This window comes from Oreochromis niloticus, linkage group LG5 (genome assembly GCF_001858045.2).
Source record: "Oreochromis niloticus isolate F11D_XX linkage group LG5, O_niloticus_UMD_NMBU, whole genome shotgun sequence".
Classification (NCBI taxonomy): Eukaryota; Metazoa; Chordata; class Actinopteri; order Cichliformes; family Cichlidae; genus Oreochromis; species Oreochromis niloticus.
This window is the reverse complement of record NC_031970.2, coordinates 6,723,054-6,792,192: the sequence shown is the minus strand read 5'-3', so window position 1 is coordinate 6,792,192 and position 69,139 is coordinate 6,723,054. Positions and strand designations below refer to the sequence as shown.

General features: G+C 40.2%; 3 protein-coding genes and 1 long non-coding RNA gene across 10 annotated transcripts; 1 reads left to right on the top strand and 3 right to left on the bottom strand.

Moving 5' to 3' along the window:
- The first annotated feature begins 19,961 nt into the window (after window positions 1-19,961).
- LOC112846839 (uncharacterized) lies at window positions 19,962-22,446 on the top strand. The gene is made up of 4 exons (XR_003220021.1): window positions 19,962-20,209; window positions 20,284-20,430; window positions 21,961-22,107; window positions 22,337-22,446. It is a non-coding gene; the product is annotated as an uncharacterized LOC112846839 (long non-coding RNA).
- A 9,370-nt stretch (window positions 22,447-31,816) lies between these two features.
- On the bottom strand, window positions 31,817-52,811 carry LOC100692376 (ras-related protein Rap-1A). Of its 6 annotated transcripts, none has more exons than XM_003454300.5 (8): window positions 52,658-52,811; window positions 45,529-45,617; window positions 43,333-43,401; window positions 42,962-43,018; window positions 41,626-41,766; window positions 37,422-37,565; window positions 36,980-37,110; window positions 31,817-32,892 (listed from the first exon to the last, which is right to left on the bottom strand). In XM_003454300.5, the coding sequence occupies exons 2-7, from the start codon at window positions 45,583-45,585 to the stop codon at window positions 37,021-37,023; spliced, it is 558 nt and encodes a 185-aa protein (XP_003454348.1). In that variant the 5' UTR covers window positions 45,586-45,617; window positions 52,658-52,811; the 3' UTR covers window positions 31,817-32,892; window positions 36,980-37,020. The 6 variants fall into 6 exon arrangements, with proteins under 6 accessions (XP_003454348.1, XP_005458884.1, XP_013132395.1 ...); XM_005458827.4 differs by having other exon boundaries at window positions 45,529-45,622; window positions 52,658-52,802; XM_013276941.3 differs by lacking the exon at window positions 52,658-52,811 and adding an exon at window positions 52,421-52,624 and having other exon boundaries at window positions 45,529-45,622.
- A 1,054-nt stretch (window positions 52,812-53,865) lies between these two features.
- timm17a (translocase of inner mitochondrial membrane 17 homolog A (yeast)) lies at window positions 53,866-59,341 on the bottom strand. Of its 2 annotated transcripts, none has more exons than XM_003454291.4 (6): window positions 59,196-59,341; window positions 57,107-57,206; window positions 56,758-56,821; window positions 56,273-56,401; window positions 55,461-55,571; window positions 53,866-54,746 (listed from the first exon to the last, which is right to left on the bottom strand). In XM_003454291.4, the coding sequence occupies exons 1-6, from the start codon at window positions 59,219-59,221 to the stop codon at window positions 54,670-54,672; spliced, it is 507 nt and encodes a 168-aa protein (XP_003454339.1). In that variant the 5' UTR covers window positions 59,222-59,341; the 3' UTR covers window positions 53,866-54,669. The 2 variants fall into 2 exon arrangements, with proteins under 2 accessions (XP_003454339.1, XP_019214881.1); XM_019359336.2 differs by lacking the exon at window positions 59,196-59,341 and adding an exon at window positions 57,936-58,073.
- Window positions 59,342-60,208: 867 nt separating this feature from the next.
- Window positions 60,209-67,783, bottom strand: lmod1b (leiomodin 1b (smooth muscle)). The gene is made up of 4 exons (XM_005458826.4): window positions 67,522-67,783; window positions 67,073-67,383; window positions 64,357-66,054; window positions 60,209-64,278 (listed from the first exon to the last, which is right to left on the bottom strand). Exons 2-4 carry the CDS (start codon window positions 67,346-67,348, stop codon window positions 64,252-64,254), a joined length of 2,001 nt encoding a protein of 666 aa, XP_005458883.1. The 5' UTR covers window positions 67,349-67,383; window positions 67,522-67,783; the 3' UTR covers window positions 60,209-64,251.
- Window positions 67,784-69,139: the final 1,356 nt, after the last annotated feature.

Here is a 69,139-nt window from a genome sequence, read left to right as displayed (position 1 = left end):
GGCCTGGTGATAAACTAGTCATTTGATTCAGGTGTGTTGACCCACGGTGAGATCTAAAACCTGCAGGACACTGGTCCTCGAGGCCTGGAGTTGGACCCCCTGCTGTAGGGTCTTCACCTTACAATATAAAGTGCCTTAAGGCAGCTGTTGTTGTGGTTTGGTGCTAGATAAATAAGCTGAATTGAATTGAATTAAATTGAATTAACTGTGCTTATTTTTGAACTCCCAACTGGTCAAAACCTATTTCAAGAAATCGTCAAAGGTTTTCGGCATTTTCACCAATTTCTTTGTTAATTTTATGACACAATTTATTAAATTAATCCTTGCTTTAATGTAAATTATTTAAATTGAAATTTCTTCTCATCATGTTTTTTCTTAATAAAAAAAAGCTATTCTCTGATCTTTATGTCAGATTGAAATCTATAAAAGTGAAATCCAGTTAATCTGCTGCCATTTGTTTAAATAAATATTATCTCTCTCGTCTTTTAGTGCCATCTCCCAAAACACATTAGAACATTACACAACACTCTGCGAACAGGTCAGTGAGCATCATAGATTTAAAAAAAAAAAGGGACATCAGGTACATTTGAAAAAGAATAATCTCTGTTTTTTAGCGTGTGCGTGCACAAACACGTGTGCATGTGCTCATGCAACAGCTGCAGATGTAGTCCGTCTCTTCCTCAGGGATCCCAGCAGTGGACGCTTACTATCTGACCACCACCTCCTCCTCTTGCCCAAACCCCACTCACGCACCCCCCCCCCCCCCCCCCCACTATTTCTGGTCCCAGATAGTCAGCTGTCGCTCTTTCACAGCCTCACAACACAGCTCCTACCCCAAATCTGGGGCACACAATGCAATGCAGCACAGCAACGTTGTAACATTACAAATCAGAGAGTGTGCAGCGCTTCAGGATTCAGGAGAGGTCTGAACACAAAGACGGGGTCATGTTACAACTCAACAGTCAACTGTGATTTAATGCTTCAATATAATGGCATGCATGATGATCACATTTAGAGATAAGTGGATGGTTTTATGAGTGGAGGAGATGAATTGGGAAGGCAGTGTGGACCATGAACTTTAGCGTGTGCATGCTTGTTTCTGTGACCTCTCTGCATCCTACTGCAGGCTAATTTCCTGCTGAGCACTTGTCTTTCAATAACCCCTCAGCTGTGCAGCCCCACAGCTCTACCTCGACCCTCAGGAATGCGCTCACGTTTCACTTTTTATAATCGTCAGCAACTAAAAGTCCAGAATCGTCACTCAGTGCAGCTATCCGCAGGTTCCCACAAGAAACACGAGACTTCTTTATATACACAGTCACACATGCTGAAGCTAGTGAAACCCTCGGTCATTTGTAGTAGCACATAAACACCCCGAACTTTTGGAAATGAAAGACTACATCTTAAAGCCACAAAGCAGAGCCAGATTTGGCAGAGAGATAAGAGAGAGAGAGTTAAATCTAGGGCGAATTATTTGGGATTTAACATCTGGCTCCTTTGCAGTGCAGCGCTTATAGCTGAAGATAAGTCTTGCCCTCTCTTAGTCTGCTAATGCATGCAAAGTGGAACTTCACAGGCATGAAATGATGTTACATTAAACATTATTAACACGGGCTTGTGCTAGAGGAACCATATTAGTCAAAAAGTGCATTCATAACACTTCAGAAGGTAGCACTCAGTCTTTAAATGTGCAAATGAGCATATGCTTTCAATCTTCTCCTTGACTTTCAAGTGCATGTTCAAGTAGATACATATAAAGTTATTGTTAAGAATATATGGTGATCAAGTAAGTTAGTAAGTAAGTTAGTAAGTTAGGAGTAGTACAGGTAAAAATCAGAATTTACAACTTTCAAACAATTTATCAATCTGAAATGAGAAGTATTAATTTTAGCAGATGTTGTAGAAACAATGTCTATAGTTTGACATTTTAGTCACTTCTTAAACAAAAATGTTAAATATTAATATTTATTAGATGCAAAAACTGGTTCAAAATTAATTTTGACACCTTTTAATGTGGAATAACTGGAGACGTGGACATAGACTTTATTCATCCCCCACTTTTTCCAAGATAGTTCACACAACACTGCTAAACCTACAATTTCATTATACATGCACAGTGAGGGGGGGAATTCATGAGTTACAAGTATACAGAGCTTTCTACTATTGACTATGTTCATATGTATTATTAATACACTCAAAGAATTTTACATATGTACATAACATGCAGTGGAAGTGATATATACATAAACGCATATTTTTGCAGGTAAATATTACATGTGTGTATTTTACAGTCTCAATAAACTTACCATTTATGCAAATATTAGAATTATTGTTCAGACTTCTAATTTTAATATTTTAGGTGTCAGCAGGAACCTCTGTTTGCAGCTGTATCATAAATCTATAGAATGACTCACGCACACTCTCATGTGATTAAGTGACTAAGGCTGGAAAACTTAGAGAACTCATGCAAATGATCCCAGAAATGCTGAATATTTCAGCATGACACATGGAGAACTTTTTGGGGGGTGGGGGTTAGACAGCACCATGAAGCTCCCTGCAGACCACCCTCCTCTGAAGCCATGGATGATATCTTTAGGTGCTCTGACAGGTGAACCTAATGCGCAGGAATGTTCCAATGCTTTGATCTTCCTACTGACTTTCAGTCGTTTTTAAAGTCTCAGGAATTCAAGTGTACTTGTACAAATGTAGTCTGACGTTGCTCTAGCTCTACCACAGATTGGCAGATGTGCCGTCACGGCTGTTGTTTCAGGGCTCTCGACTCTGACTCCTGCTGTGTCCTCCACATGTAATCTACTTGGGGGGTCAGCTAAGACACACTGATAGTTTCATCCTGCGCCTCAATATACATCTGGGATTTATTCCAGAAAGCATCATCTTGGGTTGCTTACTGACATTTTAGAAGAGAATAATTTGGGAAAGAATAAAACAATCAAAAGTTGCTGGCCTACTTGCTGGGTGCCATTTACCAGTTCATGCATGACTTTTATTTAATTATTTTTTCAGGTTGTGATACAATTAAAAAACAAAAATTTCCACCACATAATTTGGAAAACTCTGACAGTTGTGAAATACTGTGTCCAAAATGTCTCATAAAGAAAACACAGTAACCTTGCTTTGCAAAATATGAGGATATGGCTGTTTTGATTTATGTAGCACTGGAACTGTTAAATTGAAATCAAGACTGTCACCTCACAGGAAGAAGGGTTGGACCTTCCACTCAGCCTGCATGTTTATCCCATGGCTGTGTGAGTTTACTCCAAGTAATCTGGCTGCTTCCCACATCCCAAGGAGATGCTTATTAGGTTAAGTTGGTGATTCTAAACTCTCGCTCCACGTTATCACTGCAATAGTCTTGCAACCTGTCCAGGGTGTACCCTGCTTCCTGCTCAATGACATAGAGATAGGCTCACTTGCCGTGTGACCCTTAATTAAGAAAATAGATGGATAGTGTTCTTCCCTCCACTAGAGTTCCAGAGAATCAGTGCCAAGCTGTCCTGAATCAGATGACACGTGGTGGCCACACATTTTGATGTTTTTCTCTTTTATAAGAACTAAATACGTGCATTTTACACTCATTTTTTTTACACTCGTCTTTTATCCTGTCTTCCTTCTCTGCAGAGAAGGTTGCACCAGATGACCCCGCCCCTCCCTGAGCCTGGTTCTGTCGGAGGTTTCTTCCTATTAAAAGGGAGTTTTTCCTTCCCACTGTCACCAAAGTGCTTGCTCATAGGGCGTCATATGATTGTTGGGTTTTTTCTCTGTATGCATTATTGTAGGGTCTACCTTACAATATAAAGCACCTTGAGACGACTGTTGTTGTGATTTGCTGCTATATAAATAAAATTGAATTGAACTGAACTGAATTTAATTTTTTTTTCCAAAAAGCATAAAAGGTTGAGAAATTGTTACTGTTTTTTTATTATTTCTGAAGACATTGTGAACAAAGAAATGTGGGCAACAATTCATTATGCCCTTTTATTGCTTGTTTGAGTCCATCAATAAGTTAATAGATCCAAACCAAAACCCATGTCTTAAGTGATGTAATACATAACCAAAGTTGACCGAGCTGCTGACTATCTTAGACAGGATACTCTCACAAAAAGCAAATCTCCAGAATCCTATTTTCCTAACTGAATAAAGATTAACTAAACAGAGCTTTTTAGATTTATCAACCAGTCAATCATATGTTTAGGAAATATGCAAACTACTAATCAGCATCAGCACATTACTTTGTTTGAAAACCTAATAAAACCACACCTACCATCCATCTGTACACCAGGACAGGACAATGAGTAGTTGCTTCAGTTTGTTCTGTCAACAGAAGCAGCATGAAACCTGCTGCCTCCCACACCAACAACATCACAGCAGATCATTAGGTGCACTTTCTATTCGCTACTCCTCACTGACAATTTAAGAGATCATCTCTTTGCTGCAGCCTCAGATCTGAGAGCCTGCAGAGTCGCAGCGTGGAGCTTTGTTTCCCTTTCATGAGTGCAGATCTTTCATCATCATTACACAGGAGCTGGTTTCCTGCTGCCAGTCACGGCAGTCGCTCCGCAGTCAGAGGCAAAGACTCTTCCACCACCAACATGGCCACCATGCACTCAGATTAAAGGTGACCCCTGCTAATAGCTCAGCAGCCTCCATTTAAACTTCACCACCCTCCTAACAATAAAAGCATCAACTTTCATGAAGCCCCTCCAATTCTCTTAAACCCCTCAAACAGCGAATAATTGAGCCTCGTACTTAACCGGTCTTATCTCTGCAGGGTGTTGCTCTCATGATGTGGCTGTTTGCACTCGTACTCGTTAAACACCAATAGACTCCACACACGGACGGGCATACCCGCTCCCACCTTCCTCCACCCTTTGCTCTATTAATTTCCCCTCTATTTCTGTCATTCCTGCACACAAACACACACTCAGACACCCACAGCACCCCAGGGGGTCCTGCTTTCATTAAGTCATACACCGCAAACCAATGGGGGCTCTTCATCATCATTAATCCAGATTAAACACAAATCTCCAGTTTTGACTTATGCCCACAGAGTTATCTAACACCGCTTCATGTTACTTAACATAAAGCAGCAGTGGTGGCCATTTTGTATTTCTCTTATCAGGATGTTTTATGAATGAAAGTTGTTTTTAGACATTCTTTTCCAACCATTTGCTCTGAAGCTTATCTTCACTATCTGACATTTGAAGCAGTCCCCAGACTCCACTCACCCAACTGCCCCTGCTGTCTCCCCACATTTTCCTCCATGTCTGAATCAGTGCCAGAAGACATTTTTCCCGAAACATCATTTTCTGTATGAGAGAATATAGTTTCCAGGCCAAAGGTGAGTGTTGCAAGAAGAACAGAAAGCACAGTCTCTTCGGGGGTATCAATAACAGCTAACTGCTATATGGATTTTATGTTAGGTTGTAGGGTTGGAGTTTATTTTCCACAAGAGACGACAAATATAAAATACAGAGAGGGCTGAATAGCGACACAGCTATCTAACTGAAGTTCAACAGTTAGATGCAAGACCTCGACCTTGGAGAAGACAAATACAAGCTTCACATTCAAGCGGAATTAATAATCATGCCTTTCATACACATGAAAAAACCATATGCTCATAAAGGACAGAAGGATCCAGTGGCAGTCCTAGCCTGTTTGGCGCCCTGGGCGAACACTCCCTCTGGCGCCCCCCCCCCCCGCGCCCACACACACACACACACACACACACACACACACACAAAACATGTTAAGGATTGTACATTAACATAAAACTGTTGTCCACACACACATATGAAGAGAGAGAGAGAGTATGCATAGTATGCAAACGGCTACCAAACAGCCATCATAATTCGTCATACAATGAGAACAGGACAAATCAACAATTGACAATGACTAATTAATATTAAAATCTGTAACATAATGTATTGTTTGGAGTTTAGTCTGTTACTGTTACTATTTTTACCATTTCTTCTTGGAGCAACTGTAACCCACATTATTTCCTTAGGGATTAATAAAGTATTCTGATTCTGATTGTTTCAGGATGACCTGCCATTATCCAATGACACATCTGTTTACCTGTATCATTTGTTCGTTTCTTCTCCTCTTCTTTTCTCTTTTTTCTAAACTGAGCACCTGATGGCTTTGAACTTTTCTTGTCCATCTTCCATTGATTTTAATTTTGCACTGCAGTATGAACACCCATCCCTCAACCAGAGGATCACCGCAACATAACCTAATAGACCTACACCTTAGTTCACAGATTAACTTTGTCTAGGGTGTATTTCTGGGATTTCACACAACCCAGGATTCAAATCATGAATACATAATGGGCTTGGATTTACAACATTATGAATGAAATGTGCTCTCTTTGGAAGCAGCAGGTCTCCCTCCCCTCCCTCCCCTTTCGACGGGTTATGTGTGAGACTTTAAATCATCAAACTGTAAATTATAAATTTTAAATTGTTATTGATCCCTTTACCCCGAGTCCTAAAGTGTATATTTATTTTCTTACTCTTCTTATATTTATTGTTTGTTTACTTGCACTGCTGTAACTGGAGCCTCGTCGTCTCGTCTCTCTATATACTGGACTGTATGTAGCGGAGATGACAATAAAGTTTACTTTGACTTCAGCAGCGCGCAGGCGCACCGAGGGCTCTCGCGCTCAGTTTTCGTGTATAAAATTTCGAAAAAACATCGGTGCAAATTATAAGTCTGTATCATAATGTCCGGTGTTTTCGTGTTTGTTGTTTTGTTTTTATTTTGTTTTATTTTGCTAGTTGGTTATTAGATGCTGCTTCAGCCAGCCAGAGAATCCCCCCCGCCCCGCCCTCTCCTCCCTGTGCCGCAAGCAGCAGGCGCACCTCGCAAACGGAGGGCGCACTTACTCCCAGCAAATGGGCGATAGAAAACCGATCGGTGCCTATGACATTCCCAATATGCGCTGGCTGCCGTCGGGGCAGCATGAGTACGAGCATTTTTTTTTTTTTTTGCCGATGCCCGTGATGCCGCCCCCCATCACGATGCCGCCCCGGGCAACCGCCCGTGTCGCCCGTATCTAAAACCGCTACTGGAAGGATCTGTGCTACAGTTCATTAAAGTGGAAAAGATAGGAAGTGTACAGAGAAATGATCAAATACTTCTGCTTCTTTTTTATCCTTTATACATCCACTGCAGAACACTCACATCTACATATATCTCCAGATAGTCACATATTAGGATTTTGATTTATATTTAATACTTATTAAATCAGCAGCCTCCAATCTGTAAGTTTAACAGTTCACGTGTCACATTTCATGACTGCAGTTCCACAAAGGAGACGATCCCCTCTAAACGTCTCACATGGTCACATCAGTTTGAGGTCAAAGAGCTAACGTTTTGTGTTCACACAGAAAGGTGAAGATCTGAGAAATGTCAACAAATCAGAAAAGGGCTGTCACAAGTGCTCAGGTTTATCTTGTGACCGTTCTGACCCTTTTGCCTCATGCCCCAGAACAAGCTGGCTGTTTTGTGCGTAACTTAGGTTAACTAAACCATAAGATCTTATATATAGTTGCAACTATATATCAGCCATTACTTTTGATACTTTAAGCACATGGATTTTAAATCTAGGCATTTTCTAATGTTCTTCATTATTGCTGGTTAATGAGTGAGAAGGATCCCTGTGCTGTACATGTTTTTTATATAAAACCTTTTTGCTCAGCGAAATGATTTCCAACCAGTGAGACATGTTTGACATTTCTACATGATAACAGCTGAAGGATGGACATCCTGAATGTAGCATCAGTATGATTATAAGAAAAAGGAAGCACTCTGTCAGAATCAAGTTATTTTTCTGGAGAAAGGGTAAAAGGGACAACCAATACACTGTAGGTGACAAATCCACTATCTATCTCTCAAATCTCTAATTAGAGGTAAAGTAATTCACAACACATTATAGATCTGAATACTGTCAATTTTGACAAGATCTGCAACACCACTGATTTTTTCTAGCTATGACAGATAACTATAAATAACTGACCAAGTCCCTGCTGTTGTGTTAATTGCATAAATGTGTACAGTTTCTTGTACTGTGTGAAGCTACAAGTATTTAATAAACTATAAGTTGTGCTAGTGGCTGAAAGCTCCTCTTAACTGTAACCGTCAAATCCGGTTTAGGCTACATTCTCAGTGTTAGTGAAGCAGTTGGAAAGTCTGACAAGCTTTACAACTCTTCTCTAGTTTTCATACAGCAGCGGCTTTGAGGCTTATCCTTATTTTCCATTTGATTTGGGTTTGGTATTTTTTGTTGTTTTTGTGTTTTTGTTTTGTTTTAAACCATGTACAGAACATGTTTGGAGGAGAGCTATTGATGACTAAGCTTACCTTAGTCATCACGGTTCATCTGTTTTCCTGTTTACTGTGAAACTGAATGAACTGCTAGTTCTGACCCATGAAAACAGGCTTAAAATAAAATGTAGACTGTCCAGTTCCTTAGAGAGTCTTTTAAAACAGCTAAACACTGAACAAAGCCAGGGCCTTGCCAATTAGGGCAGCCACACCCTAAAGCATACCATGTTTTATCATTTATTTTAGTCTAAATGGGACCATAATATACTAAATAGGGATCCGGGTCCACTGAAGAAGACTGAAAACTAACAATTCAGTAGAGAAGTTCTAAGAGTGCAAAGGTAATAAATGTGAGAGGGGTAGGTTCCTCATACTGCTAAACAATTGAACTTCTTCTGCAACCAGAGAATTTTCTCCTAACTGTAGATTAAAGAAACATCAGCGTGGAAGCGTCGTCCATCTTTTTTATACTGTGTATTTTAGTTATTGCTACAATTTTCCTACAATGAATGTTTAAACATTTACAGAAAGATGTTGAACACAGCACTGTACCTGCCACACCACCATACACATTTCTTCTTGAACATCAAAGGACTTCCAGGACTAACTGTTACACGTGAAGATAATTTATACCCAACAGAGCTGAACAGGGAAGGCATCATTTTTCTAACCGCTTATCTGCTTCTTCCCATCGTCTCTTCCTCGCACAGCATGTGGCCTCGAGGGAAGGGCTCACTGAATACTACACCCTATTCTGTCTGGTATCACAACCACAGCCTATTCCCGGCAATGTGTGGCCCACAAAATCTAAAATCCTCACCATCATGCATGCTGGAACATTCGTTCTGCATGAGTGAATCTCTACATAGAGAAGGATGCTGAATGATGAGACGGGAGACACAGACGCAAAGGAAGATGTTCAGGATGGATTCCTTTGTGAAGCTATTTTTTTAAGTCATAAGAAAGCTTTATGGACATCCACATTGTGGGCAGCAGCCAAGAGAGCCACAGGGCACGTTTATTATTTCATGGGGGTGTGAAATTACAGAGGTGTGGTTCAGTATAGGTCTCTGTATTTGGTCTGTTTCTTACCGTTAATGTGACTCAGCAGTCTGAGTCCCTGTGACCCAGTTTGCAACCTTTTGTATCAGGTTTATTCATGCTCTCTGGCCTCTGGAGATGGCGGGTTAATAATTAATGGAAGCGGAAGAACGAATTAGAGTTTTAAAGTTCCGTCTCTCACCTGGATAAATACAGAAAGGGTGGCCTGATTTTAACAGCATCCTCAGAAAAATTCAGTGTCCTTTTCCTGCTCTGAAGCACTGCAGCTGACCCATTTCCCCAACTTATTTCCTTTACCATCCTTCTTTTACTTTCGCCAACTCCCCTCTTACATTTCATCTCCTTTTTTTTATCTTTCCCCTCTTTGCTTCTTTTACTCATGTCTGTCTGCTTTGGCTGTTTGGCTGTTTCTCTTCTTTGTTCTTTTTCTCTCTGACACACCATTGTGCTTACTAACACAGTCGCCTGGAGTCAAAAACAAAGCACATGAAATGTCTCTGCAGCAGCCTGATGAACACCGATAGTCACAGCTGAAATGTCACCGGTAGCCTGCTGCTGCTATCTCTTAACAGATCTGTTCTTCCACACTTGATGCTGAATAGAAAATAAAATTTCATGTAGAGTATCGGCTCTGCTGCAGAGCGAAGTGTGAGCACTGCAGTGTCGAGTTCTGGTTCTGTTACATCGGCGTATTTCCATGTAAATAATGCTGAAATTAGAGTTTAATGAAATTTCTCTCGTGCTCCCAAGAAAGCTTTGTCTGTGAACAATGCTGAATATGCATTAGTCACACTAGATTAGAAAATTTCAAATGTCGTCTGTCAGGGGAACATCTATAAATAAGAAACAAGCATAAATATGACAAAAACATAACTGCATTTGTGTAGTTCCTTGCAGTTCAGTTACCTGCAGGATAGAAATATGGAAACTTTGTCAAGGGTAAATTTCTGGCTAAAACCTGTATCGTCACATTTCTTATATATGACTCTAAATCGGGGTGTCAAACTCCAGTCCTCGGGGGCTGGTGTCTTGAAACTTTTAAATGTGCCCCTGCTGCGACACAGCTGAATAAAATTAGTAGGTCATTAGCAAGACTATAGAACTTGACTGCACACTGAGGTAGCAACCCCTAACCCTACTCAAGGAACTTTAAATAAATGTACGTTTTTGGAAAAATTTACTTCTAAAACTACTTTTATTGCACCGTGTTCATTCACTCATGAGCTGCTGTAACATGAATCAAATAGCTGAAGTGCCACCTCAGCATGCAGTCAGGGTCTATAGTCTTGCTAATGACCTACTAATTTTAATCAGGTGTGTTGCAGCAGGGACACATGGAAAAGTTTCAAGACACTGGCCCTCGGGGGCTGGAGTTTGACACCTCTGCTCTAAAATGTATATAAATCTAAAGATTGGTCTAAAAATAATGGCTAACAAAAGTAGTAGAAGAAGATGGTAAGGATGATTTAACTAAATCTTCATATTCCTTATGCTGATATATTTGAAAGCACAGTGATGGTTAGTGCTGTTGCCTCACAGCAAGAAGGGCCTGGGTTCAAATCCACAATCTGACTGGTTTGCAGTGTATAGGTTAATTGGTGATTCTAATTTACCCATGAATGTAAGTGCAAATGGTTGTTTGTTTCTATGAAATCATCAATCCCATATTGGTTCATTAAGCAATAATAGCAGTAATTGCCTTGATTAACAAAGTAGTTGTTCAAACAACAAGATTTCATTGTGTTTTCCTAAAGTTGTGTAGAATGAATTAAAACAAATTTCACTTTACATACTTAAATAAATCACTTCAAGTCCATGCAAGTAATCTGATTACATTAAACCACCAAATGCCAAATGTGCTGGTTTGACATGGTCAAAAATGGGTTATTGTACTTTGGTAATAACATACCAAAGTTTCTTGATGGTATTGAGGTGATGTTTATTTCACACAAATGTGAAGTCTTCAAATTGAGTGAAACAAACAACCCAGTCTTCTCTAAAAGTACAGACGTAAGGGAAGAATCGAAAAAATCTTCCTGACAATCAGCAAATGGTAGCATAAACTCTGGCCCAGTGATACACTTCACTCATACAGAGAGAAAGACAACCATTCACACTTCATCCTCGCCTACAGCAGGTTTAGCATCGCCAAATGACCTAACAAGCATGTCTTTGGAGTGTGGGAGGAAACTGAAACCCCCACGCAGGCACAGGCAGAACGTGCAAACTGTGCAACACCGGGAGGTCAGCTGGGGAACCTTCTAGCTGTGAACCATCACATCTCTCTATTTTTCATACTATATTTATTTGCTTAACAATTTATTCATCTGTCATAATGTATTGTCCAACTTTTCTAAATGTTCATTTCAAAAATGTTCAACTGGCAGGGTTAAACCTGGTGGCAAAATCACTTCTGTTATTCCAAGAAACATGCAGGGCATGCAGGCATGTCTGTGCACCTTGTCTACACTTTTCTTCTTGCAAAGGTGATGTCAAGCTTTGTGGTAATGTTATTTTTGCCAACAATTAAAATGCAGTTTGAAAAACGTGTTTTAATGTGATGATGACATTTCTGGGACTTTTTAAATTCTGTCAGTTAAGGTGAGGCTGTTAGCCTGCAGGTCTGAGAGACAGCTGCAGGGAAGATGGGGCAGGAAGTGTGGCCACGGTTGTAAATATAGAGAAATGCCTCAGGTAAAGAGAGGAACTACTGTATATGAAACTATGCTGGACTTATTTGGCTGGTCTAGCTGGATTTTAATAGAAACATAATGAATTCATAAAAACAAGTTAACTTGTAGCTAGAATGTATTACTGGTTGCAGTCTTATGTTAGGGTGATGGTAAACCCTCTATAATATACTGGGATACTTTCAATCCTTGTTACACATAAGATGTCAAAAGAAGCAGGCAGATGGCCTGAGAAAATACAGTTACCATCATGTTGTTAGTGCCATAAATGAAACATAGTGAGATTTTATCTTTGTTATTTTTTTTATTGAATCCTGGTCTGAAAATGAGAAATACACCCTGTAAGAAGAAGCAAAGGTGAAAGAGGACTCAAGGGAAAGAAGGAGAAGCATATCTGCCCTTTATTTTAATCTAAATATGAGGTGGGAGAGCAAGAAGAAGAAGAGGAGGAGGAGAAGGAGGATGATGACAGGATGAGATGAGACATTCACTACTACCCCTGAGGAGGAACAGCAGTACATGCTGAAGCCTGATGAGAAGTGAGAGCAGAGGATGTGAGTGTGTCACTGTATGTGCGTGTGTGTGGGTATGCAGCATGTGTGCAGAGAACAGGGTAATGAATGACCCCCAGTTTACCTCAACGTTGCCCAGCCCTGTGATCAACGTCCCCACATACTTCCCAAATTAAACATATGGCTTTTAACCCTTGTGGAGGGGTTCAGCACAGCGCGACAGAGCCCTGCCCAGAGCCAGTGCAGCTGCTGCGGGTAGCGATTACAGGGCACTTCGGTTTGATCCGGAGCAAACCCAGAGTGGTGAAGCTAAGACTAAAGTCAGAGGAGAATACAGCTGCCAAGGACCCCCAAAATATCCCCTCACACTCATGGTGACCCTCCCTGAAGAGTGGAGCTGTATCTTCACACGTAGAAAAGAAAAAGAGAAGCTCAGGAAACACGGTTTTAGGTGTGTTTAATCTCTTATCAAATTTCCACCTTTTGTTATGAGTTTTAAAGAAGAGCGTCCTTTTTTAATAATAAATAAATGTGTCAGAAAAAATGAGAATGTGGCCACTTTTAATTAGAAAGTCATTATGAGTTGGTCTTAAGGACTTAAGACACTAAACACAAACGTTCAGTTTGTCACACAGGATCATTTCAGACATTCACCTTTTTTCTGGGATGAGTTCTGATGTCCACACTGGCTGATGTTTGTCTGCTTTTGTCTTATAAAACTAATGGAGTTTCAAAGTAAATGCTAAAGATAACCCATGTAAAGAATTTTAAAATGAAACCAGCTTTATTCTTATATCCTTAAATCACAATTTGTACAACTTGCACAGTTGTACCAAGTTGTACATGAATTTTTGATGCACTTAATTACCCAGAACTCATGTAACATGACATCAGCTACAAGTGCAATCCTCCGGGAAGCACTTGAAACAGGAAAAATGTGGATCAGGAGTTTAAAGGAATAATTTTAGCACTTCCTGTGGACGACATTCTGCCATTTGTCTCATCAGACAGCAGGGAACTCTGTCATGTTTCAAAGTGACAGGAACGGGAGCGTCCTTATTGCAAAATTGGGGACAGAAACATTATCTGTTTGTGGTCTTGCTGGGTATCTTACAAAGACTATTTGTGTCATGGGGGGGTTCCCTGGGGAAACCTGCACTTCTTCCATCTGGACCTTCATCTCCTCATGGTTCATCCTGAAAGTTCAGCAAAGCAGCAGCCATTAAACATTTAACATCAGACTTTTACTATTTTCTCAGTGCAACAAAATCCTTTTCCCTCCGCACATGAATATGCAAGAAGGCTTTCGTTGCTGGAGCAATATGAAGGCAGACCAGGGCACTATTACACTGCTGGCTGAGAGCTGCTGTTGTGTAGCCTTAGATCACATCATCTCCTGGTGCAGAAAGGCACATCACTGGAACACTAACCCATTAGGCTACAATCTCAGCTGGGGGGTTTTCTGTGTCATGGCTTTCTTTTCTGTGTCATCGCAGCTGAAATTCATGTGGTTATGTCCAAATGGGGGAGTCTCTCGACTTGCACCCAGAGAAATTCATTTATGTGTCATGACTATAGAAGAAGTCAAAGTCCAACACTCTGCAACTGTGACAGGATTTTCCAAACAGCTCCTCTAAGTAGGTGACCCAGTGACCGATAGATGTATTTTACCACATTTATTTTCCTGCCTTCTCAGAATATTTTTGTAACATGAAAAAATATTTGCTTTAAGTGAAATGTAGGTCTAATGTTGTCCTGCTTGTCTGAAACCATTTCTCTGCATTTAAATAGTTAATCGACATTGCTCACATCTCACTGCAGTAAGCATGTAAGAGGAACGGCCATGCTAATGGCTCTGTGGAGTTGTCAGCAGGTTTGCCGTGTCTGTGGTTTCTCCAGAGTGTTGCAGGGGTTGAATTTTTTGTTGGGTAGGACTATGAAAGTTAAATGAATGTCTATAAATAAAAATCCACATTTTCTAAGAGGGGTCTCATAGGGATGACCCCGCCCACCTCCCCACTCTTGTTTGCTAGTTTTGTATAGGAGGCAGGCAGAGTGGTAGAAATGGATCCAAACAAGAGCTACATCTGAAATGCCTTCACCTATATTCTCCACGATAGGCTGGTATGGATGCTTGTGTCCACCACCACTGTTGTTGTAAACCCTCTACATTTACACTCATGGAGGTTTCTCTTGGTTGTGAACTTTGATACTTATGTGCCTACCTCCTCTTTAGGTTGTTTGTGCTTTACAAAAATGAAAATTGTTCTGATCATCCACTTCAGTTGCATTCTGTTGTTCTCTAGGCTTCTCTTTAAGAATGCATCATATTTTTATATTTTGTAAAGTTTTTGCTTTCTCGCGGATAACTTTCTTTTGTTGTTTCAGCCAAATTATGAACTTCTTCAGGCCATCTCCTTAAGCCTCATATCGAGAATCCTAGTGGAATAGCCATAAAATGCAATTTCAGCACTGGGGATGAAAACCACATCTAATTAATTTGTGACTGAATAAAAAGGACAAGCCTCAATAGTCAATAAAACAGTTTATCGTACAAATATTTATGGCCCTAACTGTATATCTAGGAATAAAAAGTTTAACAGTTCATGCAGATAAAACAATGCAGGCAACTGCAGCTGGCGTAATGCAGCTGGCAGAAACACAATGTATACACTGTATAGTTAAGTGATTTATGTGTTTGACATCGACAAAGTGAAAACCCTACAGTTTATCAAATGGTGTGTATGGTCTGTATAGCAGAGGATCAATATCTCAACTGATCCTTGAAAAACATCAACCACAATCCTGTAATGAGTACAAATGAGTGAAAAACAACAAACAACTTTAATAGAAATCCACAAAACTCTACTAAAAACAGAAAAATGAAGGCCAGCTACAAATGGGAACCAGGGGCACTGCCCATGAGCATCACAACGCTGTACCATTGTGTGACTTGCTCAAAGGCACCACTGTACTATGGGAGAGAGTTACTCATTTGTACGATCCCTTATTTCCAGTTGGTACACACACACGTCACAAACACACTTTTTTCTAACCTTTAGGCTTTCACTGCCCTATTTGAACAAGAAAATGAGTCAGGAAATCACTGCTCTCGCTTATGGCTGAATTTAATTGAATATGCAAAATTTAAAATGCTGTGTATTTATTTGCCACCAGTTTGGAGATATACATAATAAAGTGTTCAATGCCACATATTAATAAAAGAAGTGCGACATCAGATTTGAAGTTTACCTGAAATTTTATCAGTTGTGAGAAAGCTGCAGGGTGAGGTGATTGATATTGATTGTGTTTAGGGGACTGTTTTATGCAGCGCTGAGAACCTCAGTGAGCAAAGAATAGCAACATGAGGCTCCAAAAAACCCACAAAGGTCACATAAAAATAGCTCATAGTCACAAAGGATATTCATTTTCCTAAGCAAGATCCCCCAAACTCTTTATGCATCACTGCAGTCAGGTGTGCGCGCGCGCACACACACACACACACACACACACACACACACGAAAGCACTTTGCTTGAGTGCACGCCTGTCCTTTATGTGCACGCACATGAACCTGTAAGTGCGTGTGATTGTGTGTGTTTACTGCATGCCCATGTCAGTATGCGTGTCGGTGCAGTCAGCCTGTCCCCAGGGGGCTCATAGTGTTACAGACTGTCCTACTGGCTTTATTAACCAGTTGCTGCTCGGGGCCACACGAAAACATAGCTCAGCGCGTGTTCAGCAGACAGAGCATCGTAGTGTCGTCGCTCTCCTGGTTTACTCTGGTTCAAATAATCTCTGTCTGTCTCCATACTCAACAAAAGGAGGTATTCATATCGAAACTTTATTTTTCACATGTCTGTCACATACACCTGCCTTTATAAAGAGCCTTTTTCTTTGCAGTGGAGGAAGTACATTCCCTCAAGTATCCAAGTAGAATTTTTGTACATATGTAAATATTTATGTTACTGTAATATTATTGTACTTTTTATAACAAACTGCGGTGAGCTTTGTATACTGTAACCAATTTCTTTTTGGGTTTATTAAACCATTTAACACTCACCTATGAATCAATTAGGCATAAAAGACTTCTAACTCAAGGGATCAATCAGTGTTGTGTCTACACATAACAGACAACTTAGCAATTTTGTAATTGCATCTTTAGGCATTTTGTCACTAGCAGCCAGTTGCAGAATCACATAACTTGTTCCTATTTCTTTTCTTTCTTTCTTTCTTTTTTTTTTTTTTTTTGAATCTATAAAAACACCAAATATAACAGTTTGACAGCCACAAAATAGCCCTTTGCACCACTAATGTGATTCCCAAAAACCTTAGTCTGACAACCTGGCATATCTCAGTGTGGTCCGCAGTATGTCCTAGTCTCCATTTGAGACAGTGGTATCTTGGAGCACATTATAAATGAAGAAACGTATTTTGATCCATCATGCAGTAACATGTGGGAAGCATCTGATTTAAAACAGCTTTTTCATTATGACTGTGACTCCAAACCCAATTCCAATTCAGTAAAATCATACCTGAATAGAAAAACACACTGGAACAATATCAGTCATGGATTGTCCTCCCCAGAGCTCAAACATCAAACATCAACATTACTGATAGAGAGAATGACAGAGAACAGAACAAAAGGCAGCCAACATCCAATAAAGAGCTTTGAATCTTCTTCCAGAAGCCTCCAGAACGATTCCTGAAGACTACAGAAAGGAATTACAAAGAAATTTGCTTAAGGGGGTTCAGGCTATGTTGAAGAATAAATGTGGTCCCACAGAATATTGATTTTCAAGCTCATTAGAGTAGTACAAACTCTATTTCTGCCTTATTCACAGTTTATTATGTTATTCTGTTATAATATTTCTAATTTAATGCAGGGCTCTTACTAGTAGATGAGTGTGGTGTATTTTAACACAGGGGCTCAAAAATTATTTTCTCTGGGCTTTGGGTTTATGGTCTGAGTTCCTGCTTTGTAAATAAACAGCCACTGTTCTGCTTTTACTTCACCAAAGGGAATATTTTCATCAAGCCTCACATTAGCCAACATTTACAAAACAGCACGCCTCATCACGAGAAATTATGCCCTCCTACTGTATGATTGATAATGCTTTTGTTTGTTATCCTTCCCCCGGCTTCATTGTGGGGGGTTGTTTTGTTTTTTTTAAATACCCTATTTATCATTGATAAAACTGTCTGATAGCATGTGTGGATTATATTTGGATGCGGTGGCAGATGGAGTGCTCTCAGTGCTCACCGCATCTCCAGTAACACTGGAGGAGAGAGAGGCGATGGCAGCACAAGGTGCAGAAAGGACATGTGACAGTGGGTTATTAAAAAAAAACCCTGTAGCTGCTACCATCCCCCCCTCCAAGCTCCTCCAGCCTTGCTTGTCTGAATTTAATGGGGCCCATCTTCATTCTCGCAGCTGTGACTGAGCTGTAACGCTGCAAAATGAGTGACAGACACACGTATTGTTCCTCACCCACAGTGCTCCCTATTGTGCATACTCTCTTGCAGAAATGTTGTGTCATTTTACCATTTTGAGCATCTAAACAATTAAGCCTCGTATATGTTGTTAATAATAATAACACAGTGACAGATGCCATTGTTGCTATTAACAGTTCTCGTCTTTGAAAGAAGCAGCACGGTGTGTTAAACATGACAAGTCCTTTTAAAAAGTGACTGAATTTATTTCTGGTGTCTGTCTGAAAAATGACTGCTATTATTTTGCAGGGAAACCAGACAACTGCACGGGCTCATGCACACAGCACACCCAAAATGCCTGCATGTACACAAACACTCTAATAGACACATAAGTCAACTAAAACATTAATTAGACCCACATAAAGTCCCAAACACACTCACACGCACATGTACAAGCGCAGATTCACATTCATTAAACTCGATGAAAATATTCCCTTTGGTGAAGTAAAAGCAGAACAGTGGCTGTTTATTTACAAAGCAGGAACTCAGACCATAAACCCAAAGCCCTGAGGCCCAGAGAAAATGATGAGGGGATGGTGTACCTCTTTGTTTTTCATCCAAACCTCTTTCAAGTTCACTCAAATTAGTCTTTAATGAGGTAAATACCAAACGAAGGTGGTAATTCAAGCAAAGACTCGATTATTTTAGAGGAGCTGGATGCTGCATTGCTCTCGTCTAAGCACTGAGTTTAAACTCTGTTGGCGGTGGTGATGTTCCCAACGGCGTTTCGCTGTGCTCTGATGATTTTAGCAGATGACACAGTTTCAAACATCAGTGCATCTTCAGCAGACACACGTGTGCACAGTGAAAGGAACAGAAGCTTTCATATGCTTATCTGGGCCACCAAAGCCAAAAGGAAAATCCATCCAAGGAGAGAAATTAAGTCTTCTTTCATGGCCATCTTAGCCAATTTGCCTTTGTGAACATGAACAGCCCACTCGTTGCGAAGCCACAGTGCAGCCACTAATCAAGGATTTCCCCCCAGCAGAAACTAGAGCTGCTTTGTTCTTTGACATCCAAACGAGCTATCCTCACAACTGAACTGTGTGAACCAGAAAATGCCCATGTCCCCTTAAACTGCCCTCAGTATGTCTCCAATCTTAACAGACATCTCACTAAAACTTACCATCATCTCGCTTTCAGCTGGACATGTATTTTGGTCATGAAACCGTAATAAGACTCACCCTAAAAACGCATTGAAAGGCTGCACGGTACAGACAATTATGGAGTGTTTTGTGTTTTGGTGTGAAATGTCCCAGAAAATTTCACTATACAGATGAACATGTCAGACAGTGGCATCAACATGTCCACAGTAGTTATGTTATAATGTTAGCATGATGATGTAACCTTGTGCATCACAGCATGGCTATAGACTTTTAGCATGTGACTGGGTAGTTTTACAAAAAGCAACATATTTTTAAAAACTTAACCTCAGTGTTTCTAATCAATACTCTGTTGGTGCCGGTAGCTACTCAGCACAAAGAGAATGCTGTGCTATCTCTGTCATCTTTCATTTTTAAAGAGCAGCTGCTCTTTGAACTTCCAGAGTAAAATGAGACTTTAATGTGATTTTTTTTTCTCTGTTTAATCTCCACCTGTTGCCTGGTTTATACAATATTTGTTGGATGTAGAAGAACCAAAGATAAACCTGCACCAATGCAGGAAACCAGAAATAAACAACAAATAAGCATGTTTCAGATGTACCAGATGTCATCAAAGTTTAGGAAAATAATGTGCACATTAATGTAGTAACTGACAGCGGAAGCTCCATGTAGTAACAACTGCAGCTATTACTACTTAAGCATTAAGGTAGAATAACTGTGATAAGGACCATGGGAATGACTAAATCTCAATGTTCAGCTAGCTGTTCAAATTTCAAATGTCTCAGTAAAATATCCACAATTAAAATAAGCTGCTGTCAGTGCATCTCTGCCATAGTTAGTGAATGCATTAGAGCCGCTACAGCCTGCACAAAGCCCACATCGTATCATTGTAGAAATGAAAACATGATAGGAGCAGACAGACTGACAGAAACCCCTAGAAGCTAAAATCAGCCTCCATCGACCTTCAAGCAGGAGGAGCACCAAACTCCCGTGAATTATAGGATGTATGTATCAGATGGACATTGCTACCAAGTTTGCATTTTTTTACCATACTCATTGTTTTTGTTGTTGTTTTTAGACTGGACGTGACCATATTTGGACTAAAGGACAGAACTGAGGAATTTTTAGCTAGCACTAGCTAGCTAACTAGCTTATCAACTCCATCTGTAATTCACTTTAATATTAAATGGGAAGCTAAAAACAAACAGTAAACCAGAACTTACTGGTAGGTATTCTACTTATTTATTGTTGGACATTTGTCCCACTACATATTTTAGGATTTCAAGTTGAGGGTGCTGATTTCTATTCATGTAGCCGTTCTTTTCCTCCTTATCAAGGTCGCGGTGAGGCTGGAGCCTCCACCCAACATTATTTGTTGTATTATATTTTAAATACATTGTTACCATTGGATTTTTTTTTAAAAAAGAGGTTCAAAACAAAGTACAATAACTGATGAGACTGAATATCCACCTCCACAGAGCATCTTTTAGTACAATCTAACACAACAATCCAACTAATATGAAATGAAAATCCCTTTCTTGAACAGCTATCTGTCTACATTTTTCATTTTTATCAAGTCACAAGAGATAGATGCCATTTCCATATGTCTGTAGGCTCAGCAATTTATCCATGATAATCAGTATGCATGACTGCACAATATAACTATTAAAGCTTTTGTTCAGAGCACATACACACACATGCAGTTTAAAAGCCGTTGCGTACACAAACACACACTCTGCGCAGCAGGGCTCTACAGAGATATTACACACTTGGAGAAGAATCCCAGTTTTGGCTGATTGGTGCCATAGAAGCAGATTTGTTGAATTTCAATGCAGAATCTTCAAATATTCAGACTCCATGCTGGGCTGTCGTACCAAAAAGCTGGATGGTTATTAGTAAGTGAGAGCTACAGTAGGACACCACGGCACACTGAGAAGTTATGCAATTCAGTGCAACAGCTCTGCAACAAGTACTTCAAAGATAAGGCTTATCCTGGTGAATATTTGTTGTGCCAGAGAGGATATGAGCCTGATTTGTGGTCTTGGTGCATTGAAAAATATTTCATTTAATTGGTGCTTTTTTGTGTGTTCTGTCCTACAACAAATAGCTACTTTATTTTCCATCCTGCTCTGTTTTATCAAGGACACCTTTTAACTTTGGTTTTTTCATGGCAAAGGGCAAAACTGTGCTGTTGTCTGGTGTCAGCTCCTGTGGTTTCTTACTCAAAAATCAAGCTTTTAAGTGCTCAGTTGGTGTATGATCATCTCCTCTTGTCTCATGTCTGGACACTAATGGGCTCTCAGAGGCGATGGCTTTACTTTTACGCAATTGTTTTTCTTTTGATGCAGAATTTGATCATGATGCGTGCTTTGTTTATACAACACTGTGTATCCTTGTGACTCTGCAGGATCATCTGTCGAAATCTTTCGCAGCTTGGAGCTCCTAAGTAACATACCAGGAGCATTTTACCCAGTCCTCACTGTACTACAGGAAATTAGAGCCATCCAGACCACTTAACGCGCACAACAGCTGTGAATACTCAGTTCTTGAGAGCCCCTTTTGAATGAAATATCAACCTGCACCGTTTCAATAGGCCCCAGCGCTGCCTTTGAAAAGCTGCGTACTGTGTTCAATTAGCTATTGTTGGGGGGAAATGGCTGTTCATGTGGGTGATATTTAGCTGCGGGTCTTTTAGTGTGTAATCATGCTCCAATAAGCCGTTCAGTATTCAGAGCAGTCATCTTTCTGTGTGTAGAGAGCCACATGAGGACTACGACACAGTTATTATTGTGTGTGTGGAGGAGTGGTGATGAGAACTCTGTGATGAGAAGCCAGTTGGCCGCAACCTCCTCTTCCTCCCACCCTTTGACATGAGGCACATGAGTCTGGAGATGGATTTAGGGTAAATGGATTTCTTCAGTGTGGTCATGAATTAAAATAATAATAATAATAAAATCTGTTTTTAATGGTCTGTTTTTGTTTTTTACAAAAGTAATTTCATTAAATCTAGATTTAATATCTCATTGAAAGATTGCATAAAAAACTGGTGTTTAACATCGTAGCAGCAGTGAAGCTATTGACTATTACATTTACAGTTTGATTTTTTCTCTTGTGATCTCGGTTACCATCAGCACATGAAACTGGAGCAGGTCGTGGGCTCAAGCAGCACCCTTCGGGGCTGAAAACTGAAGCCAGTGCAGAAGTGCAAAAACAGTTCTTGGAGTGGCTACTTGAAGTTGGCTCACAGACAATATAAAAGATGGATGTAGCTTCCAGGCCTGAAAAGTAAAGCCAATGTGGAAATGCCTTAAACCTGCATTCTTTTAAAAGACCAGCATGAAGACAGGAACCTGCAAAAAGACTAGAAGTCTGTGGGAAAACGTTTCTCTGCCAGGACCTTCAAAAAGTGAAACGTGAAGCCAAAGGCTCCTTTGTTAAAATGGCTATTTTATTAGCGTTGAAAGCATGCTTACAGCTTGATACAAAAGAAAGATTATCCCTTCTTAATTACGTTAAAGTGAGTCAATTTTGTTCTGTAACTTGTCCCTTTACAATCATAGCCATGGCGAGGCATCACATACACCTGAGTCACTGAAATGTAGCATTTTGGAGACTTTTTAATGTTATTATTTTAGAGACTATCAGAGACATGTATTTACAAGTGAGAGAAGTTCTTCTGTTGTATTACTCTTGTTATTTAGCACTAATTCAAAGTGATGTGTGTCAAAGTTTGTGGATGTAGGCTGCTTTATTACAGCTTTTTCCAGATATGTTCAGTACTGCTTCGCAAAAACTAATGGAGGTGATGAGTAGTCCAAGACCAGTTTAACTACTTTACATGCAATTATACAGTTTAATATACAAGTTCTTCAAACACTAAAAGGTATTATTTGTAATTAGAGTATGTTGCCAAGTGTTAGAAACGGAAGAGCAGGTAGGATTATACACGGCTTGTTAATGAAGGCTATTGTGAAAAAGAAAAATTAAAAATCCATTTTGTGACGTCCTTGATAGACACATCAGTAAAAGCTACAGTGTAAGTGGATAATTAATTACTGAATTGTGTATTTGCTGGTGCTTTTGTTCTTGTTTCACCAAAGGCACAGTGTAACCAAATGGAAAAACACCCAAGGTGTGCACTGGAAGTCTAAGAAACTGGTTTTCTCTGAGTTGATTTATCTCCACTGTGCAGTGTGGGCAGATTATGAAACCAAGCCAGCTCTCAATAAAACCCATTTTCCACAAGCAATGAATTTCATCAAATAGCAGAGCAGGAGAACAGAAAAAATATCCAAACATCCATCTGTACAGTCAAAGAGTCTACCTTGTGTTGAGCTGTATGTGAATACAGAGCAGCCCAGGGAAGCCTCCACAATCCCTGGCAAGGTTTTCATTACACCCACAAACCTCCAAGTCAGCAGAAAAGGAGGAGGACACAATTGAGCGAGCAGCAATCTCCAGTGGCTCTGATTTCATGCTCTGTGTTGCATTTCCATGGCTGCAGAAACCCATTCCTCTAAACCCCCACTTTTGTTTTTCCATTGTCCCACCATTTTTCCCCTCAATGTCGGCCCACAAACGTGACTGGAGGCAGCAACTGGCCATCGCACTCAGGAGGGTAAACCTCTCCTACATGCGATGCCAAGAGGGCTGGGATAAGGTTTCATTACTGGATGAGAGCCTTTATTCGCCAGCGTGTGCCCTTAATGTGTTTTCATCCATGAGGAAAAATGCTCCTCTATCCCCATAATATAAAGTCATGTGATAATATGAGCTCCCCTCTGCTCTCTAGGGATTTTAAATCAGCTGCATAGTGCTCTGCAGCCTTGACTCCAATTCAAGGCGGATAATAGCATCAAGAGTCAATGAGTACGGTTTGTTGTGCACCAGTTTTTCTCCAGCGTACATTGCTATGTCGCCATCACGGTGTGTCACCTCAGTTTTTAAGCCTTTTGTGTACAAAGAACACAAGCAGCTGCTTTGTGAAAGCCGTGTCTCTGCTTTGAGCATCACAATAAAAGATCACATTGCCTACCTGGTGTGCTCCAACAGTAACACAGAAAACCGGAGCAAAAAAATGATGTGAAACATAACTACACACTTTATTTGCCTTCATTTCTCTAAGATAGTAGTCAAATTAATTCTTCACTGATAGCTATTGTATTTTACCATAATTACATATGTGTATATTATGTATATTACATATAGATATAACATATAAGAATACAATCTTATTCTTCCTGCAGAGCATAAAGATAGATGAAGATAGAAATATAAAAGACTTTTAAAAAGGATGGGAAACACTCCTGATTAAAGACCCTGAATAAATGTGGTGACAGTGGATATGCATAAAGCCTCTTCAGCATCACCTCCATGAAACATATTCAGGTCATTGACCTGCTACTATATCACAGGGGGTGAGGACGGGGTTAGATTAGCAAAGAGGGAGACCAGCCGAGACTCAGGCTTTGGAGTAAATTGATATTGAAACATCACTAACACCTCTGCAGCCATCAACCCCTCTCTAAAGACCAGGCACACAGACACAAACACACAGCTATATCAGCACTTACACACAAACACACACACACTCATTGTGTTGCAGACATGTGGGAGCTAGTGACCAGGAGGGAGAATGAGGTAATGATGAAAAAAGCAGAAGAGAAGAGAGCCTCCTCTAATGAGCTATTGACATTTTCAGATGATGAGTTAGGGGAGATGTACTTAGCTGCTGGTTTGAAAAACACGAGCCCGTGATGGGCCATGGAGAAAATAGTAATGATTAACGTTTAAAGCTAAAAAAGATGGCCCAAACACTCAAATGAAAAAATACAGCAGAGAAAAGAAATAATAGGTTTTATGTGACAATAGAAATTTTAGACAAAGAAAAAAAAAACTCATAACTCAAATTAAATTATAGATAAATAAATAAATATAATGTCATGGAGAAAAGTCAAAGATAATATGATAAACTTGACATGAATTAAGATACAAATTGTAAACAGGTAAGAAGCATAAAAAATAACTGCAGAGTGATATAAAGTCTCATAAGGCAAATGTGTTTTATAGTATGAGGGTCAGCTTGTCCTGAATAATCACACATTCTGCATACATGCCCTACTGACTGTGTAATATTATGTTAATGAAGAAAGAAGAGCTTTATACAAGTTACATTCAACCCATCACACACACATTTTTATTACAACATGGCCTTATTTGTCTTCTTTTTTTAAAACAACAGTTTTATGAGTCAGATGAACTGCATATAATCATATTTACAGGACATATGTGTATTTGTTAGCCTGTTATTAGATATTATGGCTCTGTTTTGGTTGCCGTTCCTTTGGCATTAACATCTACTGTATTTCCATTATTGTGTCTATTCTGGGTCTAAGGTTAAAGTCACACTCTCTGCCTCCAGTGTAGATACACCATATCTATATGGTATAGTGTTGGACCACACCTCTTAAACTTTGAATTTAGGTGTTTTTAGTCTTTGGATGCCACAGGTGTGTAAAATAAAGCACTTTCAGCCTGCCTTCATAAACATTTGTCAAATACTGTATCACTCCAAAGAGCGTACTAAATCTGAGTGTGGTACTGGTATCAACGCCTCCTTTGGTGAAAATTCTTCCCTCTTAGATATTCCATGTTCAGCTGTAAGAAAAAAAGTTTATCAATCAAAACAACTCAGCCACCAGGTGGATGACCACTACATAAAGTTACAGAGCGCTGGGGTATGACAGTCTCCAATGCTCTCCAATCTTCTGCAGAGTCCCGAACCTTTTCTGCAATTAACATCAGCACAAAACCTGTGCACCAGGAGCTTCATGACACAGGTTTCTATGGTCAAGCTAGTCGTCTCGGTGAAATGTATAGGTGGCTGCAATACTGTTGTCCATATAGTGCATATGAGCAAACAAGGAATAGCACAAATTTCCTATACTGAGGTAAAAGGCTTGAACTCAAATCAGCAAATCCAAACTAAACACACATGTTTTCTTTATTGCTCTTTTCCAGAGCTTTCACTACAGAAGTGGAAAGTGGAAATTCACATCATCCTGCCTCACCCACAAAGCCCCAGTAAGCTTTTTAATGACTGCTCTTTTAATGTTTTCATCGAGCTTAAGTGCCCAGTATTTTGGCTTATGAACACATACTCCACTTTTGTTTTAAGCTAATTAATAAAAACAAAGAGGCAAACAATACTATGCTAGCATGCTGAAATATGGTGTTAAAGATTTATCTTCATCATGTTGGTATGCTGGCATTAGACTTTAGCTCGAAAGATTTGTTATGTCCAAGTAGAGCCTCACAGAACTGCTGACACAGCGACTCTGTGAGGCTTCTTATGGGTTTGCTTTTGTGACCACAATTATTTGTGGTTATTCTTTTTCCGTCAAGGCCTGTAATTTCATCATTTGCTACAGCCAAATGCTTGCATTTCCGAGTGCTCCTCATTTCTTTGAATATCTGTAATAAACAGTCACAAATGTTGCCTGGACATGTCGCAGTCGACTCGTAGCGGAGGAAGGAAGCAATAGCAATGAAAACTTTTGTAGCATGAGTAAGAGCTTTTTCAAGACAAAGCGAAAGGCCTTGCTGGAAACACAACAAGCTGATTTATGCTTGTGTTGATGGAAAACCTGTTGTGGATGCTTTTATGAATGATTTCACTCTCACTGTTAAACATTTGTACAAAACATTGTGTCTTAAAAGAAGAAGAAAACCCCAAAGACGTTAACACTCTAAATAGGGTCCTGGATTTTTGCCGTCAGCTAATCCAGCCATCTGTCTGTCTGTTGCATGTGATAAAACCACTTTTCAAAGGTGGCATAATGTGAGTCATTTTTCATTCACTGTCAGTCCAACAGTGATGCATCAGCTCAGTCTCCAGTCAGACACATAGCACTGCTGAGACCAAAGAGTAATTGACTGGAACTCAAGCCAACGGGCACAGGAAGGTCCCCGAAGATCGGCTGCCGCTCTTCTCCTTAAATACATTAACATTGATTTTTTTTTTTTCACTGTGCTCTTGTCATCACATACTGTGCAGGTCATGGATCAGAATACACTTTAGGTAGTGGACCAGGAGGAGAATGTTTGATATACAAACAGTGCTGTGCAAAAGACTTGAGCCACCACATATTCATTTATGTTTTGTTTCCAAGGCTTTCTGAAGCTCTTTTACAAGATTTTCTTTGTGCATCGGCTGCTTTTTCATCCACTTTCATTCCAGTCCTTGTATCTGACCATTTTCATAGGATTAGTTTTTGTTATTTAAGCCACTTACTGTAACTCACTCATTCACCTATGAATCATTCAAGGGGTGAACTAATATTGTTACTATACACAATAGATAACTTAGCAAAGAACCTATTTTAAATGGCATCTTTAGGCCTTTTTTGATCCGCAGCTTGTCACAAAAATACATTTTGTTCCAATTTCTTTAGGTTAATCTATGAAAAATGCCAAAGTTACTGTTTCTCAGGCATAAGATAATATTTTGCACCAACAATAAGATTCCTGAAGAGTTGTTAGCCAAAAACATTGCATATTTCAGCGTGGTGTGCAGTGCATTCTTGAAGAAGACCTGGCAGGCCTGAAAAACTACAGCAGATGAACACTATCTGAAAGTCTTAAAGAAATAAGAAAAAAGCTGCAAAGACCTCACACAGGTCTACTGTTCGACGAAGGCCTCAAGGATGGTGTCAGTGGAAGGGTCAATTTATAAATTATACAAAAACTGGACTTAAAATCAGTGATAACAAGTCTTACAGAACATAAATTGAACATTTTGGTTCAAATCATCATCAATATGTACAGAGAAGGTCAGGAGAGAGGTGCAATTCATCTGTAAAACATGGTGTTGCCTCAGAGCAAGAAGGTCCTGACTGCAATTCCACCATCAGGCCGGGGTCTTTCTGTGTGGAGTTTGCATGTTCTCCCCGTGTCTGCATGGGTTCTCTCCCAGTACTCTGGCTTCCTCCCACAGTCCAGAGACATGTAGTTAGTGGGGTTAGGTTAACTGGTAACTTGGTAAGTTACCAGTCTCTATGTGTTAGCCCTGTGATAGACTGGTGACCTGTTCTGGGTGTACCCTGCCTCTCGCCCAAAGGCAGATGGGATAGGCTCCGCCCCCCGCGAGAGTAGAAGAGGATGGATATATTATTATTATATGGGACTTTTTTTTTAACTTTCAGCCTTTTACTTTGATGATGTGAATAATAAAGTTGCACTAAATCAAAATAAATATGACTTCCAATAAACAAATTTAAAAAATATTCACACTAACAGAGTCCCTACACTACTCCCAGTGATCTGCTCTGGACTAAAAGTAGCATCAAAATTAAAACAGGCAAACTTCTGTCAAAACAGTCATGCCACAAAGCTGCTAAATATATACTGCTGTATTTTTTTGTGAGCATGTGTGTAAACAAAGACAGTGACTGTGCTGCACGGCTGCCTGTGTAAATACATGTGGAATTCAGTGTAAAAACAGGGCCTCTTATTTCTTATGTAAACACACAGGTACACCATTGGGAAAAACACCATCCATTTCAATTAGGCGCTGCTGATAATGACAACTGAAGGCCTTCATTTTAATTACAAAACTGCGTGATTGCAATCACAGTCAGGCAGACTGCTCGTGCTAATGAAAATATTATACGTTTAACAGTGTGTGGAAGGGAATAAAGCAAACCAATGTAACTGAAGTATAATCACCAAATCAGAAAAAAGGCAATTTATGAGTTTTCTGCACACTCTTCTGTGTGCATCATTGCAAAATAATAAACCTTACAATTTAAAAAAAAAAAACAGCTAGAAAAGGGCTTATTCTCAATAAATCATGTGGCATATAAGAGAATTATCTGAACATCAGAACAGCATCAATATGCATTATCAAAATAAATATATTACAGACAGGAAATGGCAGATGATGAATCCTTGGAGGGCAGACATAACCTTGCACTCCAAACTGTCAATATTCCCCCGAGAGTAAAGCTCATGCTCACTCTCTCTACAGAAAATGCATTAGACAGAGACGATATCCTGGACTCGCGCCTTCAATCTATTACACACAACCACTAATCTGTTAATTGATCTGGCAAGGGGAAAGGAAAAGTGTGTGTGTTTGCGTGCATGCATAGGGGATACGATGCTGAGGGATGACACGACTGAATAAATATATAATCTTTTATAATGGGTTCAGGGACCTGGAGTGGATGAGAGCTTGCTTTTGTTTGGAGTCCCCCTTTAAGAATTCATCCAAACCAGTTTGTTGTTGGCAGCCTACAGCTAAGACCAGAAACAATATAGAAAGATTTCCCTCTAAATAAATATGTGTGCATACATCAGTGACAAGATTCCAGTAAAACGTAGGAGAAGATCATGCTTATGTAGGATAATGTGGGACTCTCTGTTTGGTATGTCTGACTTAAAACATTAACACACATAAAGTGTTGCAAACATTACCTACCCACAAGTATTTGGTAAATAAGCACAGAAGGAGGCTAGAATTGCCTCTATTTGCTTCATCCAGTCAAAAGTGGAGAATTTTTTTAACTCTATTATAGCTTCATTTCCTTTTATTTATGTTAGTTTACATGAGATTTGCTGAAACACTAAACCTTTTATCAAAATGGAAACCCCACAATTACATCTTATTCAGTGCAGAGGTCTTTACATGCCACACTGCCCTCATTCACAGTACAGGTGTGTTTATAGTGCTGCATTATAAGTAAGGGAGGTCATGCTTGCAGGGCCATTGCTAATTTTACCTGAGCTTTCCCTACTGTGAAAAGTCAAATCTCAAATGTGAAAAAGGTCAATGGTTATGGGAATAGCGTCATTTAAAAACTCAAATGTTAACCTGATGGTGGTGCTGGATGTAAAAATAATACGAATAATAAAATGGGGAGAATCCCATATCGGGCAGCGACGAGTGTGCATGTCTAAAAGCTTTCAGCCTCATCTCTAAAGTAGGCTACATATTGACATACTTCATCCAGTAAATGCAAACTTGGACCTCCAGGAGATGATACTGGAGTGAAAGGACGACACTAATGACTCTGATCATTTCAATCAAAAGACGACGGACAACAATATGCTGCAGAAAATATCAAAATGCAGCACTGTTTAAAGGAAATATTGGAGCAGTGCCAAGAATCATACCAGCTGATTGGCCAAACATACATTGACACATTTAAAGCGGTCAGCATCGTGTTAACACCTTTAAAGGACCTTTCAAGCTGTTCTTTCCGGATAAAAAAGGACATTCTAGCATTTCTGTTTCAGTGTTTTTATACTCTGTATGCATGTGATCCATGTTGTTGCCTTCTAGGATAAAAGTGGAGGTACAACTGGTTTCATAAGCAGATAATGCACTTTTGTACAGCCTTCACGTGGCTCGTACTACAAAGAACAAAGATTAAATGAAATGACTGATGTGTTACCACGTTTGATCCAGGTTCTGAAAGTAATACACTGTGAGGACGATCGCATTTTGCATCGGTGAGTGCTTTGATTTTACTCAAGCCCACTTGGTAACAAAGAGTCTTTCTACTTTTCCGAGGGGAGTCGGAGAAGCTGAAGGAAGCTCAGAGTGGAGAGTCAGGGGGATGGCAGCATGCATTCTTTCACTGAGAGTGTAATGAATGCAAAAGTGTTTTTTTGATATTACTCCGCTTCTCAGCCGCTAAAGGGATTAGGAGCCTGATGAAGGCTGGGGTGTAGGTGATAAGAGTCAAAAACAAGAAGAAGTGAGTCATACGCTCTGATCCTTTCACCACCGTCCTCACCAGCAGATTTTTAGCATCCTCCTCTGCGTGACACAGACATCCCCCTCGGAGACATAAGGAGCTTAGATGATGCAGCATTTTTTTTTTCCTCCCTCCTACAAGAAAAACTTGAAGGAGACTTGCACTAATAGCGAGCTGGCTGCTTCTGATTTGAAAAACAGGTCAAGCTGTAATTTTATATGTTAACTATTTAATCATGACTTAGCATTACAAAAGAGTACAAGCACGCACTTATATTCTTGAGGTTAGAAAAACCTACATTTATGCTGCTTCACCTCCACGCAATGCACGGTTTAACCTTTCATCGTTTGTTGTATTTATATCTCTGCGCTTTCCTTTGCTCTGGAAATCAGAGAGAAGAGATTACAGAAAATCCCGTCTTTCAGGTGAGAAAGTGGGATTAAAAAGCAGGCTCAGAGTACAAGGTGTGAAGAATCCCCCTTTTCCTTCCGGATGCTCACAGTGTTTGGTGTGAAGCAGGATGTTGAAGGTGCACTGTGTGCAGTTTGATTATGCGATTAAAAGCAGCATTACACGTTAAAAATTAACTGCTGGCTTTGCATGGTTTACTGTGAGAGCTTCTAGGAGGTAGCGTGTCCATGTATTATTCTTGTTAATATACTGACACCTAATGGTAAAGCAAAGCACGTGGAATAACAGTGCACTGAACAGTTTCTCCATTCAAAATCACTGGGTAACTGATTCCAACCAACATTACATCCCCATACAATTCCCATTTTTGTTCAATGTGAAATTCCAGAAAACAAGAAAATCTGATCTCATATTTCATCCCAAATAAGTCAAATCCACTTTGAATAAAAGTTTAATTCACAAAAATACATTGACCAGTATAATGAAAATGTACTAAAATGTACTTTAATAATCCATAAAAGCTGGAACATCATTGACAGAAAAACACAAGAAGCATTATTAGAGTTGGTTTAGTATAATATATTTCAGCTTCGAGAGACATAGAAATCAATCCTTATTTTTCCCCATATTTCTTCTATAAAAGACCCATTTTTTCTGAAGCATTGTTATGCAAAAAGAAAAATGGCAGAATATATTATGGGAGCTATGAAATCCCGGTGACTGAGTATAAAATTAAGTCACATCAGAGAGAGATATCTGCAGAAGAGAAGTCCATGAACAAGAGGGCAAACAAAGAAAACAAAATGTAATAAAAATAATAATAATACATATCATAGACCTCGATCTATCATCACTGACATGACAGGCGTGGAGAATAGGTGTATGGCTATAAAAAAAAAAAAAATCTCACTTTTCCACTTTGATTTCACTTGAAAACATCTACACGTAATAACTGATGCTTTTTTTCATGCTCGTTTTTGAAGAATATTTATAATCATACAACTAAAGAGGTCAACTTCCATGTCTTTCAAATACAATATTGAAAAAGATGAAAAATACTGAATCCAAGTTCTAACTTTGTTTTCCTTCTTAAATGCTGTTATTTCTTTATGTTAAGCTGTCAAAAAATAAAAATAAGGGGCTGGCCATGTAGGCAGCTCGTGGACTTTTTTTTTTTTTTTTTTTTTTTTTAACTTTCAGAGGCTTTGCTGCATTTTAATCAGAACATCGTCAGTTTGTGGTGCTGTTGTTGGTGCAGAGGTGGACGCTGCCCGTTCAGCGTTCACACTCAAACTGAGACACAGAGGAAGGTCCTCGGAGGCGAGAGACCAGAGTCTTCTCTCTCTTACTGTCTTTCTATTTTCATTCTCTCTGGTGTAGATCATCCTCATCTTTGATAGGAGCAGTTCAGTCAGCTGATTCACCGTTTATGGCTGATGGAGGAAGGGTGGGGTCGGGGCTGTTGGAATGCTGGCACGTTCCAATCAGGGCAACAGTTCTTCATTACAGCATTTCTGCAAGACAGCACACTGTCAGTCGTTCCATAGCCAACCCAAACCACCCTCAGAAAGAAAACTAAGGCGGCAGTGCCCTCTAATGGCTGCTGAATGGCATTGCAAGTGTTGCAATTTCATTAGAAAAAAAAAAAATACACGGGCATATATCATATATTATACCACTTTAAAGTAAAAGCATTAATGATTATAAGAATGATGTGTATAAACCTGGGATTTTAACGCTTAAAAATAAAATTATAAAAACTTATAACCTGCTTTTTGGACCCTTAATACAAAGTTTTGCATTCTTGAACCTCTTAGCGCTTTTCTTGCATCTTAACCAGACCTTGGAAAAGAGATCAAATGTTTTACACAAAGCCTCTGGGGTAAATCGCACCTCAGAGCAGAAAGTGAAGCCAGCAGTCCAAGAGGGAGCACAGAGAAGTACCCCTGCACTATGTTCCTCAGAGGCACTTTCAGTGCCAAAGGCTTTAGAAAGCAGAGTGATCAGCATTTCGTGGCTTCTCTCAGCTGAGCAAAACTTCAATCAGTCCTTTTGCCAAAAGTCATGTGATGAGGTCTGCCGAGTTTCTGCTTGGGATGTTTAAACACTGATCAGGTGCCATATTTCCATTAACAGTCTGAGCTCTTAGCTCATGCTCAGCCTGTGCTTAGTGTAGCTGCTGCAATTAAATGAAGGTCTGTCTGGGCGGACACAGAGCTGCTGGTGTTCAACTCACAAACAGCAAAATGAGAACAGAGCACAAATAACATAATAGGAGTATATGCATGATACAAGTGCAACTAGCAGGCTCGTGATTCATTTGCAGGCCAAGCTACCTTTCAGAGAGGCAGTGACAATAAGTTGGTAATGAGCGCAATAACAGATGCCCTGCAGTAACCATTCTTATTTCAAGTGTTCATGCGGTCTACTCTCATGTTGTTATAATCACATTCTGGCTACAGCAAATCTTGTTTTTCTTATTAGTCTTACAGTTAGCTTTCATAACTTCCATATGTTGTTGCTCGGTTTCTGATGAAGTATTCATTAACAGACCTCTTCAGACACATAGTAGATCTCCTTCAAGAATATTAATGATAGCTTTATTTCATAAAGGTGTTTGGAATCTAGGGCCATGCAAGCTATCAGCTCCCTAAATTTATCCCTCTCCCAGTGAATACAACGACAGATAAAACCAGAGACTCAAAGTTCATGAGCTCATCAGGTCAGCATGCTGGGAAAAAAGCCACAAACTGACATGTCCCATTAACTCTCTGCGTCCTGTCTGTGGCTGGCACTGTATCCCCTCTCTCCCTCTCGCAGCCTATGAGCTGGTGGGCTGTGAGCAGTGGAACAGCGAGGTTGAAATCCCGTTAGTGCTGGTTCATTGGGCTGGCCGGCGTGAGAGTCGGGTAGGGTGGAGGTGGGGGGTGCTGGGAGTGCTGACACCACCCTGGGGCATGCTAACAGAGGCCCCCGCTCTCACACACTGGAGCTCTAACTGACCAACACAGATGGGTTCAGACGAGGAACGCAGTGGGTGGTTCAGCGACCCTGCTGTCTGGGCTGGCTACAATGGCACTGTCTGTTTCACTAATCCAGTTTTATCTGCAATATCAAAGTTTTATTCCTCCACCCTGGAAGTTAAAAGTAACTGAAGACGTAAAATCTCTCTGTTGGCTGTGTGAACCTGTCAGGTCTGGCAACACTGAGGTTTTGTTCTGACAACAGAGCCCAAAATACCAGCTAACAGATTGTAAGAGCTTCTAAAAGCGACTGCACTCTAACCAAAACACTGGAGGGAAGAAGGAAAAAAAAAAAAAAAAGTTGTTCAGACTGTCGCTTGTTCAGCTACACCCTTTTTAATTTCAAACAACGAAGACTGCAGACAACAAAAACAAATATGAGCTCCATTTTGCTCTTTTAATTACATTTGATTGTTTTCACAATATCATTCACCAACTAACAGCGAATAAACTGTTAAAAGCTTTTTATTCTTGCACACGATTAGTTTTTTGCTCCAATCCTTATGGCAAAATATCCCATAGGCTTGTCAGTCCTTTATTATTTATCTGTAGGCTTTATGGATGTACACTCCTTATTTGTGGGTTCAGTATAATTATAAAAATAATAGCCAATTACTGATCTGGAAACATTAAAGCAGACTCGGGAGAAGCAGTTCATGTTTGGACATTATATTAAAGCCAGATGTTTATTATTGTGGAAATGCTATGCCACTTTATTACTGACAGAGAAATGTACTGACCAACTGTGAAGAACTTATTTGTCTACTTAGAAAAAAAAGCATAGATCTCTTAAAAAAACGTTAAGGGTCAGAGTCCTGCTCAAGGGCACATCAGCTTCACTGACCCAGGCTTTAGTCCTAAAACCCACTCATGTTCCATCCTGCAGCCCTTTGATCACCAGCAGATTTAGTCCCGAGCCCAAACCAAACGCTGGCAAACATTTGGGTATTTACTGCTTCAAAAATAGGCTCCTGTGCTGTCGGCAAACACAGACCAAACAGCTAGTGCAAAGTGTTACGTCATTTGCAAATTCACAAAAGCTAACAGTTACATCTCCTTTGTACAGCGTCTGATCCAGATTCAACCTTTCACACAGCTACTTCAGCAAACAGGTTTAGCCTTTGACAGAAGGTCAAATGACACATCATGCAAACTAGTTTGTTTGAAGCATTCTGAACAGTTTACACTTCACTATCTTCAAAGTTTGGAAACAATGAGGCCCGATTCAGTTATCTCCATGTGAGGGTGGCTGCACATCCTAAGTTCTTACAAGATTTCCTCAACTGAATAGATTGAGAGTCACCTGAAGGAAACTTTCTACATATGTAGTGGAAACTTTCGAAACTGGTGAGGGGTGGGTTAAATGGGCTCAGTTCCACAATGAGAATTATGACTTCTGAATAACAATGAAGCAAAAGCAAGTACCTAACAGCTTCCTCAATGTGCTGGCCATCTATTAAAATCTCATATATAAGACTTATACAACTGTAGAAGAAACAAGGAAACATATTAGTGTTTACAGAAAATGCTTTGCAGCTCCAATCTGCTCTGTAGTCCAGACTTTGACGAATTAACTTTAATTATTGCCTGCGGTCATTCTAAAATTAACAGACAAGATCGTCTGTTTGGAAGGATTCACAGAAATAAGCACTTAGCGTGACAGTTTTCAGACTTCCTCATTACCACTGTCCACTCAACACATTTTTTTTAAAATCCTGTGAAAAAGATTTCAAAAGAAGCAGCTCTTCGTCTGGGAAACAACATGCTGACAGATCAGGATTTCCCAGATGTAACGGGCTGCTGCAGCTTGCTGAGGTCTGAAATTTATCTCCAGTTATCGCAAACTGACTCATTCATATAACAGGAATGAAGATTTAAAAAGCATTTCACAGGTCTGAAGGGTAATTCACGGATGCTTTCATTTCTAGACATTCACAGGGCCTATGCGTCATCAGTATCAATGAAATGATATTCACTGAATGACGAGTGAAGTTGTTTGTAGACTGTAATAGAGCTAATGACAGATCAGTGTTGTGTATCTGCTGTTAGGTGGAAAAGTTCCTCTTCAGACAGTTTTAACCCAAGAACCTCTCTTGTATCCAGTTAAATGAATCACAGGGAGCCAGGTCAGGCATTACCTCATGTTGCTTGCTATTTCACACACTATAATTGTGTAATCTATCGTCTCTACCTGAACCCTCTGTTATACCTCCAGCTGCCTGGAGGGGGGGCTCCATCTCTAAACTGTATATTTTGAGTTCCTACAGGTATAGTAACCACTACAGACAGTTTATTTAGACTATAAAATTAAAGTTGTTTCGACTTAACCGCACGCAAACAAACCCACATGACTAAAATGACAACTGATGTATGCAGTACAATCAGAGACAGCAGGAAGATCAAAGCCATTACATAACAATTAATTTGACAGCTTGTCTATGAATCATGAAGTTGTGAAGATGCCAGCTGCATGGGTATTTAAGACTAATGTGTTTTGAAACTGTAGACACACACACACACACACACACACACACACACACACACACACACACACACACACACACACACACACACACACCTGGCTCAGAGCTGCTGCAGGGGCTGAAGGGAGAAGGGTCTTTAAAGCAGGACACAGTTGGATTTCTTTTTTGCCTTCTTCTTTTCCACTGGCGTTTTCCTATTTATCTGTCTGACCAAGTCATAGAAGATCTAAGAGAGAGAGAGAGACAGCACAGATAAAATGTTAATAAAGCTCTAAACCTTATACCTTTAAGTAGCCACACACAGCCTCGTCACTAAATGGATTTGTGTGACAGTTTGCAGACACAAGGTTTAACAGGACAATCAAGTATAATCCATCTGAGCTCATTATTACCTACATGTTAGAGAAACCTTAATTATGTGTCTTAAATAAATACAATTCTGCTGATGATTGCAGTACACACATCCAACTGTGACAGACGGAAAACAAACTGAAAAATATATAGAGTTGCGTTTTTGGAGGGGACGTTTGTACTCACATCAAGGACGTTGATCTTTGACTTAGCGGAGGACTCTAAAAAGGCACAGTGGTTCCACTGTCTGGCCAGGTTCTGGCCCTGCTCCTTCCCCACCACACGCTCATCCTCCAGGTCGCACTTGTTCCCTACAAGGATCATCGGCACCTGAGGACAGGTAAGAGCAACCAGGTTCTGTTTGTGCCCACATGATTTATCCCCCATTGTCTGGTCATATATTCCTTGTTCATGCATTTTTAAAATTTCTTTTAATGTAAAACTTAACATTTTATTCACAAAAACTTTTCAGATTCCTCTAAATCCATTTGTCCTTACAACCTAGACTCCACTCTGTTTGTCAGCAGGCGTTTTTAGGATTTAATATACATCCTACAATTTGTATTATTCACAGCTGAAGCTGTAGTCTAGGTTCACATCCGACACAGATAAATTAGAAGTATACAGGATACAAGTATACAGCTTGAATCACAAGACTGTACATAATGACAAACGTGTTTCCTGTAAACACATTTGCATTAACTTTTCTTTTAGACTTTAAACGCTGTACTCTACTTTTTGTAAACTTAATCATAAACCTTTTAATGCCATCTTGCGGTGAACAAGGACCCTTCTTTGGAGGTGCAGCTGGGGATGTTACAAAACAAACATCATCAAGATTGTTTTAATCCATTTGTCACTCTTTACTCTACCTCAGGGAACGGTTAACAGTATAAAGGCCCGGGCTTTTTTATTGAACACACCAGCCACACACATACAAACAAAGGGGTTAAATCTCTGGGTGGACTGAAAGGTAGTGAAAAAGCAATATTTGCAAAGAAATGTACAACTCAAAGTAAAAGACTGAAGAGATGAGTATTAACAGTCAGTGAGTGTTCTTTTCTCTGAGGCCTGAATTGGAGGGTCACAAAGATGATCAATAAAAAACGATCTCCTTCCCGGTGGGAAAGTAAAGAAAATCATTTAGGTTACACAACTGTGTCCAGAGAGATTAAAGAATCAATATGAACTGACGAGGAAGGTGGTTTATTTTTAACTTTTGTTTCTTTAAAAGGGAAATAAATTAAAAGCAAAGCTGAGGGGACAGTCACTGAGATTAAGTGCAGCCGGTTTTGGAAACTCCTAAAACAAGCAATGCTGCTTCTTTTGTTCTCTCAAATGTTTTAATAACCAAGGTCCCCTCAAAAAAAGAAAAAAGAAAAAAGAAAGCCTGAGGAGGACAGAGTATTCTGGGCAAAACTTCAGCCTCAACTGTCAAAGTAGGCAGAGCTGGGGCAGTCAGGGTGTCGGGATGCGTCTCATCCTGCCTGCTGTTTCCTGTCCGGCTATCTAGGGAGAATGCTGGCCCGGAGGAAGTTATGACAGCCCCGCCCAGCTGGGATAACATCGCTTTCCTTCCTGAATATTTTCAAATGTTTCAGCTGGATTCCATGCTCCAGCTGCTCTCTGGAATTATATGACACAGAGAGTCTGTGTGTGGATGTGTTCATTCAGCCTGTGCTGCATTTCCACATTGAAACTTGGCTTAATAAACTAATTACTGTAAAACTGTATGTTAGAAAACATCTCAGATGTGAGGAAGACTTTAAGATGTTGTTACAGGGTTCATTCACGGGATATCTGTGTTTGTGATACAGCTTTGGAATCAACCGATGGAAAAATTCTGCATGCAGCAAAAGAGGCGCCAATAATATATCAGCTGGGGAAGTCTATTTGTGGCGCCAAATAAATTTATGCATGGGAAATCCTGCCTTCACTCTCTTCTGAGGATCTACAAATGCCCCCCCAGACATGTCTTGTGGATGTGGAAAATCTACATATTTTTAAGGAAAATACCAGTATCCTGACATGCGCTCACTTGTCCATACTCTTCCCCCCCCCCCCCCCCAGCAAGTCTTCTTTTCAGAGGTTGCTATTGGAACACTACCACCAGGCTTCTTGAGACACAGTAAGATATAGGGTGAGTATTTTGCGCCCTTTCTATGGGGCAGACGACAGGAAACTGAGATGTTTAGATTAACCCCACAGAGGTTGGTGGTTGATGTTTGATATCTAAACAAATCGTCAAGCTGAACTGCTGAATGACACTTCTCCCAGGGGTCCTGGGAGAACCAGTGGTATGCCCTCCTAACACAAACTCTTGAGTCAAGCTGGGATAAAAAGAATGGTGAGATGGCTGAAAGGATGGAGGTATGCAGGGAAAAAGAAAAAAAAAAAAAAAAAAAGTTCAGCATCAGCAGAACACAAGGCAGCATTAGCCTACTTGAAGAATCCACACAACCCACAGAGAATCTGTTCAGACTTTATTAACATGCTACAGACAGGTCGTATCCCGCCCACAATGGCACGCCGAAGACTGGATTGTGGGTAACAGTGAACAGGCGGATACAGAACGACAAAAATGAATGGAGTTAGTTCTTTAAAATGGAGCAGTGAGTCACAAGCATTGGAGTCAGGCATTACTACCATCCTAGTCACACGGGCAGAGACTGAGGTGGCCCGGAAAAGTCATGAGACCTCTCTTACATAAGAAGTGTGAAAGGAAATGAAGGAAGTGAGCTTTAATTCACTAGTGTCTGCTCACTTACTTTATTTTTGCCACTAATGGCTCTTCTAAAGAGATGGAATTTGACCCTACTGTGTTCAATGAATGTACAACCATTAAAAGCCCTTTTAATTGAGCCTGGTGATATTAAGTGCATCTGTACATTTTGCCCGCTTTGCAGTAAATGGTGCATGTCAGAGCTGAGAATAAGAACAGCTGTAGCAGCATCGACAGTTTCTGCTTTAGCGCTGCAGTCACTTGAAAGATTTCTCAAACTAAGAAATCTGCCTTCTTGGAAGAAAAAGGGAAAACATGCCCAGCATTTCCTTTGGTCATGCATTCTTGCAAGGGGCAAAAAAGGATAAACAGATATCACGGCTATCAAAGGTAAGGGCACAAATGACCAGTGGACTGATAGCTGGCAGAGTGGCCATAATAGCCAGATAAGCTGAACTGTTTAAACTGAAAGACGTTTTCAAAGGGAACAGATTTCCAGAAGAAAAGAAACATCAACTCTTTCCTTGCGTGTCGAGAAGCCACTGGTCCTGCAATCCATCTGTTAGCCTGAGGCTAACCTCAGCTCCCAAACCATGGAAAGCCTAATGAAGAACCACAGCTTCACAACCCAGAGTTTTTGATGAGCTGAGGCTCTCCTTGCACTTCATGCCTGACAGTCCAATCACCCACATAGAGTGCCAGACCACATCAACACCACAAGGCTGGCCATCAAACAGAGGGGGGAAAGAATGCAACAGAAGCTGAAAAGGCCAGTTCAAATAAAAGCAGCAGAATAATTGCACAAATATAGAGTAAGGGGAGCAAGAAAAAGAGAAAAGAGAGGTATTCTGCTCCAGGCTAGACAGAGGCTTTACAGATGGCTGACGGGGAACAGAGAGACGTAAGGAAGCAAAACCAAGAGGGTGGGTTATGGTAACATTCATTCCCTCAAGAGATCACCAAAAAAGGGCATCTTAGATCCTGCTGACGCACTATCGGCTCGACCAGAGAGGGGATAGAGGGCTTACTCGCTCCAGCAGTCCCACAATTTAGCAGATATATAGAAAACTGGAAATGTGCTGGTGACAAACAACAAGCTTGGAAAATAAGGAGATGACACATGCTCTTATTTGCAGCGTCGATGTGAGGCAGGCCTGATGGAGAAAACCACACAGTATACAGAAAAAAACCCCACAAGAGTAAGGGTTCAACATCCAAGATATTCCCCTACTTTTCTCCTTAGCCTAGTGAGCATGAGTGCTCGGTGTCTACAACAAACACTGATGAAACCGCAGGGACATACACACACACACACAACGTTAATATTAATCAGTGCTCAGTTATGCAGAGTACACAAGTTTGCCACTGTTTATACTCTATAAACATAACACTGTGACACTGATTGTGTTATGTTCAGATAATACAAATCTGCAATTAATTGCATAACACAGAGTGATTATAGTGTTGAATGGTATCTATAGCAACAGTCTGATCAGGCCCCTGAAAAATGTAGGCAGCTGAGCCCACGGACACAGGGCGTTTAGGTCTAACTGTACTCGTTGCCACTTCTCTGCTTTATACAGCCCACGTGATTAAAGAAAATTTTAGCCACAAACTGATAAAATTATAAAACACTTGTACGCTTACACCAGTATACAGTATACTTACATCCTCTGTGTCCTTTACTCGTAGAATCTGTTCTCTCAGGTCTTGGAGGTCGTTGAAGGTGGACTGTGCTGTGATGGAGTATACCAGGGCGAAGCCTTGGCCATTCTTCATGTACAAGTCCCTCATAGCTGTGAATTGTTCCTACACAAGGGGAAAGAAAGATGGAGAGGCTATGAGCACTGTCATACAGCTTCCAACGTTTTATATAATTTTTACTGATGTTTTTTTGTTTTTTGTTACTCTTTTGTTCGATGCACCAGTTTGACAATTACATTGTAATCTTCTCACAGATATGCAAACTTGACTGGATGGTTGAGTCTAAATAATCATTAAATCATTTGTCAAGCTTAGTTTGTTGGCTCTAGATTGTCCCTTTTGTTTTGACTGGTCCATTTGTCAGAATTAAAACAGAAAAAAACCAAAATAAGCAATTTCAGGCCAGTGTGCGTCGATGAAACTGAACACCATTTTATTATAAACTGAATAATCACAGTGGATTGGTTGAAATCCCACTGGATAAAGAAACAGTATTGTGCAGGATAACAATTCTTGGATGTCTGTCGGGTTTTTCAGCAAACGCACACACGCACACTGTAATGCAACGTGGGTCTGTTATAGACAAACGCACACTTAAAACAGTTTTTGCACATATCTAGGATAAGAGATGATGTGTTTCTCAGTCGCCAGTTCCCACACAGACAAATGTTTCAGACATTTTCTTGCACGAGGACACCAGTGGGGGGTAGGGGGGCAGAATCAGACTAATGTTAGATTGTTTTAGAATATTTTGTACACCAATCATAGATACACCATAAAAAGGCATCACAGTGTCCGCTCATAACTGGATGTCATTTCAGCTAATAAAGATCTCATTGCCCAATGTATCTGTGAAATACAACTTGTTTTAATGTTTCACAGTGTGCCAGACAGTCACATCTTGTATCAAATATCATTTATGAATATGTAAAAACTGCAGCTGAGGAAAAAGATATCTGGTGCCAGGAGTCTGTTTCTTTTCCCCCAGATTGAGCCTGAGTAGCATTGACTAATAGCATCTGAGCAGGTCACGGTCGAATGCAGGTAAACAGTGTGTGCAGAGAGAATCGACTGCTTTCTGACTACAATTTAGCTTTAAATACATACATACATAAATAAATAAATAAATAAATAAATAAATAAAATATGACTGTTTTCCCTAGAGGCCAAATTACCAAACAATACCTAATGGATTCTCTGATCTGAATCACCTCTTGATTTACTAAAATACATATTCAGGAGTGCATATGCACAGCAAAGCTGGGCATCTGCAGATTTAAGTGGCAGTGACTTTACTTACTGTGCCGGCTGTGTCAAGAATTTCAAGCATACATTGCTGGCCATCTACCTCCACTTGCTGTAAGAAAACACATGTAAGAGCATCTTTAATTTCGGGTCACTGAGCAAACAGAATTCATAGGTTATATTCATAGGTCATACACTGAAGACTGAAAGAGACAGCTAACACTGAGGGGAAAACATGAAAGCAACCACACCAGTAGTATGAAGTCGCAGGGAAAAATAAAGAATGAAAACTAGGAATGAGAGGGTAACAGTGAAGAAGCAGTTGAATGAGAAAATTTCCAAGCACAATAATATGTGAACCTGAGGAGCAGCTGGTAACAATCAGCTCATTTCAAGCCAGCACTCTGCCTCTCACGGGACACTCACCTTTCTGTATGAGTCTTCTATTGTAGGGTCATATTTTTCCACAAAGATTCCTTGTACAAACTGAACTGTCTGTAAAGGGAGACACACAGAAAGCCAACATCAAACTTCTGGAGTAGCACATGCAGCCAAAGTGCCATATCATCTAACACTTTGTCCACCTACGATCATCACAACTAGACAGGAATGAGGATGTTCATGAAGCCCAGCTGTGACCAAAAGCACCACATAATTATTCTACTGGCACACTTCTAAATCTGCATGTGCTTGAACTCTGACCATTTTTATTCATCAAAAAATATTCAGTTAGAATAGTAAAATGTAGAAAGTACAAGGGGTGATCCCGAGTTTAGGATTTGCACTTGTTTCCTCATTGCTGTGAACCCAGAAGATGCAGAGAGTTAAGAGCTTTCAATGCAAGCAAAATTGAGTAGCGCAAAAGAAATTACAATAAAATAAAGTTTAAAAAAAAAAAAAAAAAAAAAAGGGTAAAGAGTAGCCAAATCATCACTTTACTACTTGAATTTAAAAAAAAAAAAAAAAAAACACAAACAAACAAAAAAAAAAAAAAAAACTGCCTGCACATTCACATAAAACAATAGTGGATGACAGGATCACAGGATCCTTTTCATGGTAAACAATAATCCTTTTAGTACATCCAGCCAAGTGAAGAAAACTCTTCTAGATGTCTATTATCCAAGTCTACCACAATGAGAAGACTTCAAGACAGCAAACAGAGGGTTTGCCACAAGGTAAAAACAATTTAGCCTCAAAAATGTTGAATATAGTATCCAGTAGTTTAGGCCAGATTAGACCTAGAAATGCAGAGGTGCCAGCCCAGTGTGGAAACAGCATTATTTAGACCAATGAAATGAATCACTCAGTAAGAGAATAATGTGAAGCAATAAATATGGAGAAGGCTTGGAAAGAGGCACACATCTCCATCTGTAAAAACATGCTGTAGGACTGCATTAGCATGTGTAGCTTCCAATAGCACTCACCATTTACCAGTGACGTGACAAAAGACAGAGGCAGCTAACTCTGAAGCATATAGGAATATACTGTCAGTTCAGATCATTGACAGGCCAGTGTTTCACAGTACAGATGGCCAGAAATCTAAACCACACTGCAAAACCAACCCAGAAGTTTTTGGAGGTTGAAAAAAACAAAACAAAAAAGAAAAACAGAAATATTCTGCAATGGTCAAGGTAATCGGCTGATCTCAATCAAGAAAAGAATTTACATGCTGAAGACAAAACTAAAGGCAGAAAGCCCCACAAACAAACAACTACAGTCAGCTGCATCAAAGGCCTGGCAAAACATCACAAAGAAGAAAAGCCATCTGTGGTGATGTTCATGGCTTCCAGACTTGGGCGGTATTAAAAATGAACATTTTATATATAATTATATTAGTTTTTCCAATTACATGTGAGGCCTGTGCATAAAAATGGTTATAATGCCAATGTTTCTGATCTTCAATTGCATAGCAGTTGCTTTATTTCAAATCTCATATGGTACACAGAGGCTAAATTATGATAAATGTGTCACTCTCCAAATAAACGGCGATGTCCAAGTTTGGATTGTGCTCATAGTGCTGTGCATAGCAGCAGGTTTACATTGGTGGGGTAGATCAAGTTCACCTGATAACATCTTAATCCTGCCCGTTTGAGGGATTAACCTGACACCTGGTTGAAATTAGCTGAGCAAAGCATACGACACATTTCACAGGCATCTGAGGTCTCCTGACAATAAAATACATCACTGCTCTGGTTCTGTTCTCTATCAATCTTAAGAAAAGTAAAAACCAGATTACGATGTCTAGACATACAAACACAGATGAGCTTAGGACTGGCACACTTTGAACGTTTCAAAAACCCTAACAATAAAACCATTATATGTATTATATGTATACATGCAGCTAGTATTAATAACACAGGCCTTGGAGATAGATTAAACCCTGGTCAGCAAACAAGCATGTTCTCAATAAATCCTTTACGAAAAAATTAAAACAGTCAAAAGACAGTTTCATCTGGGCTCTATAAACCTCCATAGTTAACAATCTTTTACCACATAGTTTCCTTCAAAAGCTAGCAAAGCCTCTTGCTGTTTTATTGACAATTATCTACAAAGTCTTTAGGGAACACATGGCAGGAGTAAGAGGCAGGAGATGCAAGAAGAGGTTTGGAAGGCCATACTCACCAACGCAGACTTGCCCACACCTCCAGAGCCTAACACCACTAGCTTGTATTCACGCATGGCGGGATTGCTTCACTGGACAGCCCAACAGTCTGCACTGGACAAACAGGGAAAAATCAAAATTGGACAAACAAAATGAGCAAAGGTGTGAAAAGACAGCGGGGGGAAAAAAAGCAAAAAATAAATCTCTTTTCAGGCAAATCAAAGGGATTCTTTTTCCTGTCTGGTCTTTGAGTTTTTCCCACTCCAGAAAGAAAGGATTCTAGTCATTCCTGGAGGATATAGAGGAGAAGAAGGACAACAATGGAGGGAACACCCATAAGTGGAGCTGCTTCAGGGTGGAGGAGGTGAAGAGTATGTGACCCCTCTCTAACAAAAACCAGCTGTGCTGTGTATGTGTAGGGGGGAACTGAAGGAGAGAGGAGATGATACATTGATCTGGCAGATATTCCTCGTAATGACACAATCATTTGGCTTTCACACACCAAAACACACCCTGCTTCCAGATTTGTTAGTCACGGAGTCAATTTTTGGTTTTATAAAACAGCAATATGGTGGCGGTCTCCTTCGATTATGACAGAAAACAGCTGAGGGAAGTGGAAAATGTGATGGAAGGAAATTGTGAAGTAAAAATATCCCTTTAAGGAACAAGGAGGTTACGAATCACTGGCACACACTGTGGCGTAAAGTCAGATGGGGTAGCCAACTGGGTCACTACAAGCTGGGCTACAGACTCAGAAGGGGTTTAGATGTAGCTAAGCAATGTGGGGATTTCTGATTCCTTATCTACTGATCTAACTTCATATCAAGCAGTATCTCAGGGTTTTTCCTGGCTCAGAACAGGTCTGTGATGAGTGTGTACACACAGCAATAAGAATAAACTCTGTGTACTTTAAAAGCAATCAGTCTGGTACCTTATTTGGCTGAAATCTTTGTTACTTCTCAACATTTTATAGACAAACATGTCTATTATAGTTGAGGAAATTAAACCCCCATTAACAAAACTGGTTTAGAAAAAACAATATTTTAAATAGGAGGAGATTTTCCAGTAATTGTCAAAGCTGCAGTAAAAAAAGACATTCAAACTTGAAATATAAACAATTCTAAATTACTGATACAACCACAAACTGTGGTAGGGATGTATTTAGAGAATACTAAAAACATTTTAATATCGGTTTTCTTCAAATACACGGCAGCTGACTGCCAGCTTATGTTTTAATGAACCAAGCGCTTTTGGATCAAGGGCTAAAAAGTGCCGCTTGTTGACAGCAAGGCTGTAATGAAAAAAATAAATAAAAATCAGATAGTAGCGCATGCTGAAATTAGGTCCCAAGGACAACTGTATAGCCTCGATTAATCATCAACTCTTTTGCAAACATCAAAAGCCCAATCATCAGCTACTCTGGAAGCAGATGATCCTCTTCTGCACTGCTTTTTTTAAATAGCACACGCTAAAGAAACTCTCAGGGGGAGTGGTCAAAGGACGAAGGACCTCCAGCTTCAATCACAAGCAGGGACCATGTGGGACATGAAGGCCAGAGTGTGCATAATTCATATTCTCTAATCCTCTGCACTCAAAGAGAAGTTCTCCTTGCATGATTAAGGGAGGGGAGCCAATGGGCGGTGAAGAAAAAGAACAGGGATGCGTGAGTGCTATCCAAACGCGCACCCCTGTACGCTCATGTAAACATTCAAGCACAAAGTCAAGTGCATGCAGTGTGTCATATATACAATGTGGTACAGACAATGTCACACTTAGATTTAGGCTACACTTCACTTGTCAGCTATGTGCATGTCACAATTCCACTGTGAACGCTGTGGACTGACCCTTGCTAAGACGGATGACGTCAGGGGCTCGCTCTGTGACAGAGGCAGTCAGATTATTATGTGCCAGCTTCAGAGGTCATTATGGAGGATGAGTGTTCCTCCAAAAAAGTGCAGTCAAATTCCAGCTCCCATCTTTACCATTTCAAAACTCAGTTTGCAGCAATTGTTTCTAAGGGTCCACTCCTCACATGTGTCAACCAATAAAGTACCTACATGGTTTTTTAAAAAGGAGTAGAAAGGTATAAAAAGACAGTTTTCTTTACTTGGACAGGCTGACTAGCAGGAATATTTAACATGTTACTGATACGAAAATGTTGGGAGGAATGCACCTACAAACTGTCTGCCAACAAAAATTAAGACGACAATAGAAAAGAAAGCATCACAAACTACCAGGCAGATTAACTACTGTACAAAAAAAGAGAAGTGTGCAAAGCTGAATATGACAACAAAACAAAAAGGTCTCTGTGGATCGCCTTACAAAAAAAAAAAAAAAAAAAGATAAACCAGAATAAGAGCCAGTCCTGACTTATTTCGAAGGATCAGTTAGTAGTAAGTAGCCAGCCGTGGCCCTTCTTGTCTCAAGTCTCACTAATGGCTGGCTCGGTAAACAGGTTGACGTTCAATATCATTCATCTGCCTTTCCAAAGAGAAGCTCTTTCCACAATCAGAAACTCCAAAAAACTCCAACTCTGCCTTTATGAACTACAGCTGGTGACAGCAGTCCTTTTTCTGATCTTTAAAGGTGCTGTAAGCTGGAGGGACCCCTAACAAGAACCTACAGAAGGGGGACAACAGGACCAAGAGCCACTACACCAAGAACTCCAAGGCTGCACAGCAGAACAAGGACTGCTGGTCTATAGTACAAGACCGTGGAGTGGAAGTTCAGCCGCAGCATACGCGGCACACCGTTGAGATAAAAGTAAAATTAGAAAGTAAAAGCACAAAAAAAGACTCCAAATCTGTCATCTACATCTGGAATTTTCAGCACTGTAAGAATTACTTCTGACGTTAGCAGAGGGATTCCTCATTTCACAAGAGACGGAGATGTCGCCAAAATTTTGTTTCCTCTAAGAGTTTGCTGTTCAGCAAGTTAAAAATAATCTTTTCATTTACTGGACTAGTTTAGCATTAGTGCCGATCTCATTCCGATTTCACATCCCCTTTTTCACACAAATGTGATGTTATTTTCAGAACAAAATAGAAATTAAGCCTTACACTCCAGGTTTCAGGGTTTTTCACCGTGTCTCTGATACTGAAAAGAAGTTAAGTTTAATATTACTGACATTTAAAGGAGTTTTGTAATCACCTGCCTAACTGTAAGCAGATCTGACAGGGTATGGTTTCCCTTATTGCAATTGTGGGTGCTTACTACAGCATATAAACAAATATATATTTTAAAAAATAGTCACAGGCGATCATGCGCTGGAAATAAAAGTAACTGAACTGCCAATGAGTACTGAGACCACACCCAACTTCTAAAAAAAAAAATCATTTTACATCATTTCAAATTAAAAAAAATAATACAGAATACAGGCATGCAGCTGAGAAAGAAAGGCAACCTCATGGGCCTCTCTTACTAAATATTATATAGGTCAAACCATAACCGTCAAACCCAACCTTCATTTTGATCTTAGTCAGACCAGGGGTTTCCCCCTTGCATAGAATATTGCAGTGTCCATTCAAAAGGTTTTCTCCATTATTTAATGCCATACTGATAAAATTATTTTTTAACATTTCAATTTACTCCATCTTAAAATAATGGGAACAAATAAAAGACACCTCGCTTTTCTAGACAGGGGAAAACCATGTACACACCTGTAAAGTTTGTCAGTGTCACACTGACAAATCCTGTCCTGAACACCAGGCAAAGAACCTAAAACCACTTTGGTGGTAGTTCCCCCTACATGACCTGTCACTGGGAGCACATTTCTTTAGCATTATGACTCGCACACAGAGATTCTCACAGTGAAAACAGTACCAGACAAACTACTGCAGCTGCTAAACATAGGTGACAGTAACCCAGCCGGCACTTTCTCACCAATTAGCACTGTTGGCAGCACTGATATAGTTTTTTGTTTCAGCTCCTACCTTCAGGCAGGAGCTTCACAACCATCCATGTATGCACAAACAAACAAGCTGAAACACAGCTTTTACCCGTGACATTGATGAACACAGCCTGCCAATAACATATCAATAATCTTAGTGTAAAGTAATTTATATGCCGCATTTTTATTAATTTTTTTATTTAATAATTTTACAGTTGTGTTGCTACTGATGCACCACAATAAATATAAAAAAAATCTAAGTCTAGAATCGGATTGCTTTCCTAAACTTTCATATGGCAGTCTATGTATGAAAACAACCAGGCAAAGTGCTGGTGAACTAACACGGAAGCTCAACTACAAATGAAGACCAATAAACCACTAAAAAAAAAAGGAGATACTGCTACTAATAAAGTATTGAGAAACAGACCAAATTTTCTTAGCTCAGAGTGTCTTAATTGATGCTAGAATCACTGGGCTTGGTGCCATCTTTCACACCCCAAATGAACATATTGATTACAGCTCAAAGAGACTCTGCTTCATGTTTAATTTGCCAGCAACAGATTTTTGTTTCTTTTGAGTTTTCCTTGAACTTGCAGCTACCTGCAGCCTGTTCTGCAAAAAGGTACCAAAGTGAGTGAAAAGAATACTCTCGTTCTGACACCTTGCCTGCATGATACCAGGAAAACTACACACAGCACAAGCCTGCAAACACAGTCACAATACCCGCAAACATACACACAGGGCCATTTAAGGACATCAGCTTTTAAAACCAAACCTCTCTCTTTCCACTGCCCTCAACTACACACTGTCATTCCCAAGAAAACAAACACACCACTGCTGTTAATCTGCTTTCGTAGTAACCCCAGCAAATAAGGAGCGGGAGAAGGCCACATGCCACAGAAAACATGCTCCTCTATGACATCACTGCATCACTCACCCTCTACAGCCAAAGGTATGTATCCATCTAAGGCTGGGAATTGGATTAGGTGGCGCCGGTAGCAAGAGCATGCAGCGAATGCAAGTCTGGATAAACTGCAAAACTTAATTTAGTGAACAGGAGGCTGTTCAGCTAAAGTACAACCTCCCAGGATCCACAATTTCCTGGTCTACTGAGATTAATCCAACAGCAACGAAGCTGTCACACAAACTGACTCAGCAGGATGGGATGACTGACAGCTGCCCTCCGTATCCTCCACCCAGTGCGGATGGTGAACATGCACACATCCGCTGGTTACGCTAGCAGCACAATACCAACTCTTGTGGGTTTTCGCTTGCTTGTCAAACTACATGTTGATGAGCTACGCTGTCAAAAAAACAAAAAAAAAACCCCTCTACTTGTGGTTTAGAGTGAGATAACAGTTGCTCCTAATAAGTGTTTTTATATGTTGAAAAGTGCTTGATCGCGTGTTACCTCGACTAAAAGTCGCAGTTCACTACACATAAGAAAAAGAAAACAAAAAGTACTAACTTCAGAGGCTGCTGACAGCTAGTCGATGATTAGAGTATAGACAAAAATATCTACAAACATTCCTTCGATCTTAGTTTAGTTGGGTCTAAGTTTAAAAGCACCTGTAATTTACTGGAGGGCGGGAGATCATTTTACTTTACATGAAATGTAAAGTACATGAAATTTCACCTGTAACAGATTTTCAAGTCCCGCTGTATAAATAGCTTGGCAATTAATTGTAACTAATTATTTTGAAGTGTATCAACTTAAACTTGTCTGTAATTTCCTGTAATTACTGCCAAATTACAAACCTCGCCAGGAAATTAGGAATTTACAAGCTTGTGAAATAAACGCTTACCACCAGAGTTACAATAAAGGGGAATGCCATGTTTTCACAGGTAACTAGAGTAAAATACTTTGTGAAGAAATACTCTCTTTTTTCCTTATCTCCTACAACCTTAAATGTCCCCATGAGTCAGAGCAAAACTGCAGCCAGGCACACAAATTCTGTGACTTAATTATGACAAAGACCCGTAACTGACAAGCCTTGTCAGCTGAATGCATCTGTGTTACTGAGGCCCTGACCTGTAACCACATCCTCTTTCCTAAGCGCAAAAAGGCTTCATGCTGATAGGATGGAAAAGGAGTAGCTACCTACTAAAATAACCTCTTCCAGTCTCTGTTCCTGTTCAAGAATCCTGACAGCAGGCTGGCTTGCTTGCTAAGAAGGAGGGTAGGGGTTATTGGCATAGATGGCATCTTTAAAGTCAGGTTCGGGGAAATGTGTCATTTCAATAAAGAAAAAGTGAAATAAAGTACCCTTGAGGCAGTGAGCCTCTTTGTAAAAAGGGCTGATTAACTGGGAAAGTGACCTGCTGTGTGTTTACAGTTTTAAGGATGGGGCACACACCTTTCCTGCTTCACATCTTTCCCCTGCAGCAGAAATAATACGCGATAGGCTGTCACGAAGCTTGGAGTCAGACAAGAGAAAGTAATTTGAGCTCTTTGGTTATCTCACTGTGAATCTACCTAATTTGCTTAAGGCAGCGGCATATGCTTATCACTTCAGGTCATGCCAAGTCCCTGCAATCTGTGGCTCGGACTAAACCACACAGCACAACACTGTCGATGTGTGATTATTACCACATGAGCTCCAGCAACATTAATCAAATTCTGGTCAAATCATAAGCCTGCTTACAGATAAACCCTTAAAATGGCATAATCTATAATCCACGCGAGTGAGGCCGGCATCTGTCCGCAAGCAGTCTAGTTTCAAACCAGCAACTAGCCTAAGTCCCGTTATCAAGCTTGTTAGCAAAATGCCGCTAACTAGCTAGCTTTAACTGCCTGCTGCGGGCCGCCGACACTTCACAAACCGCTAGCTGCGGCTCGTTAGCAGGCGAGCTAACTAGCCGACACATTCCCGACCTCTGCGCACTATCAAAACACAACCACCCTATCAGAAACCTGCCCCAATCAACCCTACCTTACTATTCCCGACCAAACCAGACGTGGCAAGCACTAAATCAAGCCACACTGCATTGTATTTTCTCGGGAAAGCCACAGCTAACGTTACCTGCCCTTCCGTCTGGCCTTGACTAAAATGGGAGTGCACACTCCGGTATGTACTTGCGGGCAATTCCTCTCCTTTATCCGGCGAAAAAACACACACGCATACACACACAGACACACACGGCGTGTGATGATGAATTCGCTAATGGCCACGCGAGCGTCGGCGCTACGTAGTCCCGTGCAAATGACTTATTATTCGACCGCATTCAGCACGTAGTAAAGTTTGGCTTTCTGCACTTACCGTATCTTGCTCGCTGTCTCCTCGCCGCTCCGCAAGTGTCAGTTTGCCTCGGGCCCGTGCGCGCAGCAGACGTCACTCCCCGCTGATTCTCATTTTTCTTAAAAGGGCATGACACATCGGCCGCGCGCCCCGCGTCATTTGCATGATAACGGACTGCACAGTAATGCTAAGTACTAACACTAGTACACTCACGTAACCTGTTTTATAGCAAATAACCTTTGTTGTAACGTTAAGCAGTGCTCAAAGTTAAGCACTTTCTGGTTGTGAATTATGTGAAAAATGCAAACAAATGTAAAAAAAACAAAACAAAAAAAACAACTTAATTTTGTGTACAAAATAATTACTTTTCACTGAGATTACAAATTGTGTGAGATAAAGTCTAAATCAAGTCTCAAGAGCCCCAAGACCACACGTAAAGTGTATTTTTCTTAAAAAGCAGTCAAAGCTGATTCTTAAAACTTTACCAGCCATCAATTAGACTTTAACGATTATTGATTACTTTAAAGGGGAAAAAAGGTCCTTGAAAACAGTTAATATAAATATGCCCTACTCCCTTTAATGATTGAGCCAAAGTAGAGCTGACAGCTGACACAACAAATTAACAGTAAATAATCACCAACAAGTTCGGGGACTGATTAAGCATGTTTTCTGTGTCACTGTGTCAAAAAATGTATTCTGGCTTCCCAAAACTAAAAATTATGGTTGGGAAGGTTGCTCATGACGGGGATTTTACACAATTTCCTGATCATTCATAATTAAATATTTTTAGGGGAGGCTGCTGTTGCTTTCCTTATCTCTATTTATTGTTCTGGGATTTTATCAGCTTCAGAAGTAAAGTCTGAAACTGTGCCACGGGTACAGTTCTAAAAAATCAAATAGCCCACGTGCCGTGCGAGCTGCATAATTGTCCCCTTTAATGTCCAGTTTCTCATCCGGTGTCCACCTGTAAATTCACAGCACTGGCTCTAGAAGGGATAACTGGTGCATGACACGCACATGCAACAATGTGAGAGGAAAATGCTTCCTTATGTGTCCTTTGTAAATACATCTTTAAAGAGTCAGCTACACCAAGCTGGGCAGGCAAAGAGGGCAAAAGTGGGGGGTTTTTTGTTTTGTTTTGCAAGGAGTTCCCTCTAGTGGAGAAGCAAAATCCTGCTCTAGCTTGTAATCTATAGTCCCTAAATGTATTCATAAAGCTCCAAAAGACATACTTTACAACTTATTTCTTTAATGTACCAGAGTACAATCTGTCATACAGATTTAATACAGAATACATCAATCCCTTGCTTGAGTTCTCCATTAATATGAAATGTCTGCCTTAGTTTGTCATTAGCAGTCTTTTCCTCACTTGTGCTGAATGTAAAAACCACCATCACATAAAATAGAACAATCTGACACAACTCCTTACCATTGAAAAATAAATAAATGTAAAACAAACTAATATATTCCAGGAATGGCATCTGTGTGTCTGTGGTAAGATGTTTGCCTTCATAACTCTGAATAAAATCAAATAATAATAAAAAAAAAAAAAAAAAAAGGCCAACCAAGTGTTGCTGGCCAACCCAAGCATGACAAAAAAGGCAAATATAGATTAACATAACTGAAAGCTTTACTGTATGTACATATAATTAATTATGTTCCATGTATGACATATTTTTTGATAGATTCAACATCTCAGATTCTACCTAGATACATGCAGTCTATACTGTATGTAAACAAAATAGAAAAGCACATCTCATCCTCACAACAATTCTCAGCTGTCTGTATTTTACCACTGCTAGGTGAAACAGATGCACATGACAACCCTGACAATGGCAAAAGGCAGATGTGTACATGGCTCCTGCAAGAAGGAAAATGGTGACGTGTTTTGTCGTTCACTTCTCCGACAGTCCATAAAGTTGGGTGCACTTTCTACTGTTTGATGTGTGGTACTCTGCAGCGCCATTTCTTCTTTTTAACTTCAGCAAGGAATTCAAAAAAGGCCTAGAGGATAAAGAGGTGAGGACTTCCTCTCACTGATATTGTCTGTAGTCTCCAAAGGGAGAGGTGGGCATGGGAGCAGGGGCAGGTTCCTCTGCAAACTGGGGTCCTAAAGAGGAAAAAAACTCAGAGTGAGATCAGAGCCAAAAGTCTAAAAGAGCAAACTGATGAATCAAAAAGACTTCCCAAAGGTCCTCACTGACATATGACGACTGGGTGTTTTTTTCCAATTATTCAAAAACAGTCACAAATTAAAATAGTCAGTTTCTTCAGAAAGCTGACTCAGTCTTCAAATATTCGCATTTTGCCATAACTGTAGTATCATCACTGATAAACACTGTTTCAGAATAAGTTTTAAAGATGATCAAATTCAATATGATGATCAAGTTCTGTTTTGTCCCACAATACAAACACAAGCAGTAAAATTTTGAACATTTGCAGAAAAATCAGATGAGATTTATCACACATATTAGACCTGATGTTTATAATCCATGCTACTGTGTGCATGGTGACTGGATACTGTTTTCGGCAAAGCATGTGAGCAAGCTGGGGGTTGACTAACACTCCTAAAGTACAGTCAACAAAGATAAACATATCAGGCGCTGGGCAACAAGAGCTGAAGTCGCAGTACATTCAGTGTTTTTTTTCTTTGCCGCAGTCATGTCATCTTTCATCTAAGTATTCTTTCACGCCTGATGGCTTCTGGTGCTTAGGTAGACTTTTATGTACAGTAATTTATCACAATGGGTCCTCGTTACAGAAAACACTCTTCAGTCTCTTTCATTGAGTTTAATAAAAAAAAAATCACCTAAGTATAACTCACCAGTTGGAAACTGTGAAGAGGCAAACCTAGTAAGCAGGATTCCAGCGCCCTCTATCAATGCCAGCAGGATACCTCCCATGGCGGCAGAGCCAAACATGGCTACCGGTCCATCTATGGACAAACCAAAAGCATTAATTGACTAAAATCACATAAAACATTCATTTCTGCACTTAAAAGGTAAATTCAACAAGACTGAGATGATACTGTTTGTTAGAAAATGTTCCCACCGTCAATTTTTGTATCAGTTTTAATCCACTATTTTTGGATACAACTTATTATAATCCATTTCAATAAAAGGTATATAGCACAAGTGTTTTCATGCTACTTTCCGCTGCTCGCCATTCCTGACGCAACTCCACTGGAAATGGGAATCTTTTGCTTGTCGGGCGAATGTGTAAACCACTTCTGTCCATTCAATCTTTTGTTAAAGTTGTTCAGAATTACATGAGGACCCCACAGTCCCTGTACAAATATCTTCAAGTTTTTCTGCTCCAGTAAAGTAAGCAAAATGACCAGAAAGTGATGCAAAAACTAATCTATAAAGAGAAGTAGACCAAAATGAAAATATGCAGACCAGTTACAAGAATCAACAACTCCATTTCCTCATACTGACTGCAGGAAAGTCTAAACTGGATTTACTGGACCAGCTGTTGCAGGTTTTGTTTCTTTTTTAAGAACCTCCCACAAGAAGCCACTGAAGTAAAAAGCCTGAAAATCTCACACCCAGGAGGGGTTGTAATAAATGTGGACATGCATGTGAAAGCACATTTGCTGTTTGTATGAGGTATGCAAGTTTTCTGTTGGCTACTCACTTCTTGCAGCAAGAATAGCTCCTGTCATGGCCCCACTTGTTATTGAGTTCCATGGATCCTCCTTCCCTCGCACTTTTACTAAACCGCAGTCAATCATGGAGAAGAGGCCTCCCCATACTGCGAAGCTACCTGCAACACGCCAAAGAAAAGATTTGCATCAGCTGAAGTTATCAGTGAAGATACGCTTGTCACTTTGTTAAGCAATCACCCACGTCACATATTTACACAAGTGACTTCTACCACTAACACACTTCAACAGCAAATAAAGTATTAAAAATTCTGTACACAGATTATGCCTTCGGGCTCCAATAGCAGCTTATTTAATTAAAGGATAATTACTTTAATATACGGAGCTGAAATATTTCCCAAGATTAACTTGTCACCATCGGAACTGCAGACGATGTACAACATGCTGCTGACTACAGCCCATGCTCTTTACAAAGGAAGAGAAATGACCTTTGAAACAGTTCGGCAATTGTTCTTACCCCCGAGCTGTGGGGCTCTGGTCTTGATAGCAGTTAAGCTACCCCTCATTCTGTGGCTCATCCCCTACATAAAAAAGAGAGACAAAAAACATGCATCAGTGGAAATTCACTGTCAGGTCAGGATTTCTGAGACCAAAGATTTAGAATTTTCAGATTATGATTGATAACATAAGTTGAAAAGAAAATGGTGCGTCTTCGAAATTCAGGTTGGGTTAAAAAGAAAATTTCCTGTTTACAGGGACAGAAACACTGCTTCATCATCAAGTGTTTTTGAGTGTGACACCGACCCCAAGGACAGTACCTTGAATGTCAGCTTTGACTGAGACCAGAAAACAGTCCTTGAACTTACCGAGGGTGCATTTCTGAAGCCTTTCACTGCCTGAAATATTCCTCCTCCAATAGCTCCCATGGTGAAAGCTCCCCCACAGTCATCCACAATCCTCCAGGGGCTAAAAGCAGAACACAGACATTTTAGTTTGCTTAAGTTAATAATGTCATGACATTTGAGATCTCTCATTGCATGTTCATAACAATCTCTTAATGTTCCCTGTAAGTCTAAATTAATCCAAAGGTAAAGGAAGAAGAACTAGTTTATTACTGGTAATATGACAATAAGATATAGGTCATCTGAATATCAACATTCGTAAAATCTAACTATACACACACAGACTTGGCCTTTGAGAGGGAGACCGATGTAACAGTGAAGCTGTGAAGAGTAGTCAGATGAGTTTAAATACATCCAAAAGCAACCAACAGTGCACAAGAGAAGTGAAGAAGAGATTCGGCAGGGCGGTGGTGATGGAGACTAGTGTCAGGGCTGATTTATGACAGCAAGAGTGAAAGGGAAGGTTTACAAAAGAATAGTAGTGAGACCTGCCGAGATGTATGATGTGCAGACAGTGGCACTAACAAAAAGACAGGAGGCTGAGATGAAGATGTTAAGATTGGCAGTGAACTAAGAGACAATGGACAGGATTAGAAATGAGTATTATAGCGAAAGCTCAGTTTAAACAGAAACTAAGTTTGAGAGGCAAGGCTGAGATGGTCTGAACATGTGCTGTGGACGGTTAGTGTGTACATACATACATACATTATATATGTGTACACACACACACACACATTTGACCAAAAAAAAAAAAAAAAAAAAAAAAAAAAAAAAAGAGATGCTGAATACAGACCTGCCAGACATGAGCAAAAGCGGAAGCCCTCAGAGGGGCAACGTAGTGGAGGAGGGCATGCAGAGGGTTGGTGTGACAGAAAACGATGCTAGGGATAGGGCGAGATGGAGGCAGACGAAGAAAAACACAGACACGCACACAAACACACAGGGTCACTCTCTGTGTCCTATTTTAATGACAACCTCTGACCCAGTGTAAAACATGAAGCATTACGTTTCAACACAAGGTCTGAGCAGTGAGGATTATACTTCACATGACCGCATCTCAAATTTAAACAAACACACTGCACGTTTACTTTTCACACACGACTTTATTAGAACAGGTTTACATAGTTAGATGGTTGCATTCTATGTAATATGACTTCTGGTCAAAATCAGGAAAATGTAATCGTTTATGTATGTAAAACTGGATTCTCCATTTTAGTCATAGCCATTCGTTTATGTTAAACAGATGCATTACATCTTAAATCACGAAAAGAACATTTTGCAGTGATACTGAAGGACAGTAACCTTGTGTCCCGTGTTTTTGACCATTAGTATCCGATCTTAAATTGTTATTCAAAGCTGGCCAAAATAATAAAAACATAAGTGGGAGAAAAACAGCGAACCAGGCCAACCTTTAACTTTTAAAAAGTTTATTTAGTTCACGGTTGTTATAAATTAAACCTAAACCAAAATAAGCATACACGAGGGCAGCCACCGGGAAAAAGTGTATGTAATTGTAAAAACATTTATTTTAAATCCTCAGTGACGTTGTTAAAAGTTCATAAACTATTTGAACAGGACATGTCTCAAGCTAGCTGGCGTCATAAGGCTGCAGTCTAGATAGCGCACAAGTAGCTAATCCAGCTAGCTTACTTGTGCGCCAAAGCAAAATAATACTAAAACAACTACTCCAACTTTTCCCGAATGGCTACCAGTATGCGTTTACAATAGATGTTATATGCCTTTTTTAAGCACCGGTTTGTGGGGTCAGTAAATTTAAAGCAATGACATGTGGCAATAAAACCGACAAGGTCACAACGTGACTTAGCCGTCCCGACGCAGTGCTCGCTCAAACTACCTTCACTTGTGTATGCGAAGTTAGCATTTCTGCTAACGACAGCTAGCCGGCCGGTTTCGAGGTGTTTCGGTCGTGTCACGTGATATAAAATAAAAAACATTAAACACAACTAACATGGCATGTATTCAAAACGCAGCCCACTGCAGTACACGCTGAAACAGTGCGGAAAACGGGATTAATTTTAATTTTAGGACTCACCATGGCTCTCTGGCATACTCCTCCATTTTGTTCTTTGCTGTTCCGCCTGACGTAACGATTATCAAACACCTGACGTAACGACACTATAGAGACAACGTCATGTCTTAAAGGAACAGAGCATGCAGGGGTGAAGGACGAGCTTCAGGCTGCCGTCCTGAGAGTTTATTAAAGTTATTACAGCCTATTTCGTAAAGCTATCCATAGAAATACCAAAAAATCTTGTAAAGAATGGTGTAAAGTAAAAAAGCAGAACTGTTCAATCACTATAGACTTATATTATACTTGAGTATTTTTAATTCGATGCTGTTTTCTCTTTTTTAACTGATATTGAAGCATCTAGATATTTATTTTGTCTGTTTATTTTGTTTTTATTTTGTCTATATCTTTCTTTCTATTCTATTCTGAATCAGCTTTTACTTAAGTAAAATTTGCTTAAGCCGCTTCAGATCAACTCTGCTGAGAATCATTAAAGCGATGACTGGGACTTCCAGTCAATCAATCAGTCAATTAAAACAGATTATTATGGATTTTAAAATCTTATTTGGTTTTCATATGTACCTATTTTCAGTGATATCAACTTTGATAGCAGGAAATGAACTAGGCATATAATTCTTTTCTTTCTCTCTTTTTTGCTATATTTTTCAAGTAACCTGTATTTGACAACAGTATAATAAAACTCAAAATTCAGTTTTTTTGTGTGCCACGCCAATGTTTTTAGTCCCCCCTGCCCCCATTGGCCAGCTTTTTAATTATCAAATAAGGGATACTCTGGCTTACCAGAAGCAAAGTGCACAACCAACTGGGTATAGTGTAAATATGCACTGTATGTGACATTGCAGGTAACGGTCTATATACGTGACATTTAAAGTGGAATAAGGGACAAACTAATTTTGCTTATTATACAGGATGTCCCGACTAAAACGGGACAGATGGCAACCCTACCCCCATATGGTCACCCCTATGAAAAAAATCTGTAGACGCCCCTGAAAACAGGTTCCTCAAAGGCAGGCAGATGTAACTAAAAACATAGCTTTTATTAAAGGTTGTTGCTGAAATCCAGAAATGCAAAAGTCAATGAGAAGACGCAAACTGAATCTAACAGCAGACAGGGAAAACATACAACATGACCATGGAATTCAAAATGCAAAGTTCAATGGAGTCAGGACTAGTTATACACATGGAAGGTAATCAGGGGAATCAGAAACATGAGTGTAATGAGACACTGTCCAACCAAATCAAGAAACAGGAAGTTAAACTAATTGCAAGAGACGAGATACAAAAGACTACCAAAATAAAAGAGGAATGAATAACTGAAATACTGAGTCAACCTAAGAACGCACTGAAGGGACTAAATAACTCAGTGGATACAGACTGTGATACTTAAACATAACAGGAACAGAAAGTGCAGCATAACAACACAAAACCTACACAATTAGAAACAATAAACCAGAGCACATAAAAATAAAAATAAACCCCACCTGGCTGCTGCCATCATTAATGGTGTAATAATTCACAGTTTGTTGTGAACAATTCAGTGGGGTATGAATCTTATTATAGATGTATTAAGCAATCCTTTGTAAGCAACACAAAATAAAGCTGTAAAATAATAAAAGGCAAAGATGGCACATTGTACTTGAGATGTTTGCTGATTCACATCGATAAGCAACATGAAGCAAATTAAAGGACAGCCAGACATGTATATGAGAGTTTTGACATTTCTATCAACAGAAGCAACGTCACACTGATCGCATAAAGCCTTATTTACAGCAACAAAGCTTAAAAAACAGGTAGAAAAACAATAGAACACCCCGTAATAAAATCTTTTTTTTTTTACATGTTCTGCAACACAAATAGAAATCTTCATAGCAAAATAACCACACTCTGCTGTGCTCCTAGTGTTTTCTTAGTAATAGCAATGCAATGTACTTAGAGGCCTTCTGATGGCACTGAAAACCAGTAATCTCAACATTTCATTCCTTCTCCTCTTTTTCTTCCTTCTGAGACTATTGGTCAGAGTAGCAGCTACAGCTAAAAGACAGAAGGCTGGCTCGCTGCCCATTATTAGGAACGAGAAAGGAATGACTTACAGAGCAAGCCCTCATTGAGAAATGACCAAATATAGGCATTTTGTGGATGCAGAGACTGAGGCAAGGCTGCAGAGAGATAAACTGGCCTGCTGCTGCTGCTCTCTTTTTTCTCTGGATGATGGCTACCTTTCCAGCTGGTGGGTGGACACTAGACAGCTCCCAATGTTTCCACGTAGCTTTAAACACATTATGTAAAGAGCAACAGATAGAAGAAAAGTTCTTCGTGGTCCACTGCAGAAGCACAGATATACATGCTACGAAAACATCCGCTAGTTGATATAATGTTTTTTGTCTGGTAAAGGTTCTGCCTTGTAGTTTTTTTTAAATTAATCCATCAAGAAATGCAGATACATAATAAATTTAAAAAATCTGAATCCATGGTTATTTCAGTAGTTAAACTATGAGACACGAGAGGCCTCCTGCTTTCCTGGAAAGGTATTTTTTAGCATATGGACACCGCAAGTTTCCACCTTACCCTAAGTAAGTTATTGGACCCCAGCTAGCCACAAAAATCATAGTGATGTCGTAAAATCCTGATGTGAGTACAAGCCATTGCATTTTTGAATGTATATACAGCTGTGGTCAGAAGCTTCCATACACTCATCATAGGCATGAATGTGATGACCATTTGGGGCTCATAAGGATTTCTTCGAGCTGCTCCTTTTCCAGGGTGGAAGCATCGTACAGCATACGTCTTTATTTACTTTAAAATGCAAGAATTGTGTTTGAATTTATTTGTAATTTTTTCTAATCCACACAGGGTCAAAATTATACACACAGGCCAAAAACAGACACAGACTAAAACCTTTTAATAAGTGCTGCTGAAGGTTTTAAAGTGTCTTTTAACTCGACAAGGCCGAGGTCTATTTGCTTCTTGCCAATGATCATGAGAGATTACGATTGGTAGTTCCTCTTTGTCTCCATAAAAAGCATCTGTTTGACAGCAACCACTGAATTCCCCAATACTCTGAATAATGGGAAAGTCCAACGAACTCAATGAAGTTCAGGAGAATTGTAGATTTATACAAGTTGGGAACGTTTCATGGAACCATTTCTAAACATGCCATCACCATTGACTGAGAGGGTCCCTGATCCAAAATCTACACCTTAAACCACAACTGAAATTTGCTGCTGACCCCATGGACAAACCAAATGCCTTCTGGAGAAAAGTTTTATGGTCAGACAAGACAAAGATTGAACTATTGTGGTACACTGACGAGAGTTATATTTTAAAGAGTAGAGGTGACCCTTTCAAACCAAAGACATCTGTACCAACTGTGAAGCATGGTGGCAGTGGTACTGGTACATTGCACAAAGTGGATGGACAAATGAAGAAGGAGGACTATCTCCAATTTCCTGAATTTCACCTCAAATTAGGAGCCAAAAAGCTGAAACTTGGACAAAGTAGGTTCTTTTAACAAGGCAATACTTCTAAACAGACAGAAAAACAAATAAAAGGCCAAACCTCAATCCTTTTGAAAATTGTGGGCAATGTTTAAAAGGCAGGTCTGTGCCAGGAAACCAACCAATTTAAATAAAATCTACCAATTCTACCAGTATTAGTCAAATATCCAGCTGGAAGCTTGCTGATGACTACCAAATGTGTTAAGGGACATTTAACCAAGTATTATTGAGGTATAAGTATATATTTGAGGCTCTATGTATAATTTTGACCCCGTGCAGACTTTGGAAAAATTAAAACTTGTGTACCCAGTTCTTATTTTTCAAAGAAATTAAAGCTGTGTGCTGTACAATCATTGCAATATGGATAAAGAACAGTTCGAAGAAATCATTAAAAGCCTGAAACATGCCCATGATCAGTGATGTAAACGTCTGAGCACATCTATATTCATACAAATATAATCATATGCACATATATATAGAATTAATGACATTATCATATACATAATTTGATTTATTGTAGCTAAAAATTATAATATAATAACAGATTATTAAAACATTCCAATCACTTCTATCAGGCAGGTATCATTAAACTTGCAAACATAGCAGAATCTTTTATTGAAAACATACAGGCTCTGTAAGAAAAACGTGTAATAATGTATGTGCTTCATTACAACACTCGGGTTTTTGCTAATCACATTAAATTTCCTTTAGAACTGATATTCACTTTTAAATAGCACATTAACCAACAGTAGTGTTGATTTAATGGTGTTTCTGACATTTTGATGTAAAACCCAGGCTAGAATGATTCTGCACAAAACACAACATCAGACGCTGAAACTTATCTTCCTGCACTTCCTGATAAAATGCATGATGTAATTATTTCCGTGCTAAGACTCATTCGTTATGTCCCAGGACTCCACTGGGCTGCTTTCCAAACCTGCCTGAGATGTCTTGAGATTTGAGACACACAATCAAAGACCACCTTGACCTTTTTGTTTTCTCCACCCACCCAGATTTTCTTAAGTCAGGCCGCCATGTTTGTTAATTCCCTGATATTCCCAGTTTGACTTACAGATTTACAGCTAATAAGGTGGATTCCCTCTCCACAAATAAATAACTTTTCAAATTAATCTCAATTACATACTTTTGAGTATTAGTTTTATAGAGTTGTTTGAATCTCTTATTAAGCTCATCACACACTCCCCCACACATTCAGATGCATATACACGCCAACATGTTATATGATCGGCCTCATATTATCTAGTGCAAATAACCAGCCAAGCGTCAGTATGAATGGAAGACAAACAGCCTCAAACCCATGGCACTCTCTGCAGAGAGCCCTTCATCACTCATTCTCCACAGAGTCTTTTTGGTCCAGTGTTGTTGGGAGAACTCATAGTGAGGGCTGTTCGTCCAATCGTCTCATGTTTCACTGTCTTCATCTGCCCCACTGCACTTTAACCAGCCAGGGGAATTTATAAAGTTTATCCCCTAGAAACCCTCTGGTGAGATGTCTGTTCTCCCTCGCTCTTCTTCTTCTTCACTTTATATTCCAGCAGGAAATATCACTGCAGCCACTTTGGCACCGGCACCTGTGAGAAAAATAAAACATTAGTGAATCCAAACACAGCATCGGTGAGCTAACCTCTTCGTCAACCCTTCTGATGTACCTTCTTCAGCTGTTTTATATTGGTTCCTCTGATAGAGGCAAGCAGTTGGTCCCTTGAGTTCTTCGTACCACCTGGGCGGTTTGCATCCACCATAGGAGGTGGAGGAGGTGGTGGTCCACCCCCAGGAGGAGGCGGAGGTGGTGGTGGAGCCGGACCTCCAGCTCCTTTTCTTGGAGTGAGCTTTGGCGAAGGCACAGGTGAAGGGATGGGTGAAGGTTTAGGCGAAGCTTTGGGAGAACTCCTCAGAGATCCTCCACCTCCGCTCTTGGGCACCTCAAGTGTTCCCTTCTTCTCCCCATTGGCCTGGGCCTGCTTCTGCTCCTGCAGGCGCTTCTGCCTCTGCCTGTCCATGTTCCGACTCAGTATGTTTGTCGTGGTCATTCTGGGTCCTGCTAACTCAAAGTGATAGCCCAGCTTGAGCAGGGTGGTGTTGTCTTTCAGGATCTTGACCATCTCCATCTCGGTCTTCCCTCCGCAGATGTGCCGCTGGTTCTGAAAGCGCAGCTCGGTCAGCGTGGAGTTGTGCTGCAGCGCCTGGATGAGAGACAGGATGCCCTTCCCGGTGAGATGGTTGGAGTCGAGGTTGATGCTGGTGATAGTCTTGTTGCTGCGGATCGTGCCGGCAATGGCATAAGCGACATGGTCGTCCGCACGGCAGTTAGCGAGAGCGAACGTCTTGACGTGGGTGTTGTTGTGCAAAGCTTCTGCGAACTCGATGAGCGTTTTCGTCTTGATGACCTCTGAGTTGTTGACGTTGAGCTCAGTGAGGGAGGGGTCGTTGCTTCGCACCTGCTGCATGAGCTCATCAAACATGCTCGAGTCTTCGTCTTCCTCCTCTGCCTCCTTCGCCTTGCTGTTAGGGCTGTTTTTGGAAGCACAGTTAGCAAGTTTCCCACTATCCTCAGCTTTCTTAACCTTACCGTCCTCTCTTTGCGCCTTCTCCTCTGGTTTCCGCTCAGCATTAAACTTCTCTTTCACGTGGTCACTGTGGTTAACCAACTCTTCTCTGTCTGTTCTTTTCTCCATCTTGTCACGTTTCACCTCGTCTTTCTCAGAAGGTTGTCGTTCGAGTTTGACATCAGGTTTGTTTTTGTCTTCAGATTTCTTCTCCTCTGCTTTAGCCTTCTTCTCTTCAGGTTTACACTCTTGAAGCTGGCTCTCTGATGCCTTGCTCTGCTTCTCCACCATTTTAGAGACAAGCCCGTGTGTCTTGATACTGTCCGTTTTTCTCTCCTTTTCCTTGCCCACATCTTTCTCGCTTTTTTCTCGTAGCTTTGAGATAATGTCTTTGGTTTTGCTGTCATCTCGTCTCCTGCAGTCTTCCCTCCTTTCTTTCTCTTTGCTCTCATCCTTTTTCTCCTGTAACTTTGAGATCATGTCCTGTGTTTTGCTGCCTGTGCTCACTCTGTTTTCTCTTCTGTCTCTCAGCCTGTTGTCCTCATATTTCTCTTTGTCACGGGCCTCCTCTTTCGTGTCGCTCTCTCTGCTATCCAGCTTCCTGTTTCGACTTGAACGCCAGCTCCCGTCTTCTTTTGAACTTTCAGGACCTTTGCTGTTTCTGTCCTCCGCCTTGATATCTCTTTCATTTGAGACACTAGCTTGTCTTTGCATTCCCACTTTCATATCGTCATTTCCCTCCTGGCTGAGACCCATCTTCCTCAGGTACTCCTGCTTCCGGCTCTCTTTCTTCGGCTCTCCCTGCAGGAAGATGAGGAGTGTGATAAGGAAATGTTTCCTCATCAGTATGACAAAACAAAAAATTACATGGGTCATTTAACGTCTGTGAAAAGCAGCATGTCAAAAAATGCGGCACTCTAAACACAATAAATCACAGCAGAGTCTCAATTTATTAGCTACAGAGCACAGAAAAAGTAGTAGCACAGACTTACAGCAAATATTGCATGACATGTAAAGTATGACAAGACATCTGATCGTGCAGATGTGCTGTCTTTTATTGTACAACAGCGTCTCACAATAGGGCATGTGTGTTTACAGTCAGCAAAAGGACACAATCCATTTTTTTAGCACAGGGATACATCTGCAGTGAGGAGCTTGCTAAGTGTTTGATTTGTGAGCCTCCATCTGTTTTGCTGTGTGAGGCCGTGGCCCTGGCAGATGCATCCTTAAAAGGCAGTGAGCATAGGAGCAATCAACCAAGGAATTCCACCAGGCCGGGATTAAGAAGCTCCGCAGAGCCGCTGCTCCAACCACTTAAGTGTCTCTCTTTTAAGCACACAAACTGATTGAAATCATGCTCCCTCACAGACAAACTACTAGCAATAAAATTTGTGTAGCATCTCCAGTGAATTACACAAATGCCTTTTGGAGAAGATACTTGTGCTTTGCTTGCTTGGGAGATGATGATTAAGGGTAAGGAGTGGATGTAGGCAGGTCATAGATGGGGACTCACTGCTTTTCCTGGCACAGGAGTCAACTCTGGGGACTACTATTTTTAAGCTGATGGGACTCGGGGTGTGTGAGGTCCAGTTGCTTCAAGTGAAATGAAAAATAGACATGAAAGCTATCCAGGGGGCTGTGGGTATTATGCAATGCTGTAACATATCAGTCAGTTTGATTTCATAGCTCCTTTTAAATCTGGTTATGTCTCAAAACTGGCAAAGGGAAGTCAAATATAAACATATGAAGAGAGAGATGACGATCATACTTCATCTTAAAACACTCATGAGTCAAAGCCAAAGCATATTTCCTCACAAACCTCAAGTGATGATTCCCTCTGGCTGAGCCTCCCTTTGGTGTCTCTCTGTTTCGTCGTTGCATCCCGGACATTGTTGCTCATAAGTGGCTGCGCAGGTTGGCTCTCCCCTGGAATGATGAGCCCATCCTCGGGGTTAACATCTGGCACCTTCATCATGTCCATCTTCAGCTCTTCTATTTCCTCGGGGGAGAGGGTGGACAGCAGGTTGTCCAGGTCTGGGTCCTCGCTGACCTGGCGACCTATACGGGTCAGGCCTTTCATCTTTCGTCTGGACATCTTGTCCTTACCTTTGTTTTTGGGTTTGTCCTGGTCTGGAGAGGATACACGGAGTTTGTTTCTTTAAAGGTGCTGATGCTGCTAGCACAAGTAAATCCCTCGATTTAAATTCAAATTATAAGCTGACTATTCCTATGTGTTGATGTCCTGCTGTTGTGTCGTGTCCCACTCACCAAAAAGCCACCAGAGGCATCAATCCTGGTGCAAAGAGGCTGGTCTCAGAGTCTTGCAGCGAGGGTTACAAGTGACGAACTGTGAGAGGTTCGCATCATCAAAGTGGACTGTGAGGCTGGGACATTCTTCGAAATCCTGTGAAAGTGCATGTCCATATTTAGTTCAGGGTACACACTCCTTTAAAGGTAATGGGAAGGGCTGAAGTTTACAGAGATGCCAGAGCAGGCTTACACAGACTTCCTATTACACAATCTGTATTTATATTGGAGCCCAGTTCAGTGATGTTTATACAGTCCCTCGCAAATAAAAACCTTTTATAAGAGCTCGCTTTTAAACCAGTGGGGATTACTACTCTATTGTAGTCACACAGTCAATAACGTTTTGCTGTAATACAAAGGCCAGTGTATAGTTAATAAAATATTGTATGGAATAAAAATAAATACAAATATAATTAATATATATGTTTAAAATATGCATACTGTATTTATGATACTAAATATTCCCATTATAGATTAAATATTTATTTAATTATTTAATACAAAGATGTGATACTGTATTAGTGTTTCACTGTATATTTACTATACTTAATTTGAGCTTTTTTACTTTTTAAAGACACTTTATGGTATTGTGCACTCGACAGACAATTCATTAGGCACAGCTTGCTCATCCTTTTGTCTATAGAACTGCTTTGATTCAAGAAAGTGCTGGAAACATGCCTCTGAGATTTTGGTCCATATTGACGTGAAGGCATCACACAGCTGCTGCAGATCTCTTGGTTGCACATCCATGATGTGAATCTTTTGTTACACTGCATCCCAAGAGTGCTTTATTGAACTGAGATCTGGTGACTGTGGAGGCCATTTGAGTACAATGGACTCACTGTCAAGATCATGACACCAGTTTGAGATGAGACTTTTTCACATGGTGCATTATCCTGCTGGAAGTGGCCATCAGAAGACAAGTACACTGTTATCATAAAGGGATGAATGTGGTCAGTAACAATACTCGGGTAAGCCGTGGTGTTTAAAAGACACAAAGTTGGTACAAAGGGGTCCAAAATGTGCCAAGAAATTACCCCCTAACACTACTACACCACGGCCAGGGTGAACTGCCGATGCAGGGCAGGGTGGATCCATTCTTTGATGATGTTTTTACCAAATTCTGACCGACCATCTGAATCTGACAACAGAAATCAAGGCACATTTTTCTAATATTCTACAAATTTGAGTTACTGTCGCCTTCCTATCACCCTGACGTAGTCTGGTCATTCTCTGACCTCTGGCATCGACCAGAGATTTTCACCCCAGAGAACTGCTGCTCACTGGATATTTTCTCTTTTTTGGACCACTCTCTGTAAACAGTAGAGATGGTTGTGTGGGAAAATCTCAGCTGGTCAGCATTTTCTGAACTACTCATACCAGCCCGTCTGGCACCAACATCCGTGCCACATTCAAAGTTACTTAAATCCCTTTTCTTCCTCATTCTGATGCTTAATTTGAACCTCAGCAGGTCGTCTTGATCATGTCTACTTTACTTCAGCTTATTTTGTTTTACTTTGTATTAACTAAGTCATATCTTAAAAACTTCAAAAACAAAGTTATGTGAAAAAAAGTCATT

Excerpts from the sequence above, each read along its gene's own strand:
- LOC100692376 (XM_003454300.5), bottom strand. The coding sequence starts at position 45,585 with ATGCGTGAATACAAGCTAGTGGTGTTAGGCTCTGGAGGTGTGGGCAAG. Across the intron at positions 41,767-42,961 it reads TTCTTGACACAGCCGGCACA|GAACAATTCACAGCTATGAG; the intron begins GTAAGTAAAGTC and ends CCCCTTGTGTAG. Across the intron at positions 37,566-41,625 it reads GAGTAAAGGACACAGAGGAT|GTGCCGATGATCCTTGTAGG; the intron begins GTAAGTATACTG and ends ACCTGTCCTCAG.
- timm17a (XM_003454291.4), bottom strand. The coding sequence starts at position 59,221 with ATGGAGGAGTATGCCAGAGAGCCATG. Across the intron at positions 55,572-56,272 it reads AGCTATTCTTGCTGCAAGAA|ATGGACCGGTAGCCATGTTT; the intron begins GTGAGTAGCCAA and ends GTTTGTCCATAG. Across the intron at positions 54,747-55,460 it reads CTCTTCACAGTTTCCAACTG|GACCCCAGTTTGCAGAGGAA; the intron begins GTGAGTTATACT and ends TTTCCTCTTTAG.
- lmod1b (XM_005458826.4), bottom strand. The coding sequence starts at position 67,348 with ATGTCCAGACGAAAGATGAAAGGCCTGACCCGTATAGGTCGCCAGGTC. Across the intron at positions 66,055-67,072 it reads AGAGGGAATCATCACTTGAG|GGAGAGCCGAAGAAAGAGAG; the intron begins GTTTGTGAGGAA and ends ATCTTCCTGCAG. Across the intron at positions 64,279-64,356 it reads ATATAAAACAGCTGAAGAAG|GTGCCGGTGCCAAAGTGGCT; the intron begins GTACATCAGAAG and ends TTTTTCTCACAG.